The 72089-nt window shown below is 44.6% G+C and overlaps 4 long non-coding RNA genes across 4 annotated transcripts; 1 reads left to right on the forward strand and 3 right to left on the reverse strand.

Moving 5' to 3' along the window:
• Positions 1–25103: 25103 nt before the first annotated feature.
• LOC135392877 (uncharacterized) lies at positions 25104–32430 on the reverse strand. The gene is made up of 3 exons (XR_010422277.1): positions 32251–32430; positions 30225–30422; positions 25104–25618 (listed from the first exon to the last, which is right to left on the reverse strand). It is a non-coding gene; the product is annotated as an uncharacterized LOC135392877 (long non-coding RNA).
• Positions 32431–46948: 14518 nt separating this feature from the next.
• Positions 46949–48339, reverse strand: LOC135392878 (uncharacterized). Its single transcript, XR_010422278.1, has 3 exons — positions 48110–48339; positions 47548–47635; positions 46949–47125 (listed from the first exon to the last, which is right to left on the reverse strand). It is a non-coding gene; the product is annotated as an uncharacterized LOC135392878 (long non-coding RNA).
• Positions 48340–48418: 79 nt separating this feature from the next.
• LOC135392879 (uncharacterized) lies at positions 48419–49863 on the forward strand. The gene is made up of 3 exons (XR_010422279.1): positions 48419–48648; positions 48950–49065; positions 49631–49863. It is a non-coding gene; the product is annotated as an uncharacterized LOC135392879 (long non-coding RNA).
• Positions 49864–68163: 18300 nt separating this feature from the next.
• LOC135392880 (uncharacterized) lies at positions 68164–71315 on the reverse strand. Its single transcript, XR_010422280.1, has 2 exons — positions 71247–71315; positions 68164–69026 (listed from the first exon to the last, which is right to left on the reverse strand). It is a non-coding gene; the product is annotated as an uncharacterized LOC135392880 (long non-coding RNA).
• Between the last annotated feature and the right edge of the window lie 774 nt (positions 71316–72089).

A 72089-nucleotide genomic window follows, 5' to 3' on the forward strand; every position in this document is an offset into this window, starting at 1 on the left:
TGCCTTGTAAGGCATTGCTTTTCTTCCGGTAGTACTGCGTTGAACGTGGAATAATCAGCGGCTCCCCTTTGTTCAGGTACAGCTTCCTTCGTTTGATTGATCGCTGAGTTTCACTTTCTTGTTCCGGCAACATTCTCCGCATCCGTTTCTCTAGTACTCTGGGAGGGAACATTCTGGGTAGGAGGGGGCATTGGAAGCAGATTCCAGTAGAGCTACAACGCAGAAATGTTGAAAATGTATCGGCTCAAAAGCAGATCCTTTCCCTTCAAGGTACCCTAGTATCGGGAGATTACATTGTCAAATGGCCTACAGAAGTAAACAAAGCACGCATTATGGCGCGTTGTATGGTGTTTATGTATCTTGGTGTTCTACACTTATGCATAAGTTTATTTGTATTTGACAATAGGAGGAAAGGACTTGGCTTGAAAGTTGTAGTAAAAATTTGAGACTGCTATGTTTCGCCGCCCTTCATTTATACTGATTTATACTATGAAGTTAACTTTAAAACATTGCAAAACAATAAAGACTGACTAAACAATTGGTGGTATGAAAGTAACGTAGCTAATTCTAGTACAAATAATGGCAGTGTGAATAGTTCTGATCCTCTGAAGTAATTTCAATCAGGTTCAGGTTAGCCGAGGTGGTGCAGGCTACCACCCGTTCCAAAGCGAGAAGCTACTGTATCCGTATCCATGCATTCATCCACCATCTATCACCACCACGTGGGTTGACGGTTTGCCTGCGTGCCCCGTAGTTGCACTGGTTTTACCGCGTTTCCTCAGCTCTGCATCCTTTTTTTGTGACTGCGGCTGTTATTTTCAAGACAGACACAACTGTTTGTGAGTATGTACGCTCATGCCAAGTACGAGGACAACGCTGAAGCTGTGATGCCTGTTTGGAGGATTCGGAACTTTCATCCCTCATCAGTAACCGACTACGATCCTTCTGTTGTGGTTTACGTGTATGTATTGGAGGAGCAGTGATGGACTGATAGAGGATTATTATCCTGTGAAGGTTACAGTACTGCAAGGTGAGCTGTTTTGCATTCATTTTACCTTTTATATACCGACTGTCTTCGCTGTCTTTGCGAAACTACAGAATTAACGGTGGTGGACGGTGGTGGACGGTGGTTTTGGATACCTGGCATGCCGGCGCACATGTTTCTTGTACATAGCGAGGGACACATACTCACTCATACAGAGCATAAACTGTGGGGAGACGGCTAGCAATAAGGGGCTGTAAACTGCCGGCGAGGAGCTAATTATGTTTGTCCAGTAATACAACGTCGCGGGAAAAGAACGACACGACAAACAGGCAGTCTCCTAACGCCTAGAACAGAGACTGTCAATTTTACTGATTGCTTTGTAATTATGACGTAACACTGTTCATCAAAGCATGTTGTTGTTGTTTTGTCTTCGGCCTGGTTTCACCAACGCCGGTTTACTTTGAACCGGGATCAGGCGTTGCTAAACTCTCAATTCTTTTTGCAAACGCAAATTGGTGACGTTGTTGATGATTAATGTTTCAGTAATAACGGCCTTTTGTCAATCACAGTTACGCGTTAAATGCAAGTTGAGGGACCGTTGATCTCGGTTGGTTACGCGGCGTCGGTGAAACAGGGCTTTATTCTTGCAGTTTCTTCAGCTCTGTGACATTCCTTGGTAACTTCTCCGCAGAATCCCTGGCTGACGACGTGAAAACCTTAGTGGCATCACAGAAGGCTGTACCGACAATATTTGATGGCCAACCCCAAGTGGGAAGTAGGCAAGTGGTGAGTAATTTGTATAGCATACACACAAGCACTCAGTATGTGACTGGAGCTTTCAGTGACCATGCAGGCTGAGAGGACCCTGTCTCAAAAAGAAAGACTGACCAACAGAAGGACTGCCAGAAACCGTGGACTTCGTACCATTCTTGACTGAAGCAGAGAGCTCAAAGAAATTGACGAATCAAACCTCAAAGATCGTCTTAACACAGTTGAAGAAGAGAACTGTGCTCTGAATGCGGAACTGCAGGGAACAAGGCAGAAACTAGAGAGAAACTAGAAACTAGAGAGGGAGCGTGACCTCTGTCATGCGCTGCAAGCTACACTGCTGAAAAAATTTGGTAGATGTTGGTTTCACCTCCTACAATCATAGAAATCGTAGCGGAGACCAGAATGAAAGGGGGACGGAGGCCGTTAGAGGAGAGCGAAGGCTTTGGACACCGGCCTGCTCTTTCCCAAAGTTAATGGTAGTGTTCACTTATTGTCCTGGCTATGTCCTTTTGCACCAGCCAGATGCAGCAGGACCTTTCGTTAATGGGGAAACAGAACTTAGGGCTGCAGTGGAAACAATACGCAGCACTCACTCGAATGTTGATGGAATATTAGAGAGGTGATACCAGTGAAAGATTGAAGAAAGAATTGACTTACGCTTGGTATTATTTTACTGCCATCTGTATCCATGAGAGATGAGACCATCTGCACCAGTAAAAGCGTAACTGACTATTGCGAATGTGTCTACACCGCAACCTGGCGACATTGCTCAGGACAATGTGTCGTCCTCTGTGCTGGGACACTACTCCGGGACACTTTTCTTACTTTCAAGTTATCCAACGTAAATAACGAGAATTAGCCAAGGTAGATCACAATTAGGGATAACACACACACATGAGCCTCAAACACACAGAAATTAACCCAGGTCCGATTCTGGCATCACCACCTCTGCTCCCAGAGATGTGTGTAAATCACGCAATTTATGTGCCTAAGATTGCTTCTGTGAATGTGCTTTGTGTAAAATCGTAATGAGTAGTCTGTGACTTCACTGTTTTTCAGACGTAGTTCCAGCTCCAGCAACATGTCCAAGGTGCTGCAATGCAACTGAAGGCACCAAGGAGCCATTACCTTTTGGCAGTTACAGGGAAGCGATGGCACTTGTAAGAGAGGCACCACATGATGACGACATCAGGTGCTCTGGGAACGGAAATAATATTCATTGCCTGCATGGTCTGCAGGTATTCCTGTTCTGTGTATTTTCGTTAGAATGAAGTTGTTTCCTACGAATTGCCGCTTTGCATTCATGCATTAAAGAGTCCTATCAGTGGCACAGATTGCCAGCTGCTTTTGGGTGCTGGTTTTCTCTCACGTAATAGATGAGCCATTCCATCACAATTTTCATGCTTTCCCATTCATTTTATTACGAGGGTTTACTGGTATACGTCCAGTAATTTGCTACTGTGTACTTTTGTTCTGCTCATTTCATACAGTTTCTTCAAATTCTTGTTTGCGTCAGGTGGGATAGAGCAGTGTCTACATGGTTCAAGCTCAGGAGCCGATATTGTAATGAGTAATGAGCCGGCTACATACTCCCCACTGACATCAAGAGTTCCGGCAGCACACCACGGAGACGTACACCATATTAATTTCCATATCACACTTACGTAACATACTTGTGCAATATTGTGCAAGCTAAGCGTTTTGCAGGGCCAGCCGTTGCTGCATACAACTAATGACCAGGATAGTGGGAAAATGCTGCAGTCAGCTCAAGCATGCAGTGGCATCAGCAGTCAAGAAGTACCCAGTGTGCTTGGCTCTTTTGGAACACAGGTACAACAATGTTGTTGGCATTTTTGCTTCATATTTTTTATTCCTGCATGTTTAGGGTGCACTGTGTTATTTGTTTGTTTGTTTTTTTTGTATTTCACTTAAGACTTGTGCTACACTCTTTTAGGGTCAGACACCCGTACCTGATGTCTCCATGTGTGACAAGCTCGACAGCCCAGTTCCTGATGTCATGGCTGACATTGATGGAAGGGTAATTCTTATCACGCAGCATTCTTGTCAACCGTGGCTGAATCTTTCACGTATTGTGACCTCGTGCATAGGGCTTCATGTTTTCTTTTTCAAATTCAGGGGTACAAATTGGGGAAATAATTATGTACTGTATGGGGTGAAATCTGTGTCTATTACTCAAACCAATTGTACCAGTTCGGTATCTGCAGCAATTTGAGTAGTTGCTTTCGCTTCCAACACCTCTGTGCCAATTTTATTGTCAATACCATACAATCTGCACATTTCTTACCACCTCCACGGCTCTGGTGCTCACCTGGATTAATTATAGTTGTCATATAACAAGTGATGTCTGCACTTCAGTGGGCTTAACCCGAAACTGGCGATCTTCACATCTGGGTGCAAATTCTAAGAAGAATGAGGTTAAGCCCTAAAATTTGAAGCTCTACTCATACATTACTAGAAAAACCTAGTGTTAATCAGATCATAGTCTTTTCAAGTCACTTCTCCATTTGACTGCTCCCTACTGTAGCAGGATGTCAAGAATGTCATCACTTGGTGTTCCGAAAACGATCTTATGATAAATAGTGCTAAATCTGAAATCATAAATCAACTCATTCTCCCGTAAAGCTAACATCATTCAGTTCCTTTATTTGTTTCAGACAGAGTTTTTAAGCATTATGACTGTGTATATTCACACGAGGGACATCACCGCATAATATTTTAGTAGAAGGAAAAGTAAAAAAAATATACACTGATGGGAACGAAGTTCTGCCTCGTGTTATGTTGAGGATTCGCAGATATTGGCTAGATATAGGGAGCTGAGCAATCTAGTCCATTTGTTCTGTCTGCTACAGAATGTTGTCACACTAAACTGCAAGATATTCTACATGGTCAGGGGAACACAAAAATAATGACTCACATAGTAGATGACTCCACTGGTCCTGTTGCCTGCTACGGAATATCCATAGCTCAGCATGTCAGGCCTTTAAAACTCACTATCGTAATCATCTGATAAAGCCTGAGCTCGGGCCCTACTATGAACTTACGTGAACGTCAACATGGCGTATCTGAGTCTTTTCGTGGTCTTATAACTGTGGGTAATGTCCTGCAGATTCGTCACAAGATATTCCATAGCAGACGACATGACCAGTGGTGTCGTCTGCTATACTTCTCTTACAAGTCTCAATATCATGGCACTGTGCAAATGCTGAACATGATGCAGCAGAACTTCAGTCCCGCCAGCAGCTTTTTTCTTTTCGTAGAATATTCCGCGGGAACGTTCTTCGTGTGAGTACTGGTTATAGTGCTTAAAGAACACCATAGATTAATTCATGTGTACTTGGATTGAGTTGGATATCATCTAGACTAAAGTGGGTTTTACTGTTCATGTTCGTGTTGCATAAAACCGCCGTATCTGTCATGCTTTATCCTAAATTTTTCTCGATTGTGATTTATCTGACCATGTGTGCCAACACCAAGACCAGAATGACTTACACCAAAATATAGTGCGTTAATGTAATTTTCAGATCCATTTAGGTGGAGGTGTGTATATCCCTCTAGAAAAGCTCGAATGGATGATGAAAGCAACATCCAATTCCAAATTTATAAGAGAGGCCATGCGCACGATCTGGGCACCAGAGGAGCTCCAAGGGCGGAGTGTAACTGGGCAAGTATGCAAAAGCAAAAAGAGTGACGGTGGCCCTGCAAGACGGGCCCTCACCCCTCGGAAGTTAACAGCCGTCACTAGTGAGTATATTTTACATTTGTTCTGTACAAAGTCTCACACCTGAGACTACATGTAATAGATGGTTGTGTGGTAATCACGCATGGAATGCCTAGTCATGATGAGCAACTCCCTGTCCTATTGCTATCATTTCTTTGATGAGGGATATAGCAGCACATCCATGGGGTAACCTGTTGATGTTGATCGTCATGAGGCAGGCGCTTTTTGCATGCTAAGTGGAAGCCTTGGCGTGTAACTCGTACTTAAAAGCGTGGTGCAGGCACTGTCAGTATATCATCGTCCAGTGAATAGTTTCTATATATATGTTTGGTATGGTTGCTTGGATCCCTGTACATTCACTATGCACGCATATGGGTCCTTAACTTTGACTCGAAATGTCGGTATACAATTGTCTTGAGATATTGAGAGATCAATTGCAGCAAGTTATTGTTAAGCATCAGCATTATACATTTTTACAGATTCCTTCGAGAGGTACGTCGCGAACCGCCCGTGCCCAAAGGGCTTGAAGAATGAGGTGCGCCTCAACAAGAGGAACCGGCATATTGCTGACTACTTGAAGAGGTTATAAATGTTGTAAATAATGTAATAAATGCAATAGGTATTGTTTTTTTTTGTACATCTCCTTGCTCTGTTGCAATTTACTTTCCATGTAGAATAATCCGGGTCACAGAGTCCACACCTTGCGGAGTCCGCATCACATGGACTCAAATCCGCAAGCTTATATGGACTCCGCAGTGCGGAGTCCATATGAACGTAGTCCGCAAGGTCATGCGGATCTGTCCAATAATGCCACATTGCCTCTTTGCGGACTGTACGGGTACGGCTTTTCTTAATAGGGTAATCTTTTTTTTTTTTTGCAATCGATTTAACGAAATGAATCGCAATCATATGCAATTTCGTTATATAGAGGATCAACTGTATAATTTCAGAATGTATTGTTAGGATTTTCACCTGATCGGGCACCTTTCTGTCCACCTGTGGCATTGTTGGCAAGTGGAACTAGTTTCACGAATCAATCCCAATTTCACAAAATCAGCTGGAGTAAAAGCTACAGTTGGTAATGAAAAAAGTATCTTGATAACAAATTTTCAGCATCGTGGTCTTCTAGCATTGATAATACTTATACTCTCACAGCTCATCCTGGCGACAACTCGATTGGTATTGTGGGATGCCATCACCCTGTCGGAACACTTATCGCAAGTCAAGCAAGTGTCGTGATTCATGGGGGCGTGGTGGCACCAGCACCTGTGTTATCAGCTCAACCGAAGTAGGCCGTACGCATTTAAGATGAAGGAAGCAAGGGAGGAAAAGGCTAGTCTGGAGGCAGCAGCGGAGCAGTCGAGTTGATCTGTACATCGTAAGGAAATAAACCTTATGTCTCTTTGTTAATTACTGTGTTCGTGTTCTTCGGGGTTACGGCGGCTCGAATACGGAACCACTCCGGGTTTGTGGGCCGCGGATCCCACAGTATTAACCATAACTCAAACATATTTCTTCTTCCCGATGTTTACAATGTGTGCTGTACCACGGCTGGACCAGAATGAGTGCATAGAATACAGCCCGGCCATTGTTCCACAAGGAGGCTGTACCTGCTGCCACATGTTCCGTATCTAGGATTATACCTCAACAAATACTCCATTCGTCTCTTGCAAACTTAATATAACAGCCCATAAGCTTTGACTTCAGAGAATAGAACCTGCTTGGGAATTCTCTGATCGTGATGTTGACCGCCAAGTGAGGTCACGGCCGGCAGATTGTACTCTGGATTTTGCTAGACTGAGATGTAAAGTGCCTTCCTTGCAATGAGTTACAGATTGCTATATGCTGACCTTAATGCAGGGTCACAGCTGTCTCTGTCAGTCATGCCGCCTACCACAGAGGGACCACAGTCTGCTGTAGAAGGTAACCTCGAGTACGAGGAGAGAGAGAGAGAAAGAGAGAGAGACAGACAGAATGAGAATTTCATTTTTAGATTTCTTCTGCACATCCCAATCGGAAAAGTTGATCGGTTCACCAAAAACACCAGATATGAAAAAGTACAGGGTGTTACCCTATAAAAGTATACCCGCGCCGGCATGCTGTGCTCGCCAATTACTCAATGCGGGTGGTACGATGTGTTGCCAACGTATAAAACTCATAAGGACATTCCATCATGGTAAATATCTAAGTGATTTAGCACTGTAACGCAAAGTTATAGCGCAAAATGTCAGGTTCCTTTAGTCAAAACAGCCAAAATTGCGGTGTTGTAAATCGCAGTTGTGACACAGTTCCCCAGACGGCGACGTGTCGCTCTGGCAATCCATCCATCTGTCCATCCAGGCAGAGACGTCCCGCGTTATGTTATTTCACTGCCTTTCAGTAAGCAGACGACATCCCTTTTGGGTGTCGTTGCCTGTAATGCTCTAAATACTATACGATGGAAAAAAAGCGCAATATGGGAAATCGAGGGTACATCATTCACTTTCCTACTCGTGACATTACATACCTACATGACATCAAGACATGCAACTTATACAACATAGATTTCACGCACTCTACTCCATCATAGCACTAGGATGACCAGCATATTTTTATTTTTACTTTCTTCAGTTCACTGTGGCTATGGCAGGATTGTTTACTACTAAGAACGTCCGCCTATGAATGGGACATTGGATGAAGGGTACGTCCATCTTGGGTTTGCTGAACTCAGAGTGACCGAAGACAGAAGGCTGACTGAAAGCATGTTCCTACACTTCTTTGAAAATCTTATAAGATGTGCGCATCCCAACGATGTAGAATTACTTGTGTAGTATGTACGCGTGACACCGATGCAGCACTTGGGCAAAACAGGGTGCTGACAGGGCCGGACGGGGTGTCCTTCCGCAGCTCTGTAGCAGCCTTTCAATTACAGGAAACAGTAACGGAAACGTAACAGAAACGAAAGTAAAAGCTGGTATCAGACACGGATAACGGAAAGGAAGATATATCAGTAACGAAAATGGAAACGGTAACGAAAATATGCCCGTTATTCTTCTCTGCCTTCAGGCACGTACAGGTACAAATTTTGGAATGGCCTTACAGATCACAGCAGTTCAATACTGATAATTTCAGATGACCTACGGACAAGACTGGCACAGGACCAGCTGACTTGCATAAAGAACGTAGACATGAGGGGCTAAAGGTGGATCAGTGCCATCCTACGGACCTGCCTGAAAATTTGACTGGAGGAGGGGTCATGCTGACATCAGGGAGAATCACCTCCCCCTTCCCTGTGAGCGGACACTTCAGAGGAAACCTTGCGACACATGTGCTTGTGTTCATGCTGGCAGGGGGTGGAAGCAGACACAGAAGCCAGTTTCATTCTTTCTAATATTACAGGTGACTCAGTCTGAAAGCATCGGTATGTGTGAGGATGCTGTTGATGCTGTCTGACATGGTCCCATGCAATCAAACGTTGTGGAGGAAGTGTGGGATATCTGCTACCCGCAATGGCAAGACTGTTGTTTCTTGTGCCCATCCATGTGCAGCAGATGCCAGTCGCATGCTGTTCATCGTAGAGGATGCACCTCACATTCTGAAGAATATCAGAGCCCATCTTGTGAAGGGACAGTCCATGTACCTGCCCAAAGACATGATTTAAAAAACATCACCTACCAACAGCTGAGGTAAGAAGAGGGATAATGTAAGAATGTTCTGGATTGTTTCGGAGATGATTTTACCGCCTTTTTTTATTTTTCTGTATAGGTGTCCACTCAGCATATCAAGAGGCTTGTGGAGACTGACAACACACTGTCCCTCAACTTCGCCCCACATCTCAAGTTTCGCTTCCTTGACAACCACCACTACGATAAGATGAGTGTTTTGTCAGCGGTCGGTGGGTTGAACAGAGCTGTACCTGCTGGCATTTGGCTGATGATGATTCGGGTGGAGATGGACAAAATGACACACGAGGCACTTACCACTGCGTGATTTATTGAGCAGGTGCATCGCTAGTTCTTGATAATGTCGACACGGAGCTTCAGCACGGCAATGAGCCATGCCAAGTAACAGAAGCACCAGGAAGGTGTGGAATTTCCCAAGGACTTTGCGGAACTTTTCAGGGGTGTGCTTATTTGTGGCCCTCAGCAGGAGGCGGCTTTCAAGCCCGTGCAAGTGGGAGCGCTTGTGTCAACCACCGCGGCACTAGAAATACAGGAGCAGCCTCTCAGCACTTACGGCTTCAAGTTTATTCTTGTGAGCCTTGGACGCCGTGGAGAATTTGTTTTCTACGGTAAGACTGAAAAATCCTGTGTCCACACCACTAGAATCAAAGCCACCTTCCGTGTTTTCACGCTGTCGCAGTGCTTGTGCCCAAGTTCCAGCAGCAACTACTCTGTTGATGACCGCATTGACTTGTTGGACTTCACTCATTTCAGGGAAGAAACAAGCAGCGTGCCTAGAGAAGAACGATGCACTGCAGCCCTTGGACTTAAGCATATCACCTGGGGAATTGATTGAGCTTGAGTACCAGTCAGTCACATATCTTTCAGGGTATGTGAGTTATGCCATGTGAAGGTACAAGCTTTGCTAAGCCTGTGCACGTTTACTACAGGACTGCCCAGACGAAGATCATGACCGCCTCTTGCAGCTGAAATCGTACCGTACGCAAGGAGAGAAATATCCACTTGTTACACTGCCGAAGCAGGTGGTTTAACTCTTGCAGCATGCTGACAATGTGTTCACTTCAAGAAAGGCGGATGTTCTTTCCTTCACAGTGACGGAACTGAGACATTGCTCTTCGGACAAGCAGATGACTAAGAATTCCCACGTGGTCATACGTGGTAGCAAAAGGCTTTCGACACGTTAAAAGATGCCTTGTGCCCAGCTAAAGCACTAGCGTCACTGGATCCGTCACAGTGGTTGTTTACTGATGCATCAGAGTGTGCAGTTGGGGTTTGTTTGGCCCAAAACAGAGAAGGGAAGGGGATGCCCACATCATTTGCTAGTTTCAAGTTTTCTCGAACACAAAAAAAGTGGACAACCATTGAAAAGGAAGCATATGCTATTATTGGGGGTCTTAAACGGTTTGATAACTGGCTATTTGGGAGGAAACCTTCGTTGTTTCTGACCACAATCCACTGATGCGGGTTTCAACTTCGAAAAAATTACCAAAAAGTCTATTTTTTTAAAATGGCATGATTGGTCTCTATAATACCTATCCTACACTGCCGAAGTATTTTCCCTGAAAACGCACCGTAAATGCCCCCAAAAAATAGTATCATAAGTCAAGGAATTGTGATACGCACCAGAAATTCTGAAAAATCGGCTATTTTTGAACGCCTGTAAGCCTTGGTATTGCTGGAAAGAGAAATATTTCGCGTTCAAAGTTCCCGCTTCGGCTATCCTCGCTAATGCGAAGCAAGGTGTCAAACTGGTGGAATTCAGAGGGACCCGCGTGAGCCCTCATTGGCTACCCCGGCCCACGTGGTCGCTGGGGGCTTTGCCATTGGACTCCTCCGCTGTTGCCATGGCGATGACCACCGCCGCCGCCAGGGTGTCTGCTATCCCTCCGCACGGTCGGCGATTGCTTGACTCCCGTTTCGTTTTCTGCTCGTTTTATTGTCCGATTCCTTCGGAAGATATGGAACGATGATCGTTCAAGAAGAAGCACACTACCAGACATCAATTCGGTAGTCTTTAGCGAAAGTCACTCAACGTAAAGAAGAAAAAGAAGACGACGACGTCGACTCCTGTGTTGGAAACCGAAAGTAACGTTCACGTTATTGCGCATGAGGGTTCTGGCGATGATGTTCAGCGGAATGTTGGTTCTAACGATGACCAAATGCTGTCCACGAGCACAGGTGGGACTATTCAGGTGTATTTGGAGCCTACTTTTGTGGATCAAGAAGCATCACGTCAGGCGTTCGAGACAGTTCAAGCCTCGTTGGGTGCCGTGTCTGCGACTGAACGCAAGATGGGCCTGACAGGCGACAGTCGCGATTCTACAGATGCACCGGAGTCGGAAAAATTTGCGATTTGCCAGATCGCGGCAATGAACACTCTGCTGGGCCACACACTACGCGAAAAATGCAGGCAGCGCAGAGTTAGTTTTGCGCTTGGCACTAAGTACGGACTGGCGGCAAAAATGCAACTGACTTGTGAATCCTGTGAAACTATCGCGACTGAGTGGTCCTCCCCGCGTATGGAGGACAGCAGACTTTCAGATAAACATGTGAGCCATGCAGGCTATAAAGAGTATCGGGGAAGGCTGTACTGCCCTTACTGACTTCTGGTCCATCATGAATGTCTGTCACCGGGGCCTGCACCACAAAACATTTCAAGAGCACTTGAAGCGGACTTTTCGACCCGCTGCTTCTGCAGCAACTGAAAGTGTGTTCAAAGATGCTGTAGCTGCAGTGAAGGAGGTCTACCAAGAAACGGACGAAACATTCACAAAACATATCACTGTTGTCTACGATGGCATGTGGATGACGCGCGGCCACACTTCGCATATCGGTGTCGGCACAGTGATAGATTTCTACAGCGGAATGGTAATTGACTCCATAGTGCTTTCCAACTGGTGCCTTGGTTGCATAAAAGGCCCAAAGGAGGAAGACGCCGGTTACGCAGAATGGAGAGAGTCACTTGTGTGTAAAAAAAATACAGATGTAAAGTCCTCTGGCATGGAAGCAGAGGCTGCCCTCCAAATGTTCAGGCGCTCTCTCGCAAAGAACGACCTACGATACTCAAGTATCGTGTGTGACGGGGACAGCAGGGCGTTCTTGGCTCTGTGCGAGGCTTCATACCATTCAAGAAAGAAGACTGTGTGAACCATGTCCAAAAGCGTATGGGTTCTGCACTGCGCAGGCTTGTTACAAAGAGCAAAAAAGACAAGCCCCTCGGGGGACGTGGCAGCCTCACCCAGGACTTGATTAAAAAGCTAACAAATTACTATGGATTGGCACTGCGAAACAACGCAGAAGTAGATGACATGCAGCGAGCCGTCATGGCAACCTACTATCACGTTACGTCTACAGATGAAAATCCTCATCATGAGTTGTGCCCACCAGGTCCCACGAGCTGATGTAGGCACCGAGTAGCTGAAGAAGGAGGCCAGCCTCAGCCGCCACACGAGTACCGGCTGGCACGTCATGTTGCCGAGGCACTCCTGCCGATATACCAGCGCTTGTCTGATCCACAACTACTCGACAGGTGTCAAGGGAAAAAAAAAACCAAAACGCTGCAGAAAGCCTCCACTCAGTGATATGGTCGCTTCTCTCAAAGGATGAACAGGCATCACTCATTGCTGTGGAAACTGCCGTGAGCGAGGCAATTTGCCGATACAATTCTGGCACACTCCATGCTTACGAGGAGTTCTGCAGTTCCATTGGTCGTCAACCTGGTGCGCATGCACTACGTCAAGCAGCAGAAAAAGACCGCTTGCGCCGAAAGAAAGCATCGAAAGCCCACCAAACGAGGGAACTGAAAGTCAAGAAAGCCCGTGTCCAAAGTGACAAAAAGGATTATAATCCTGGTGCTTTTTAGTACAGTAAATGTTCATCCAAAGTTTGGCAATCATTTTCTCAAAATGAGTTTTTTCGCTAGTTGCTTCGCTCGTGGAGCGGATAGCTTCACAACCAGTAGGTCTATTTTTGCTCCGTTTGTTTCGTCAGTCTCATGTAACACGACTGTATCTCGTGACAATCTTATTTTTCCCAATTTGATGATCCGTGGTTTGTAACAAGTGCATTTGTGTGCGTAACACACTGGCAGCTTATAACCACACAACGAAAAATCTAAACCAGAAATTCTGAAGCGAGAGGAGGAATAAAAGAAGAATATAATCAGGGAGAGCAATCACTTGGGAATACACAGCAGGTTAGAACATGCTTCTATTAATTTTTTAGTTCTCCAGCCTCTCCACGAGAGATGAAGTTAAAAAAATATTTTAAAAAATCATTTAAAAAATTCTACAAGGAATATTTCTTTGAAACTTGGGCAAAATCACTTCAGACACATGGACGTTTCCACCAATTTGCATCAAAATCTGCCTAGAAATAAAAAAGTTTGTCTCGAAACCCACGTCCCCCTTAACGGCTAATATGCTTCATAACTTCAAATTGGTTAGGTGGGCACTCGCTCTGTAGCAGTATCATGTAACTGTGAAGCACAAAAAAGCAAGAAGCATCAGAATGCAGATGCACTTTCTAGGTTGAACAATTTAACTTGGGGAACCGATGGTACTGCAGATGCATAAGTGTGCAGTGTGGGCGCATAGAGTGGGGCCAGTTGCTTTGGGTTTGTACGTTGCGTTTGTACAACCGGTTCTCCCCGCACGCTGCTGTTTGTGTCAACGAGGCCCGTCATTGGCTAGGAGTTCGAAATCTCCCCCATCTCCAGTGAGTGGAATGCAGCTTTGCTACACGTGTGAGACGTGTAACACAGGTAACTATCGGAGTAGGAAGGAGAGACACACGAGGATTATGCTTTTTGAATGGCATTCTTTCCAGGTAAAGGTGCTGGCTAGAAGTAAATGAATTTCACAATTGGATATCATGGAGCCATTTTCTCTGGAGCCCATTGGATGAGCCACGGTCTCTCATAGAGCATAACTGGAGAATATTCGTGGAGGAGATCTTTAGTGCCCCTTTAATAAACTTTCTTTGGTTGCAGGAGTCCGTCCACTGCTTCAATCATCTCTCTCTCTCTCTCGTTTTTGTACTTCCTTCTTTTACTCGTGGGAAAGGATGTCTGGCTTTAGCTTAGGATGCCGAAACTGGGGTCAGCTGTCCTGCAACTGAACGTACCATATTTGTCTGCATATAACGCTAGGGTTTTTACCTCGAAATGGAGTCATTAAAAATAGGTTTGCATTGTACGCAGGTTCACATTATATGCAACACCTTAAAACCATCGTCATCAATCTGCCCTTCCGAACTGCCCTTTCCTGCTCCGCACTGATTAGCATGTGTTGCGTACTCTAAGCCTACGTTGTCTTAGCTATCAGGACATGTGTGCAACAAAACCATTCGAAAATGCTGCCATGATATGTTGCCTACACGGCAAAGCTTAAAAGACAACTTATCCTTGAAGCTCCGACTTCCAGCAACATGTCGGCATCACGGACCCTTTGTAGCGCACCACTACCGCCATCGACAGCGCACCCGGAATCGCGGCGCACAATATTAAACTGCAGCCCAGCAGTTTGGTTCTAGCCACCAACCAGAACGGTTGTGTCCGTGATTATTCTAGTTGAGCCAACATCTGGTGACCCGATGTGTATGGTGTAAACCCGGTGTAGACCCGGTGTAAACACCTTCATCAGTTTGGGACTCGTAAGCGGAAGCCCGTGACTCCAAAGGCAAGAAAGAAAACTTCGGCGTTGTCACGAATCGAAACCGATTTGACCATGCAGCCGACATACGTATCCCCAGACGAATCTCATGAATGTGCTGAAGCCGTCCAAGCTTCGCTTCGCGTAGTGTTGCCAACGGAACAGTAAATGAGCCTTACTGGTGCGGCTGCAATAGGTGATGAGGCTGAGAAAGAGGAAAGTTCCCCATTTGCCAGCTGGCCTCACTGAACTCGCTTCTCAGTAGGACTCGCTGTGAAAAGCGCTTGCGACCTTGTGCCGAGTACTGTCCCAGGAACTAGGCTAGGACCTGCTGTAAGGTTGGTTTTCACTTGTGGTGAATTCGGCACGGTTTATCAAGAGTGGTCGTCGGCAAGAAAAGAGGACTGCAGAGCTTTTGAAATAAATGTGAGGGCAATGCAAAGCCATAAGGAACATAGAGAAGGGCGTGACTGCGTTGACAGAATTTTTTTCGCAACACTGAACTCACAGGGGCCTCCACCATAAAACGTACCAAGAGCATTTGAAAGTGATGTTCAGACCTGCTGCATCAGCAACAGCTGCAAGTGCAAGTCGCCCCCCTGTGCAAAGTATATGAGGACACCGACTCAGCATTCACAAAGAACCTATGTGGTCTATGACGGAACCTGGATGACAAGAGGACACAGCTCGCACATTGGTGTGCGAACAATAATTGAATTCTACACTGGATTGGTGATAGATTCTATTGTACTTTCGATCTGGTGTTAGGGTGCACTTTGGGTCCCAAAGACGACGTCGAAAACTACGCCACTTGGAAAGAAGCACATGGGTGCCAGAAGAATACGGACGTAAACTCGGTCAGGATGGAAGTGGAAGCGGCGTTGGCCATGTTCAGACGTTTGTTGGCCAAGTATGACCTGAGGCACACAAACATTGTTTGTGATGGTGGCAGTCAGTCCTTCCTGGCTCTGTGCGACGACAAGATATACAGATTTATTCCACAGCGAAAAGAGGACTGCGTGAACCACGTACAAAAATGGATGGGATCTGCCCTACGCGCACTTGTATCAAAATGCAAAAAGGATCAGCCGCTCGGGGGCAGAGGTCGTCTCACGCAAGACCTCATCAAAAAGCTCACAACTTATTATGGCATGGCCCTCCTGGTACCGATTACACACACACAAGTATCGCTGGCTACTTCGGATAGCATTAACTTTTCAGACATCGCGTTCCTCTGAACTCCCGCAAATTCCGATGGGCACGCATGCACATGTCGTGTCTAAGACGTGGAAAACACGAAAATGACATCACGCGTCCACTATTGGCTACAGCTGTAGGCTGACCATCCAATGACGGGCATCTTGACATCACTTGAGAAATGTGACTTCGCCATTTTCTTTTACCGTCATGACAACATGAATCATAGCTGCCATTTGGATTTGTCATTTTCAACGCATTACCGTTGAATGCCACTTTTGCCACTGGCGTGAAATGGAACTATTGGACGCCATGTCAAAGCGAACGTCCCAGTCGGCCCAGGACACATACTAACCCCCCTGTCCCCCACTCCTTCCTGCTATCCTCTCCATCTGTCCACGTCTATACGCCGCTCATAGCCACAGTTGCTTCGCGGCGCTAACATGGAATTAAAAAAAAAAAAAAGAAGAACGTCCCAGGCGCTTTCACTCTTGAAGATGGTGGAAATTTTGCAAGAAGTGAAAGACAGAAAGCCGCTGAAGACGGAAACTGCAAGGAAGTTCGGAATAGCGAAAAGCACAGTCTCTGGGATCGTCAAAAATTGTAGCGGCAGTGAGTTCACACCAAAGAGAAAAAAAAAATGCAGACAGCTGTGCACAAGGATCTTGAAGACATACTTCTTGCATGGATTCGTCAAACAAGAAGCTCGAACTTGCCAGTAAGCGGTATTGTTTTACATGTCAAACCTGAAGAAACAGCCTCCTAACTGCACGTGGAAGGATTTTTGTGCAGCGGCGGTTAGTTGTATCGGTTTCGAAGGTGTCACGGACTTGTGTACCGTTCTATTGTCGGCGTGTCTCCCGACACAGATGATGCTGCCTGCACTGACTGGAGGTTATCCAGATTAAAGGACCTCGTGGAGTAGTATGATGCAGTAGACATCAACAACACAGATGAAACTGTGCTGTACTATCAGCTCCTCCCACACAAGACACTGACATTTTCTGGGGATGCCTGCATCAGAGGCAAACACATCTGTTCTGGTTGGGACTGACAAGCTCAAGCTACTGGTCATCGCCGAGTCGAAATCACTGTGTTGTTTCAAGAATATCAGGACCCTGGATGCGACGTACGTGTCAAACATGCCTTTGAGCAGTGGCTGCGCGACATGTACCGCTGCTTTGCAAAGCAAAGGAGGAATGTCCTGTTTCCTGTTAACAACTGCTCTGGACACGGAGAAGTCAGCAGACTGACAGCTATCTGACTCGAATTCCTGACACTCAACTTGACCGTGAAATTGCAGCCAATTGATCAGAGGGTTATCAGTAGCCTGAAAAGGCAATACTGACGCTCGCTGCTACAGCATATGATTTGACCAGACTAACGTATATTTATGGCGTCTGAAGCTACAGATATGCTTGTAGTGTCCCTTAGCATCATCCGCGCATTTCACGGCCTCCATTCTACGCGGCCAACTCCAACATATGGTTCCAGATGGCTGAGAGCCAGTTCACGTTGGCTGGCGCTTCTGTGAGATTTCAACAGTGAAAGACTGCTCTTCGATTGTTCTTGAAGTCTTATCTTGAATCCTCCTGCTCACGAAACGATGTTTGCTAAAAGTGCATTACACCAACACAGTCCAATGTGGGTATATGAGTGACAATATGCATACAGCTACAGTGGAATCAGTGGTTTTTTCCGCTCGAGACACGCTGTGCACGACTGTGTACACCATTGGCTACCGGCAGGTAGCACCATCTGTCTAGTGCGTCGCCAAAGAGGCAACAAATTTCAGTTGCAAGATGAACGCCTCCGTGTTCTACGGGAGCTCGGGTGAGTGGCATACAAAAACACTCATTTTTTGTCATTCTGCGCGTTGCAGCGATAATTTTTACGTTGTACAGTATTCCTAAGAGGTTAGAGAGCATTTTACAATGGTTAGACAGCTCCATGCACGCTGCAATTTCATTCAGCTTCTCGCTGCTTTCTTGCGTGCATGTATGTGTACATGGTGCCGCCATGGGCACAACTGCGTCGTTGACGTAAAAGGAAGTTTCTGTTTCTGTTTGCCTTGACGCTGCATTTTTAATTGTGCTCAGACATCAGAAAACATGCAAGGAACCGCAGACGGCTGGACAACGTTACCGCAGAACAGCTTCTCATGCAAATTGCTGACGGCAACACATCAGATGTCGGCCTCTCTGACGATGAAGACAGGGAGCTTCAGCCAGACCGCAATGTAAGTAGCGCTGGTTAGCTTCTGTGTGAGTGCTGTCAGAAAGAAAGGTTCAGTGGAACTGCTTTGCCATTTAGGTGACTACAACATGCAGCGTGGCGGGTCCATCGAACTTCGTTGCACCGTCACAGAGTCCGCAAGAGAACGATGAGTAAGAGGGAAGGAACAGGCAGAAGGAACGGATTGTCTGGATGGCAAGGGATTTCGTTGCTCCGGACACAACGTTCGAATGTGACAGCCAGGGAGCAGATGATGTGCTTGAGCCACATGAATATTTTTGTCGTTACTTCACGGAGGAAGTGTTTCAAGAATTTGCACGGTGCACTAACATCTATGCGATGCGTACTTCAGAAGAAGAACTTGGTGCTACCACTGAAGAGATCAAGACTTTTTTTGGCATGTTAATGATAATGGGAACACTCAAGTTTCCCAGAATCTGTATGTACTGGCAGCCAGCGACCCAGATTCCAAGCGTTGCACAGGCAATGACCGTAAACAGATTTTTCAAGGTGCGGTCTGCCGTACATGTCACGGAACCTACACCACCTCAGAACTCAACTGACAGGTTTTGCAAAGTTCGACCCCTTCTAGATGCGGTCAAAAAGAGATGTCTGGAACACGAGCCGACAGAAAAGAACAGCATTGATGAACAAATTATCCCGTTCACAGGGCGTGTAGCGGTGAAACAGTTTGTGTGGAACAAACCCAATCCTGAGGGTGTAAAGGTGCGAAAATACTCCAAAAGCCGTGAGATCACATAACGAAAGAAAGAGAGGACTCCGACTTAACGTAACAAGCAAACAAACTTTAAGCAGACGTTTCGCCTGTCATACGACGGGCATCATCAGTGCAAGACTGAGCGGGAGAGCCGACAACCCCGCCCGGTTAACTTCTCCCCCACCGCGACAACCCCGCCCAATCCGGTTCTCCCGCTCAGTTAAGTTATACCGCCGCTACGTAGATGATACGTTCGTCATCCTAGATAGGGACCACGTTAATGAATTCCACTCGGTTCTCAACTCTATTGAATCATCGATCAATTTCACGTATGAAGTTGAGCAGAGTGGCAAGCTTCCTTTCTTGGATGTATGTGTATGCAGGGACAGTATGGGGAGCATCCATACGTGTGTCTCCAGAAAGCCTTGCGATACCGGCACTTTCCTAAGTTTTGGCTCACATCACCCCACGGAACACAAGCGAAGTGTGGTGCGAACTTTATTGCAACGTTCACAGCAATTGTCATCTTGCAGCTACCTACAGGCTTGTGAAGATACGACGATCACCGTTTCCCTGGACAAGCGAGGCTACCCACACAGGTTTATTGAGGACACCCGGAAACGTATGCAGCTACGTAAACCGCAGGATGAGGACCGGAGGCTCCCGCCTGACCCGGGTCACAATTCCATACGTCAAAGGCGTTTCGGAATCTATCCGCCGGGCGCTACTTCCATTGAAAATCTGTCTGACCTTCCGACCGCACGTTAAACTGCGCAGCCTCATCTCCAAGCCAAAGGACACTGTCGCCCCAGAAGACCAGTCTGGCGTGGTGTACAAGCTACAATGTCTAGGTTGTGACACGTGCTATATTGGCGAGACAGGCCGGAAAAGAAGGACCCGCAAAAAAGAACACAAGAGCGACGTCCGGAACGCAACACATGCCACACGGCTCAGGACCGAACTCAGCGAGCATTCTTGGAACACGGGGCACTGTTTCGACTACGATAATGCGGTGACCTTGGCATGCGAGCAAAGACTGGGACCGAGGAAGCTCCTGGAATCATGGCACATACGTGCTGATCCCTTGCATTGTAACAAAAACCGTGGCCCCCTTCTAGAACAATACTGTCATCTCCTAAAGCAGCAACTGGTTGTCGGCTCTCCCGCTCAGTCTTGCACTGATGATGCCCGTCATATGACAGGCGAAACGTCTGCTTAAAGTTTGTTTGTTTGTTACGTTAAGTCGGAGTCCTCTCTTTCTTTCGTTCGGGTGTAGAGGTGTTCATCCGGTGCAGCTCAGATGGCACAGCATACGACTTCGAGCTTTATCAAGGGAAAGGGACTGGGACGTCGGAAGAGCACAAACACATTGGACTTGGTGACTCAATTGTGATGAGGCTGGTCGAGCATCTGCCAAGGTTCAGGAACTGCAAATGCTATTTTGATAACTATTTTACCTCGGTGCCTCTTCTGCGAGAGCTCAAGGACCTGGGAATTTGGGCGCTTGGGACGATCCGCTCAAACCGCCTTCAAGGCTGTATCTTCAAGAGCGAAAAAGAAATGAAGTGGGAAGGCCGTGGCAGCATTGACTCAAGGGTGACCAGGGAGGGTGATGTCACTGTAGTGAGATGGCAGGACAATGGGGTAGCACAGTTAAACCTCGATCTAACGAACACCGATGTAATGAAATCCGCGATGTAACGAAGTTTCCTCAACCTCTTCCCCATTGAACTCAATGTATCTTTTCGCTCGATTAAACGAAGTTGCTTCCATGTTCTTTCTCGGTGTAACGAAGTTTCCAAGACGATGTTCCAAAAAAAATGTGGACTTTTGTCAAACCGGAGCGAAACGCTCCTCGGGGATTTCCCGCGGTCCTGGGCGATGCCAATGACCAACATTTTACACGTCACCTTCCCCCTCTCCCTCGGCCTCCTCGGGTGCCTGTCGCTTCCTCCCTCCATAACTCTTCTGTTCTTTCCTGTCGTGTGTTGTCATGAGTGCGTGTCGAAAACGAAAGGTCCTGTCTCTACAGGAGAAGTTAGCCATCATTACAGCCGTTGAAAGCGGAGAGAAGGACATAGCTGATCGCTTCAACATTCCACAGAGTTCCTGTCAACGATCCTGAAGGCCAAAGAAAACATTATGAACGCTGTACAGTCCGGAACTAACGCCCAGAGGAAGCGGTTGAAAACCGCTTCGTTCTACGACGTGGATAAGGCTGTTTGCTTGGTTTACTGACATGCGTGCAAGAAACGTTCCACTGAGTGGTGCCGTAGTCCAGCAAAAGGCGAAAGACTTGGAGTGTCTTTTAGGGTGCGAAGATTTCAAAGTGAGCGCAGGATGGCTGTAGCGCTTTAAGGGCAGACACTGCATAGTCGGCAAAGTCATTGCCGGCGAAGGTGCATCAGCCGACTTCAGTGGAGTCAATTCATGGCTTGAGGACAAATTGCTGCACATCTTGGCCCGGTATAAAAGCAGGGACATTTACAACGCAGACGAAACCGGGCTTTTCTTTGAAATGCTACCGAACAGGACGCCGACTATCAAGGGTGACAGCTGTGGGAGGCAAACAGAGCAAGCAACGTCTGACAGTCCTGTTGTGCGTGAACATGGATGGATCGGACAAATGCGTCCCTCTCGTGATTGGGAAGAGCAAAAGACCACACAGTTTCAAGGATGCCAAACGACTATCCATGCAGTATGTTTCCAACTCTAAAAGCCTGGATGACCAGGGCACTCTTCTCACACTGGCTTCGTGAGCTGGACCGCGATATGAAGCGGACTGGACGGAAGATATGTCTTCTATTGGATAACTGCTCAGCACACCATGTAGAAGGTACCAAGCTCAAAAACGTGGAACTGCAGTTCTTTCCTGCGAACTGCACTTAAAAAATCCAGCCCTTGGATCAAGGCATAATTCACAGCGTCAAGTGTGCGTACGGACACCGTCTGATCGAGCGGCTGTTGTTCAACTTACACCAGAAGAGGGATTTCAAAGTTGAGGTGCTTCAAGCTGTACAAATGCTGTCGGCAGCTTGGCAAGCAACGAAAGTTGAGGTTATTGTCAACTGCTTTCGGAAGGCAGGAGTTCACCGACAGGAAGACCACTCATGCAGCGACGGTGTTGGAGCCGCCGCTGACAGTGATGAGGTTCTGTGCATTTTTCTGAATACTGAAGATCTTTGTGCACGGAGAAAGACATCGTACCTGAGGAAGTCACGTTTGAAGATTTTATCCTTGGAGACGACAGTGTGACCACAACAGAAGAGTTAACAGATGCAGCTATCGTCGAAAGTGTCCGCGGGAATGCAGACAGTGATAACGAGGATGACGATACGGACCCGCCGTTACCGACTACGAGTGAAGTTATGGATGCTATAGACGTTCTTCGCCGATATGCTTGTTGTACGGAAAGCAATGAACGAGCGGTGAATGCGATATGGGTGTATGAGCAATCCCTTATGCCGTCTCTCATGCAGTTGTCCCAGGCGAAGTTAACGGACTACTTTCGTACAGAATCAACCTTGGGAATGTAACTGAGTTGTATACGGATGACTCATGTGCGTCTAAGTTCTCAGACACGATTAAACATTGCTTTCTCTGTTTACCGTGCTCTTTCTTTCATGTTTTGGAGAGTATCTTACATCGTGGAGCCGGGTACTCGATGTAACGAAATTTTCTGAAATTTTTTAGACTTTGTTACATCGAGATTTAACTGTAAATATTGCACCTACATTCGTTGGTGTCAATGAGGTGTCGACAGTAAGAAGGTGGAGTGAATCTACAAAGCACCTACTTCAGCCCATGGACGAGGGCATCATCCAAGCGCTGAAGGCCAGGTTTCAGAAGCACCTGCTTCAGAGAATGGAACAACAGGATGGGAACTATTAAGTGGGAACTATTTTAGGTAATCTAAATACACGTATATGAACGAAATTTAGTGAGTGTGGTTGGGTTTTCTTATGTCTGTTATTCCCTCATATGGGAAATGATTGCCACACTACTTATTTCGCGAAGTTTAAATATGTACTTTTGACATGAAAGTAATAATGTCCTGTGTATGAATAAGGCTGGTCGGGCACTGACTAGAGTGTTGTCGTGAGGCTTGCTAAAGAAATCCGTGGTGCTGTATGCCATGTGAACACATCAGTTTGTCTCATCGTCTAAGGACCATGAAAGGGAGCCTGCGTCTCTGAGCGAAACGACAAGACAGAAAGGAATGTTCTACCTCCACCTGAGCCATGAGCCTGGCCTGCTGCATACAGCACGCCATCGTCTTACTTCATCGGTGCAACGCGAGTTGCCACCTCATCGCAAGACTTCCGGGCAGGGGAGGAGCTGTTACGATTGGGACTGTTTCCTCGCAATGCCACCCAGACACGGTCAGCGTAACCTGATCGGCTCGTGGGGGAATCCTGCGACTTGAGTTCCCCGGGAGTGATGAACAGGATGAGGCCGGAGTTCACGGGAGAATCGCTCGAACGTGCTCAAGCGACGGGACATAAACTATGAATTGTATATTTGTGCTTTTCTTGTTCTTCTGTATATAAGCGAGATGCTGTAGGACCTCGCGCCTTTTGTTCGTCCATGCTATGTAGAATAAACGTTCTTCTACAATTGGACCGGGCCCTGCCTTCTCCTTTTCCTTGAGAGCTGACTCGCACGAGAATCGCAACAGTGCCAAGCTTTGACAAGGCTATGACACTTTCTCAAAAGAACGTGAGGACACAAAACTATGTCTCTGTTCTCTTTGCGAGGTACGCAAGGTCAAAACAGCTAGTGCAAATGCACCTTTGTCGCCCGAAAACATGGAGGAAATGCTCGGAAACTAGAAGTGCTAGAACTAGAACCATGACCAGAACCCCTGAACTCCATAACACAGAGGCTCCGGGAAGCGGCAGCGATGCCGATGGCAATTGGGCTGGTATTGGATTGAGGTTTTCGTCTGTGTGCCCAGAGAAAAAGCAGGTGCGTGAGATATAGAGAGGGAAACTGCATTTTCCAGGATATTTGCTTCTCGGCCGTACAATCGTACAAACCGGTCCGAATCCGGGAGTCTCCCGGATGAATCGGGAGAGTTGGCAGGTATGTATATGCATAGGTTTGGCGCGATCACGATTGCGGCAGCCTTGCCAGTGCTTCGTGATCGCACTCATGATTGTGATCATCAGGCTTCGATAAGGCATTGCAATCATGATTGCGCCGACCTATGGCTATACGTCACTTTGCAGACTGTTGCATTGTTGAACATGGGCCACTTCAAATGAAGCATATGCAATGCATTTTTTCTTGCTGTAGGCTGAGACGTACATCACCCACGCGTTCCTTCACTAGAAGCTGCTATAACTGCCATGAAGAGGAGTAGGCAAACAGTTCATCGTCAAATAAAGCGGGCATTTCAACAAAGCCTATCTCGTATTAACTCGTCATCAAGTCCTCCACCCTAGTGATAGGAAAGCTAAATTTTACTGCATTATTGCAAACTACATTTTTCCAAGAACCCCAAAGTACTGCTTAATTACCATAAGATAGAAGTACCGCAAGTTAGCACTTCAACTAGTAAAACAGTACTAGCAATATAAATATATGCCATTCCTTCTCATGCCCAATATCTAGCACAGTTGCAGTGATCGATGTCATAGATGTCCTGCACGAATGGCGTACTTTCAAACGGTTACAGAGTACCTAGCGCTGCAACGTGTTGCCAAAGGAGTCTAGGATTCCCCCTTTCACAACACAGAAATAAAGGAACAAAACTACCGTATTTTCACGCGTATTAGCCGCGGCTTATGCGTGATTTTTTTTTCTCACGGGCGCCCTGCGGCTTATCCACCGGTGCGGCTTATCTGATGACTATTTTTTCCTGGTATTTTCCCTATACGCCGATTTTAACGAAAGGGCCGACAGTGTCTCTGGAACAGCACTGCCCTGCCGATGCACGAACAGTGCGTAACAGGGACGGGTCCACGTTCGAGTAGATTGATCTTCCTGGTGCATTCCCCCAAGCAGCTTTAAGGAAAGTGGTGACAGTGATTCACGTTTTCTGGAAGATCACTGACCCATCAGCCCACGAAAAACACCCAACAAGGGCACAATCCGATCTTGGTAGAACTCCAGAACTGACCCCCTTTGTTGTATACTGTGCCGGTCCCGGAGTATGGACCACAGGGTTTATGGCCTTCTCTATGGTCTCCTTTGTCGCACAAATCAGTCGTCTCGTATTGGCCGCGGCTTATCTGCGGGTGCGGCTTATCTGCCAGAAAATTTTCAAAACGTCCCAAAAAACGCGTCCTGCGGTTTATCTGCGGTGCGGCTTATACGCGTGAAATTACGGTAAACCCAATCTGATCCTACAAGTTGCTTAAGTTGTGAGGACCATCCATTTGCTTCCATCGTAGATACTCTAAAAAATACTGGACTTACCTGGTCTGCTGCTTACCTCACTTCATTGAGCTTCCTAGACACACTCCAGGAGCACCACCCGTCTGAGTTTCACGAGAGTCATGACTGTCACTTTCACTGAGTCACTGTGAGTCATGTCTGAGTCTGACAGCCAAAGCACAGTTCTCCCATCACACGGAGAAGATGCACAATCTGAACACTTGTCACTGCAGGATTCCAGTTGGCGTAGTTGGACGCCCTCTGATAATGTGTCAGGTCCTGTTTTAAACGGAAGGAGCACTGTGAACAAAAGAACTGACAAGCAAGGAAACGTTCCCATCTGTTTTAGAAACAAGGTGTTCCTGAAGTGATGTTGATAACCATATAATGAGTACAGTTATGTCCCATCAGTACGAACGAGGGCTTTGTATTATCCATGCCATTCATGCGTTCTAGATAGTAGTTCAGTAAGGTGATGTTTTTACTATATTCCATTCGCCCTCCCCCCCCTTTTGGATAGACAAGGAAGTAAAAAGCTGCTTGATTACTTGGCTACTTAATTGGCTTGGGTTGCTCGACAAAGACTGGTACTCACACTGCACTTATGAAATGATACAGACATTTAATGCCAAATGCCATTTATGTCTAGAATAAAACAACCAAGCTTCCACCACACTGATTAAAAATTGAAGGCGATATATTTTTAACAGCTTTTTTTTTTCTTTCGTGTTAGCACTGCGAAGCAACTGTGGCTATGAGCGGCGTACAGATGAGGACAGATGGAGAGAGGATAGCAGGAAGGAGTGGGGGATAGGGGGTTAGTATGTGTCCTGGGCCGACTTCAGGGGGAACGGTGCAGACATTTGTCTGGAGAGTCTTCGGAAACTGCAGGGAAAACCTCAGACAGCACAGCCGGTGGTGGGATTCGAACCCACCACCTCCCAGTCTTCAGCACGATACTTTTTAACAAATGTTTACCATAACTGAACCTCTGTGTGCAATAAAGGGATAAGTTGAAATATCCTAAACCGAGAAAAGGGGCCCCGACATGATTGTCCGCCACCACTGACACACGCATTTCTTGTTTCTTACCCTCCTGTAGCGGGTCGATAAATTGCAGTACGGTCCTAAATTTTCATTGGCAGGTACTTACTGGTATGTAGATGTCACTGCAGCAAATATAGTAAAAAGGGGATAAGTCGACTTATCCACTTACTGCATACAGAGGTTCAATTTGTCCTGCACAGAGGTGCGAGCCACTGCTCAGCTCAAAACGAATAAGCAGGTACTCACTAGTACTCACTTTTCTGGATTACATAGTTTCAAGAAGGCTTTTATAATGCCATATGATTACTGCCTTACTGTGTATGTTAATTTGTATTTAGAGAACCTCAATATAGGGATTCTGTAATAGTTGAATAGATCAACAGTATGCAAGGTACAACCAGGGTCAGTGGCCAGACTATTTTACTTATAAGTTTGGCAGTTCAAAGCAATGCTAGCAATTTCACATTAAAAAAAAACATTATTTCAACTGTAACTCATACAACATATGCACATCATTTTTTGCGAGAAATGTAACGTACCATATGTAGGTGAATTCCATGTAAGAGAGGTTTTACGGACACAAGGTAGACATAATACACTGCCGTAGAGGGGTAGTCGGTTCATACAATGGGCCGACATAACAGGTGTTTCCTTGCGGAAATGTTGGCAGAGGCCACCAAGGTTTTTCAATAAATCATTTCACTAGTTGAGGGTGCAGCGAACTGTCCTACTGCTGATTTGCATGCATGCAGAGGATTCAGAACCTTGTCAGGCTTTTTCTCCTCCTGTCCTGAAGTCCCCAGTGTTCAATAAATAAAAAATACTCTGGTTTCGCAAATAACTGGTGTTTGTTTACACTATCCCCTCAAAAGGAGATAATATACAATACTCAGTCCTTGATGCACGTAGGTTTTGAGAAGGTCCCTTTGGAGAAGACCGTGATGTAGGTCTGTTATGATAGACAACAGTCATTTGCGAGCAGCAGCCTTTTCTGTAGAACCCATAAGTAGGGTTCTGCGTTTTCTATGTTTATTTCTGGGCGGATTCGGCGTACGTTTTTCGATGTTTATTGATCTTCGCGAAATCGGAGTTTTTTGATGTTTTTCCTTAACTGGTTTAACCGACAGTTATCGGTGAATAGCAATTACAATGTAATTGCAGTGCTGTGCCCGTCTAACGCTAGGAGGAATGACCTGCTGAGTACGAGAATGTTAAGAACATGTCCAAATGTAAGTGCCTCTAAGAAACAGCTCCTCCCTCTCACTCATTAGTCGAGTTCTACAAGTGCTGCAAGAAATGACCGGAAGGCGTTTGCTCACCTTGTTTGTTACAAGATTCTTCTTCTTCCGATATGCTCGCCGCAACCCACATTAACTGTCACGCGACAATACTTGCGTACGACATCATCTTCCTTGCCTGAGAGTTCAAAATCTTGATTTTTGCAAACGTAGTCCGAGGCCCTCTTCCTTTTTCTTCCCATCTCGGGTGTCGCGGAAAGACAGGACCGCCGTACATGGAAAGTGGAGGTGTATGCATTGGGCCCTCAGTTTTCGGGTTTCATTTTTTGCGAAAATGGGGGGGGGGGGGGGGGGGTAAATATCAGGACCTGCCAAACAGAGTAAAATTGGGGGATATACTGAGAAGTGATGCATTTTCGGGTGGAAAAAAAAAAACTTTTATGTGTTGAAATTAATTAATAATTGGGGTAGACATCCCGATACAACTGAGATCATGAGCGATGCCACAGCGGTCAGTCTGTGGAATGTTGAAATTAAGTGAAAGAATATTTACTAAGAGACTGGTAGATAATTCACTCTATAACCACTGTATCCATCGATGAGCGTTGAGAGCATGCTCGCGCTCGCGTGGGGTTTCTCGTATATCGTGGGCTGTTGCTGCATGCTCTTTACAACTCCGCGTACTTTGCTGATACAAGATACTCCCTACAAGATTTGAAAGTTGGCTTCACCTAACACTTCCGTGTATAGCGGGCAAACCCACTTCAAGGAACGCCGAGCGTTGCTTAACTCTGTTTCTTCGCTGTTTGGCGTGATTTTTCCCGATTCCTTTACTATTTTTGGTAACTGCACAAGCGTATACGAAGAGGGGAGTCAAGTCCTCTATATCACATAAACAAAATACAGAAACCGACACTGAAGATCTTCAGTGTCGGTTTCTGTATTTTGTTTATGGTAACAGCACAAGAAAGGGTCTCGTCGACGTCCAGGGAAGCACTAACAGTACAAAAATCCAACACTGAAGTTTTCAACTTAGTTATCGACACAAGCTTTCATGGAGCAGACTACATTTCTTCGGGTGTGAAAAACACAGAGCATTTTTGGTACGAAACCAGGGTATTACTTTGGCTGGTGTTGCCATTCTGCAAGACGGCTTCACCTCATTATTGAAACGGATTTTGAGGGACAAGGGACGCTGTCATGGCCCCATTAATCTAACTTATCACTAAACTAACCAAGTTGATGATGTCTTAGGTTAGTTTAGTGAAGTTAGGTTAGATTAATAGGACCATGGCCGCTTCGATAATGAAGTTGGGAGTGCGAGGCAAGCTGCCACAGCCGCACTAATCTAACCTAATATATCACTAAACAAAGTGTATGATGTCATAGGTTAAAGATGGCTTTCCCGTAACACAAATAAATGAATCGAAAAGTTCCGCTAAATCTACAAACGTACACTTATAGCAACACTAAGCATTCGTTGAAGTGGGCTTGACCGCAATACACGGAAGTGTTAGGTGAAGCCAACTTTCAAATGGTGACGCCTACCAAAGGAACATTTCTCACGTCAGAAATCGGACCTGCATGCAAGCGTCTATAAAGCCGACGTGTTTTGTTTACTTCACCAGCAGGACGCGGCGCGGTCGGGTGCGGGTCAAGGCCTTGGTTTGCACTTTTGCAAGCCCGGTTTACGGGTTTTATCGGGTTAAACCCAAACTATTTTGATGTGAATCGGGGGGTAAAAACGGGCTTCATCAGGTTTTACCCGAAAACTGAGGGCCCTATGTATGTACTGTCGTAACCTCTCCACTAAATATCTAAAGGCCGGTGACTGAGATTCTACTTGACGTCACGTCCCTAAAATGTTAACAAGCGCGGTGGGGCACCTACAATGGCAGAAGAATGAGATTCCGACCAGCGCACCCAATCCGGGACAAAAGGATTGACCCTGGAACACTCAATGTGGTCACAGGTCATCCAACAATGGCAAATACCAAGAAAAGAAGAGTAATAGAGGAAAGTCTGCTTGGAATGTTGGAATCTTAAGCTGGGCATGTGCAGCAATTTATCTGTCATGGTTCCTGGAATGTTCCTCGTATTCGATGTTTTTTGAATAAAACCAAATGAGATAAAATTTACCCGGCATACGTTTTTCGATTAAAACCGAAAACGCGGAACCCTACCCATAAGTCAGTGATATTCAAACAGCAGCTCTAACCTAGACTAGGAGGCAAAAGCTATTACTAAGGATGGCGTTACCGTACATTACCATAGTTACTATACAGATGTCAGAGTAGATAACGCAGTAATCTCTTTCGTGTATAACCAAAAGTCGTTTATATTCCATTGTTTCTGCTAGCAGAGGCAGAACGGAGTGCACATGCTACCAAAGGTGTAATGTTTTCCCTGTATCGATACAATGAGTTGCAAAACACTATCCAGCAAAACTGTGCCTGTATGTGCACTATAGCCCATCCCACAGCTCATGTATGTTTTCTTTTTGGGGGTAGGGCAATGCCTATTCATGCAACTATGAATGCAAGGGTTACTGACAACAGACCTGTCGTCATGGCCCAAAAGTAAAAAAAGAGAATATCTACCTGTGCATACAGAGCCATTCAAGCATCTCAATGGCATCACCTTGTACCATGTACAGATGTTTCCAGATCATTGATATTACAGGTTACTTCCATTATGATGTACCACTTCTTGCCACATGGTAGTAGGACGTCCCACAGCTGACCATTCCCAGGCGGTCTGCATCTCTCAGCTGCACGCTGCGCAACTGCACTGGGTACCTTCAACGAGTGATTCAACAAAAGTGTGCTGAAGTCATGGACAACTGTGTGTCATGCTGCAGAGCTTCAAAAAAACACGAAATGTATTAAACCAAATTACATTAACGAATGTTATTTACATGTCATAACAAATCCGGAGCCTTTGCCAGTGCAATGAAATGTCATCTAAATTATGACACAGAACTTAGCTCGAGTCCGAGTTAAAGGTGTTGTGACAGTTGGTTTCCAGCTTTCCCAGATAAATATGAAAAACTATTCTATCACTCAACAACATCCCATATTCAAGCTTTCAGGTCCATGACGTGAGCAGGTACTGAGAAAAACGGCCCCGAAGAAGCGACATCGGTGACGTCACACAGGAGCAGCGAGGGAAGACGCGCATCTCCCAAGCCAAATGGGGGAGAGGGGTCCGTGAGGTCACACCGTGGGTCGTCGTTTTGTGGCTGCGCCTATTTTCCGAACCAATCTAGCGAAAGGAAAAATTATTTTTTCCACTGTGTTCTCATAATGAGTACCATGCATATATATTATGCTTCAACACATCAGAGAAAGTGTCGCAACACCTTTAATGGAGCTGAACTACATGCGAAAGTTGCACATTCTTACATGACCGACCGAGATCTGTTGCATGACTGCACCTTTCCTGTCATTGGCACTCATTTAATTTGTTTTCGTGTTTCAATTATTTATCTGTAAAAGTCTACTATCGATTATCGCACCATGCGCACGCGTGCTATTGTCAGAGCACTATCAAATCCTTACCTAATATGGAATGGGCATCAAAGCAGATGATCAATAAATACAACAGCGCCTCAGTGAGGGCTTCAGAACAAGATGGATGGCAATTAATACATTGCCGCCAGTGATTTCCCCAGAAATTCACTGCTGCAGGGTGCCGAGCTTTCAGGGTGGGGGAGGGGGGGTTATGCTTGGTGAAGGTTCCACTTAAGGAATTTTTCTTAGACACAGAAAGAATCGTGGCACAATTGTGACATCACTGCACAGTTTTCCCGTTTTATTTGTACATGTTATTACGTTAGAACACAGTACATTAGAATGCAGATTCATTATTAACGGCATTTCAACATTAAGATGCATCATCAAATCGCAAATGGTGATGATCCACATTGAGTTTGCGTGCCTGCAGGCATTTTTGCTCGTATATGCTCGCAATATATGCATTGAACAGTCACTTTCAAATGATTTTGGACAAATGCATGGTACATTCATCTGCATGATTGTGGTCCTACAGCCCAAGTTTCACAATACGGGATGTAATTCGCTGCGCCGGACTCTCTACCAGAATGTGTTCGTGGCCGAGCTGGGTGGGGTCACCTGGGAAATTCAGGGGGGGGGGGGGGTGCAAAAATGCAGGGGGGTGTAGGGAAATCCCTGATTGTTGCTGATATGAATGGCGTCTTTACGTCGCAAGACAGCTATATCAGCGACGCCTCAACGCCAGTTGTGTGAATTGATTTTTGTCAAGCGAGTGCACCTACAAAAAAGAAAAGGAAAAAAAAAGAACAGATGAATAAGAAAATAAACGGACTGCGTCAAGTGACTCGGGTTACTGCATTCTAGCCAGACTATGAACTGCACTGTGAATGCGCGATACGTTGTTTCAATCGACGAGTTTTCGTAAAGTTACGTTCACACGACGACGCTACTGCATTGAAACAGCGCCCGAGAGGATAACATTGAGTCAATGAAATAACTTAAGGTGTCTTTTACATGGCTACAAGAAACGTATGTAGCTTTCGTAACTTTTCTAAGACGTGAACGCTAGCGGACAACTCGTGTTCCGAGCTGTTGACATTTCGATACATACCTTTGCTTTTGACGACACAAAAAAAAAAACGCTCCGACACATGTGTCCTCTCTGACGCCTACTTGAACGGTTGCCAAAATGCCAACACAAAATACACTGCAGCTTCTTTTTACAGTACAAAATCTCCCGCGATTCTTTGCAATGCAGACAGTCCACGCTGTTGACAACGCCATGAGACCAGTGTTGCCACACGTAAAACAAATTTATCTGTAGATCCGAGGTCGAAAAATCTGTAGCTAGAGCTAAAAATCGGTAGCCACTCAAAACTCAGTTTCTTGAACATTTTTCCTTCAAATCTGTAATGTCTGCCTGCGTCTCTAAATTAGTGGAAGAGCAAGGGCTTATTTCCATAGATTGAGAAGTTACCCGTCAAAAGAACTCGTTACAAGTTACCATGTGCAAAATGTAACTAAGTCAATAACAAAGTTCTACAGCCTCAAATGTAGCTCGCAGTTACTGAGTTACTTAAAAAAGAACGAGTTATTCCCAAGTTACTTCGGACACAAAATAACATTACGCAGGTGTAGCGCGCGCACGGGGGAGAAGTAAGGAGACCGAACTCCGCTGAAAAACGACGTCCCAATTTATCGAGTAGAGTAGAGTAGAGTAGAGTACCGTGCACCTAATCCCTTTTGATACAGGGCAGATCCCAAAAATAGGTTCACAGGTGCGAAAAAATAGACAAAAATAAAACTAATTAGATAAAAACGTGCACACACACACAAAAATACACATTGTCACTTATGTCTGTCCAGATCACTGATCTCTATCTATAAAGGCTGGATGGCGCATGGGAGAGGGGCTCGCGGGGGAGAGGCGTGCATTCGGGCCGCCATGTTGGGAGGCCCTAAAGCGCAGTGTGCGCCCATAGAAAACAATGGGAGGCAACGGAGATTGTGAGTATTTATAGCGCTGCAGGCGTTGATCGTTGCTTGTCATCACACAATTTTGTAAGGTGCCAGTATACTGATGTATCCTAACAGTGTTTCACAGGTGTCCTGCCGTTCGATTCTTAATTACGTTATGTTTTGCATTCCGAAACTAGACCGTCACAGCAGTGCAGCGCTGGGGATTGTACTACAGTACGTTTCCCAGCCAATATTTCAACAAGAAACGATGTGAGGTTAACAACCACCATGTATGTAATATCCCGTGCTGCGTTCTGGACAAAAATTGTTCCATAAAGAACGGTCCGGGAAAGGACATACTCGCATGGCAGAAAGAGATCGTTCTGTAGAATCACAGCCGTTGTTTTAGCCGTGTATCGGTTTCGTATGATTTATATCAAGCACCGCCGCAGAAAGTGTCTTTTAGTGAACGACTGCGGTGCTTTGCCTCGCAAATATGGACATACCGAAGCAGCCCAAATACGTTGTGAGCGTGATTTAATTGCTTCACGCAATTAGAACACGCACGTTAGGACAGTTAATCAGGTAGTGATGTAAGCTTAATCAATTAAGTTACTTAAAAGTGGTAACACCTCCTTGAGACACAAGATTTACCTCTTTTTGAAGTACAGCCCTTCTATGTTTGTTTGTTTCTTCCTTCATTTGTTCTGATTATTTGCAGGCGCAGTTGTGCCAAACTGAATCTCCTTCTCGAGTACTCACATGCTTTTGCTGAATACAACTGCAGCGTGAGCAAAGCTGCTTAGGAACGGGGGCCTGCTATCCAGTGCTGACTTTGTCATGCTTGTTATGTGGAGCACGTTCGAAAAAATGCAGCTGCACATCTGAAACTCCAATGAGTATCATCGTCATCTAAAAGAGAGCGTCCTAGCACCGTTGTGAGACCAGACACGCTTTCTGAATATCTTCTATGGCACCTTCCGCAGTTTGCACAATTTTGTTCAGCATCGAAGTCTCTCATAGGAACCACTTTGCATTAACTGTGACTCCCATCTTACATTTTGATGTGCAAGGGCCTTCTTGCACTACACACGTATGATCTGCAACAGGATAATTGCAGCAGGACGATTTGGAGCTTGAAACAGTTGTGATTTTGTCATTTTGGCCCTCGTGTACCCCGTCTGTGAAACGTAAACAAAAAATATCTAACACTATATGCTTTTGTAAAGAAGGTCACTGATGGTGAGTAAAGAGAATATACAAGTTCAAGTTTATTCAACATTTTATATCATACATTATATTATTCAACATTTTATATCAAGTTTATACAACATCAAGTTTATTCAAGTTATTTCTTGCACTTATGCGTTTCAGGATACAATGAACATGCAGGGAGGTCACAAAAGACTACATTTATTGTTTTATGACCTTGCTACAATGACAATATATATTTTAGGAATGACAATGGACAGGTACTCTCTCTAAATTTGTAGCACTCAATTTTAGGTTAGAATGAGCAATGAATAGCAACTTCCCTCCTGGTATTTTCTTATATATGATGAATTTTGAATTTAATGTGATCAAATATGTGTTATAATATAATAATATATATAAGAATATAATATGTGATAAATGAATGTGATCAACAGTAGATGTAAACAACACCAGTAGCCAGAGAAGTGCATTCTCAAGAAATAATTTTCTTATTATAGCATATATGTGCATGCCTATTGACTGAAACAATTATCACGGTTCTCACGGTTTTAATTTCTGAGAGTGTACTGTAGAGACGGCTTAGATCTATAACAGTTAATACAAGGTATTATCTACTGTGAATACATTTAAAAATCCCATGTGACACATACTTTCTGCAAGTGCTGCGGTAATCAAAGTTTGTGGGCATTACGCAGGTTCTGCACCCATTTCTTGAGTATGTCGAGGCAGCTGTGAAGTAACCTGCATTGATGATGATTATTCCAATTTTTATGGTGCATCGACAACAAAGGAAATAATACATCAGAACATTGGTTTGGGTGGAACCAGTTAAAAATGAATATGTTGTTTAATAAATGCATTGGACAAATGTTAAAACATCAGTTTAAAACATGGTTTACAATCCCTGTATCTTCTAATAATTAAAAAGATTAAAAACTATTCTAAAAAGAATATGGAGAACTCTTCTAAAAAGAATTATAAGCTCTAATTATTATATTGCTGGGTGAACGAGCCTAAAGTGTAAGGTGTGTTTCTGATGTGAACATGTAAGAAAATATGCAAAACTGAGAGAGGCTAACCACAGTGCGTGCACTGAGGTTGTTCCTTCCTGTAAAGTCGAAACCAGTGGATGAGGAACGCGATACTTACCTGTACACCCAGCCGTATCACACTGCACAGATTATTCACTGGGCAGCCCTCATGACGAAACCTGTATTGAGAGACCACTTTTGCCTTAAAACTGCTACAAATAGCACGACACGCTACAAATTATTACTATCGTAACAAGCTGACGATACAGCTCAGACACAAAGGCGTTATTCAAGTCGCGCCACACCACCGTTACGTAGGATTCTTTGTCACAAATCAAACCAAGGCACAAAACAATACCAATACATGAAAAAATGTGACAATCGTGGTCTTATTATGACGTACTACCGAACTTGTGCGTGAAGGTAATTCAAAGAAATGAATGTGGCACTTGCTTCCGCAGAGAACACCGTGTACCATGCTAGCAATACATGCAAAAAAGCGCTCGAGTGCTCGCACATATATTGATGACAACACTACCTGTGTAGTGTAACATGTTCTTTCAAGCATATTATGCACTCAAACTGTATTTGCCGCCGGGTAAAATGCAAGTGCGCTCGATTGAACGTCGGAAGAGCGATCAAGCAACCTGCATCCAGTGCTCGTTTTGGGCAAAAAAACACTTCATAATGGTCAAATAAATGTACAGAATGGACGCCTATTTATTCCTTGATGAAGAGTGACTCACCTGTATAAATTTAGGCCCTGTAACCTTGCCAGTACGGTTGGTACGACCGTAATTGCAAGAAGTTGCCATGATCGCTGCGGCGACTGTTGTGGGCACCGTAAGATGGCGGCCGGTTTCTTCACGCTCGCGCTCCCTATCCGCCATCCAGCCTTTTACAATCGAGATCAGTGGTCCAGATGTTGTCGATTTTTGTTTTTTTAGTTGCTCCCACTTCACAAGGCGGCGCTGCGCATGATTGAGCCGTTCTGTCGATGTGGTTTCGGTTTCCCAGAATAGGCAGGCGACGAGGTCTTGTTGGTTTTCTGTTGTTTCGTGGCTCTCTGGTTGAAGCGTGTCACATTCTGTCAATATGGACATTCTGTCAATTCGAGTCAATTGTTGGCCGCGGCGCGGCGCTCGCGTTCCCTCGGGTACAGAGCCGTATATTAAAGCACTGATCTCGATTGTAAAAGGCTGGATGGCGGATAGGGAGCGCGAGCGTGAAGAAACCGGCCGCCATCTTACTGTACCCACAACAGTCGCCGCAGCGATCATGGCAACTTCTTGCAATTACGGTCGTACCAACCGTACTGGCAAGGTTACAGGGCCTAAATTTATACAGGTGAGTCACTCTTTATCGAGGAATAAATAGGCGTCCATTCTGTATATTTAGTTGACCATTATGAAGTGTTTTTTTTGCCCAAAACGAGCACTGGATGCAGGTTGCTTGATCGCTCTTCCGACGTTCAATCGAGCACACTTGCATTATACCCGGCGGCAAATACAGTTTGAGTGCATAATATGCTTGAAAGAACACGTTACACTACACAGGTAGTGTTGTCATCAATATATGTGCGAGCACTCGAGCGCTTTTTTGCATGCATTGCTAGCATGGTACACGGTGTTCTCTGCGGAAGCAAGTGGCCAAGTGCCACATTCCTTTCTTTGAATTACCTTCACGCACAAGTTCGGTATTACGTCATAATGAGACCACGATTGTCACGTTTTTTCATGTATTGGTATTGTTTTGTGCCTTGGTTTGATTTGTGACAAAGAATCCTACGTAACGGTGGTGTGGCGCGACTTGAATAACGCCTTTGTGTCTGAGCTGTATCGTCAGCTTGTTGCGATAGTAATAATTTGTAGCGTGTCGTGCTATTTGTAGCAGTTTTTAAGGCAAAAGTGGTCTCTCAATACAGGTTTTGTCATGAGGGCTACCCAGTAAATTATCTGTGCAGTGTGATACGGCTGGGTGTACAGGTAAGTATCACGTTCCTCATCCACTGGTTTCTACTTTACAGGAAGGAACAACCTCAGTGCACGCACTGTGGTTAGCCTCTCTCAGTTCTGCATATTTTCTTACATGTTCACATCAGAAACACACCTTAGACTTTAGGCTCCTTCACCCAGCAATAAAATAATTAGAGATTGTACTTCTTCTTAGAATAGTTTTTAATCTTTTTAATTTTTAGAAGATACAGGGATTGTAAACCATGTTTAAAACTGATGTTTTAACATTTGTTCAATGCATTTATTAAACAACATATTCATTTTTAACTGGTTGCACCCAAACCAATGTTCTGATGTATTATTTCTTTTGTTGTCGATGCACCATAAAAATTGGAATAATCATCATCAATGCAGGTTACTTCACAGCTGCCTCAACATACTCAAGAAATGGGTGCAGAACCTGCGTAATGCCCACAAACTTTGACTACCACAGCACCTCCATAAAGTAAAGGCATGTGTGTCACATGGGATTTTTAAAGGCATTCACAGTATATAATACCTTGTATGAACTGTTGTTGATCTAAGCAGCCTCTACAGTACACTCTCAGAAATTAAAACTTGTCAGGGAACTGTGATAATTGTTCCAGTTAATAGGCATGCATATGTACGCTATAAGAAGAAAATTATTTATTGAGAATGCACTACTGTTGATCACACTCGTGCAGCTGTAGGTTTACCTTCGGCCTCTTGGAACTCTTTTTTTTAGTTGCCTTAGCTGCAGGAGGAGTGTCATCGAGCATGTCAACTACTTGCAGAAATATTGACGTATTTAAGATTATGACACAGTTTGAAGGGTTTCAATTCAGGAAATTTGCAGTGGCAGGGCCTGCCAGAGTGAAACCTACTGAATATTTTATGGTGTCGAAGTGGCAGTTCCTCCAGGATAGGAATATCTTAGATGGGAGCAAAAAGCTTGAAATTAACAAAGTCTTGTTTGCATTAAGCAATTTGTAATACACTGAACACATAGGCAGCAAAACAAAAATTTAAAATTCAGCATGTATGAAAATTGGGTGCAACAAATTTGCATAGTGTACGTGTACATTGTCATTCCTGAGATATATATTGTCATTGCAGGGAGGTCACAAAACAATAAATGTATTGTTTTGTCACTTCCCTGCACATTCATTGTATCTTGAAATGCGTATATGCCAGAATAAATGTTGAACTTGAAAAATGTATATTCTCTTCATTCATAGAGCATAACATCACTTATCTTCTTTACAAAAGCATACCGTGTTACATCTTTGTCACGCAGAACGCACAACCAAGAAAGCCATCTTCCATTAAACATCACGTTTCAGACATGATTCAGTTGGTATCATTTCATAGACAGGGTACACCAGGGCTCGAGTTTCAAGCTCCAAATCGTCATGTTGCAGTTTGGAAACCGTACATGTGTAGTGCAAGGGAGCCCTCGCACATTAAAATGTAAGATGGGAGTCACCGTTACTGAAAAGTAACTCCTATGAGAGTGTCTGACGCTGCAGAAAAGTGTGCAAACTGCGGAAAGTGTCATAGAAGATCTTCAGAAATTGTGCCTGGTTTCACGGCAGTGCTACCACACTCCCTTTTAGATGACGATGATAATGATTGGAGTTTCAGATGTGCAGCTGCATTTTTTGCAACGTGCTCCTCCTGCTTCTCTGGCTACTCATGTTGTTTACATCTACTGTTGATCACATTCATTTATCACATATTATATTCTTATATATTATTGTTATATTACCACATATTCGATCACATTAAATTTAAAATTTAGCATATATGAGAAAATATCAGGATGGAAGTTGCTATTCATTGCTCATTCCAACCTAAAATTGAGTGCTACAAATTTAGAGAGCGTACCTGATCATTGTCATTCCTAAAATATATATTGCCATTGTAGCAAGGTCACAAAACAATAAATGTAGCCTTTTGCGACCTCCCTGCACGTTCATTGTATCCTGAAACGCATAAGTGCAAGAAATAAATCTTGAACTTGAATAAACTTGATGTTGTATAAACTTGACATAAGACGTTGAATAATATAATGAATAATATAAAATATTGAATAAACTTGAACTCGTATATTCTCTTTACTCATCATCAGTGATCTTCATTACAAAAGCATATCGTGTTAGACTTTTTTGTTTGCGTTTCACAGACTGGGTACACGAGGGCCAAAATGACAAAATCACAACTGTTTCAAGCTCCAAATAGTCCTGTTGCAATTTGAAGACCATATGTGGAGCTGCATTTTTTCGAACATGCTCCACATAACAAGCATGACAAACTTTTCTCACGCTGCAGTTGTATCCAACAAAAGCATATGAGCGCTGGAGAAGGACATTCAGTTTGGCACAACCGCGCCTGCAAATAATCAGAACAAATAAAGGAAGAAGCAAACAAACATAGAAGGGCTGTACTTCAAAAAGAGATAAGTCCTGTGTCTCAAGGAGGTGTTACCACTTTCTAAGTAACTTAATTGATTAAGCTTACATCACTATACCTGATTAACTGTCCTAAAGAGTGTGATCTAACTGCGTGAAGTAATTATTTGGGCTGCTTCGGTGTGTCCATATTTGCGAGGCAAAGCACCGCTGTCGTTTACTAAGAGACTCGTGCTAAGGCGATGCTTGATATAAATCATACTAAACGCATACAGGGCTAAAACAACGGCTGTGATTCTACAGAACGATCTCTTTCTGCCATGCGAGTATATCTCTTCCCGGACCGTTCTTTATGGAACAGTTTTTGTCCAGAACGCAGTACGGGATATTATATACATGGTTGTTGTTAACCTCAAGTCGTTTCTTATTGAAATATTGGCTGGGAAACGTGCTGTAGTACAATCCCCAGCGCTGCACTGCAGTGACGGTCTAGTTTCGGAATGCAAAACATAACGTAATTAAGAATCGAACGGCAGGACACCTGTGAAACACTGTTAGGATACTGGCACCAGTATACTGGCATCAGTATACTGGCACCTTACAAAATTGTGTGATGACAAACAACGACAAATGCTTGCAGCGCAATAAATACTCACAATCTCTGTTGCCTCCCACTGTTTTCTATGGGCGCACACAGCACTTTAGGGCCCACCAACATGGCGGCCCGAAGGCACGCCTCTCCCCCACGAGCCCCTCTCCCATGCGCGATCCAGCCTTTATACATAGAGATCAGTGTATTAAAGGGACTATGAAACGATTTTTTTCTTCGTTTCGTTCGAAAGAAGACATTTTTCTGAGTCTAGAACCGAAATTTTACTTTCGTCGCGCGAGCGGATTTCTCGGGAGCGAATTTAAACGGAGCGACAAAGGGAGGACAGCTAGCGCCGCGCCGTGGCGAGCTGCCGAGCGGAGACACAACGGGCAACTTGACGCGACCACGGCCGGCTCAGCAACACGTCATCGTGACGTGCCGCCGAGCCGAGGAATCCCGCCAGGAGCATGCGCCGAAGGATCCCGCGTATGCGTTCATCGGGAGTGGAAATCTCCATGACAGCAGCTTTCGTGTGATCGGCAGGTTTCGGCAGTGGCGGCAGCCGCAGCGCGAGCTCGCGGCATTACTTGCCATTGTGCAACACCGGTGACGTAACGGGGAACCGAAGTGCGGTCCGTACAGTTACACCATCGGCAGGGAAATATGCGCGGGAGAGGAGGAACGCGGAAGAGACATTTCCAGCGCGCGCTCCTCGCAGAGTGGAGCGATTTCGTCCGGAAAAATTTGTGGCATATTAGTTTCTCTGCGGGAAGAACAGTTTCCATCGAAAAAAAGTATGGGGGTTCGGGAAATTTCATAGTCCCTTTAAAAGGGAGTCTGGCCATTAATGGGTCATGCCTATACCTGAAGCTCCACCCACTTTTTCAGCTTTCCAACCAATGAAGTCTTGAAATATGGGGCGCTATCAATCAACCTATCCTCACTATTTGTCCCCATATCCAACATGGGCAGCGCCATTTTGGGTGGCAAGTGGATTGGATGGGATTGAAATGGATATCTCTCGCAATCTGCAAAAGTAGTGGAATGTTGGTGCAAATTTGATGAGCGCCACCTAGGGAGCGTAAGGCACGTCGGGAATTGTCGTCTGCTTCCGTCGTTGTACCACTGATCTCTATGTATAAAGGCTGGATGGCGCATGGGAGAGGGGCTCGCGGGGGAGAGGCGTGCATTCGGGCCGCCATGTTGGGAGGCCCTAAAGCGCAGTGTGCGCCCATAGAAAACAATGGGAGGCAACGGAGATTGTGAGTATTTATAGCGCTGCAGGCGTTGATCGTTGCTTGTCATCACACAATTTTGTAAGGTGCCAGTATACTGATGTATCCTAACAGTGTTTCACAGGTGTCCTGCCGTTCGATTCTTAATTACGTTATGTTTTGCATTCCGAAACTAGACCCTCACAGCAGTGCAGCACTGGGTATTGTACTACAGTACGTTTCCCAGCCAATATTTCAACAAGAAACGATGTGAGGTTAACAACCACCATGTATGTAATATCCCGTGCTGCGTTCTGGACAAAAATTGTTCCATAAAGAACGGTCCGGGAAAGGATATACTCGCATGGCAGAAAGAGATCGTTCTGTAGAATCACAGCCGTTGTTTTAGCCGTGTATCGGTTTCGTATGATTTGTATTAAGCACCGCCGCAGAAAGTGTCTTTTAGTGAACGACTGCGGTGCTTTGCCTCGCAAATATGGACACACCGAAGCAGCCCAAATACGTTGTGAGCGTGATTTAATTGCTTCACGCAATTAGAACACGCTCGTTAGGACAGTTAATCAGGTAGTGATGTAAGCTTAATCAATTAAGTTACTTAAAAGTGGTAACACCTCCTTGAGACACAAGACTTACCTCTTTTTGAAGTACAGCCCTTCTATGTTTGTTTGTTTCTTCCTTCATTTGTTCTGATTTATTGCAGGCGCAGTTGTGCCAAACTGAATGTCCTTCTCGAGTACTCACATGCTTTTGCTGAATACAACTGCAGCGTGAGCAAAGCTGCTTAGGAACGGGGGCCTGCTATCCAGTGCTGACTTTGTCATGCTTGTTATGTGGAGCACGTTCGAAAAAATGCAGCTGCACATCTGAAACTCCAATGAGTATCATCGTCATCTAAAAGAGAGCGTCGTAGCACCGTTGTGAGACCAGACACGCTTTCTGAATATCTTCTATGGCACCTTCCGCAGTTTGCACAATTTTGTTCAGCATCGAAGTCTCTCATAGGAACCACTTTGCATTAACTGTGACTCCCATCTTACATTTTGATGTGCAAGGGCCTTCTTGCACTACACACGTATGATCTGCAACAGGATAATTGCAGCAGGACGATTTGGAGCTCGAAACAGTTGTGATTTTGTCATTTTGGCCCTCGTGTACCCCGTCTGTGAAACGTAAACAAAAAATATCTAACACGATACGCTTTTGTAAAGAAGGTCACTGATGGTGAGTAAAGAGAATATACAAGTTCAAGTTTATTCAACATTTTATATCATACATTATATTATTCAACATTTTATATCAAGTTTATACAACATCAAGTTTATTCAAGTTATTTCTTGCACTTATGCGTTTCAGGATACAGTGAACGTGCAGGGAGGTCACAAAAGACTACATTTATTGTTTTATGACCTTGCTACAATGACAATATATATTTTAGGAATGACAATGGACAGGTACTCTCTCTAAATTTGTAGCACTCAATTTTAGGTTAGAATGAGCAACGAATAGCAACTTCCCTCATGGTATTTTCTTATATATGATGAATTTTGAATTTAATGTGATCAAATATGTGTTAATATAATAATAATATATAAGAATATAATATGTGATAAATGAATGTGATCAACAGTAGATGTAAACAACACCAGTAGCCAGAGAAGTGCATTCTCAAGAAATAATTTTCTTCTTATAGCATATATGTGCATGCCTATTAACTGAAACAATTATCACGGTTCTCACGGTTTTAATTTCTGAGAGTGTACTGTAGAGACGGCTTAGATCTACAACAGTTAATACAAGGTATTATATACTGTGAATCAGGGTGTCGAACCGAACCCGAACCCGAACCGTTATTTTTGCCGGAACCGAACCCGAACCGAAATTTTCAGAACACTGCTGAACCCGAACCGGAGCAGAACCATAAAAAATAATAGCGGTAACCGGTTCGCAACAAAACGGTTCGGACATAGAAGTCAGCACAAGAGTTCCTCTCTATCCCCGAACGAAGACACATCGGTATCATCATCACGCGCCTATATCATGGATTTCAGAAATTTTCACCTAGCAGTCAGACGACGACGTATAGTAAGTATACTTTCAGCATCTTTTTAACATGTTGAAGCGCAGTTGTCCTTGTGAGCGCCGCGGCTGGCGCCCCACGCACGCGATGATGCGGCGTCTACTCTTCAGAGACGAGGTGCCACGCGGACGAATGCAACAGGAATGGAGTAGGCCAGTTATGTAGCTCTACACGACGAATATGTGATCAAATAAGCGCCCAAGATTTCTTTTTACACGAGAGCAGTAAAAATTAAACAAGTCAGAAACATGAGAAGTGGAGAAGGAGCGTACGCAGAACGGTGCCTGTTTGATTGGTCGTGGTTTGAAAAGTAAATGTGGTTCTGCTTATTGGTAGTGCAGTTGTGTCGTGATACATTGCCTTTGTGAGGTGGATTAACTAGTACACTGCTGTGAGCTTGGACAGAGTAAGGCTGGCAGGCTTATTTTCGACATGCTTCAGTACGGTTTCAGATCGATTCACGCTGCGAAGGCAGTGTGCCGGCAAGTACTGTCGTCTATCTTACGCTGTCCATCTTATTAGGCTTCCTCTAAGTTTATCTTGCTGGCACTGTGCGTGTGAAAAAGAGATTTTGGGAACAGAAAGTAGCGGGACAACACCACTTCATCAGCGTGGACTCTATTTGCAATAAGTGTTCATCCATTTCTTATTTCTCTCGCTAAAGAGCTACCTCACCGCTAAAGACGTCAATGCAGACAACAGCAGTAAGCTATTAGCCACGCATTTCCTGATAAAAGCAGTTTTATGGAACATATAAAACGGAAGCGTTGAACCGGTTCGCGAACCGGTTCGGGGCTGCGAACCGGTTTGCGAACCGGTTCGGTTTTTGGCGTGGCCGAACCGGAACTGAACCGGAACGAAATCAAAACAACGCGAACCCGAACCCGAACCGAACCCGTATTTTTTGCGGTTCGACACCCTGCTGTGAATACATTTAAAAATCCCATGTGACACATACTTTCTGGACGTGCTGCGGTAATCAAAGTTTGTGGGCATTACGCAGGTTCTGCACCCATTTCTTGAGTATGTCGAGGCAGCTGTGAAGTAACCTGCATTGATGATGATTATTCCAATTTTTATGGTGCATCGACAACAAAGGAAATAATACATCAGAACATTGGTTTGGGTGCAACCAGTTAAAAATGAATATGTTGTTTAATAAATGCATTGGACAAATGTTAAAACATCAGTTTAAAACATGGTTTACAATCCCTGTATCTTCTAATAATTAAAAAGATTAAAAACTATTCTAAAAAGAATATGGGGAACTCTTCTAAAAAGAATTATAATCTCTAATTATTATATTGCTGGGTGAACGAGCCTAAAGTGTAAGGTGTGTTTCTGATGTGAACATGTAAGAAAATATGCAAAACTGAGAGAGTCTAACCACAGTGCGTGCACTGAGGTTGTTCCTTCCTGTGAAGTCGAAACCAGTGGATGAGGAACGTGATACTTACCTGTACACCCAGCCGTATCACACTGCACAGATTATTCACTGGGCAGCCCTCATGACGAAACCTGTATTGAGAGACCAATTTTGCCTTAAAACTGCTACAAATAGCACGACACGCTACAAATTATTACTATCGTAACAAGATGACGATACAGCTGAGACACAAAGGCGTTATTCAAGTCGCGCCACACCACCGTTACGTAGGATTCTTTGTCACAAATCAAACCAAGGCACAAAACAATACCAATACATGAAAAAATGTGACAATCGTGGTCTTATTATGATGTAATACCGAACTTGTGCGCGAAGGTAATTCAAAGAAATGAATGTGGCACTTGCTTCCGCAGAGAACACCGTGTACCATGCTAGCAATGCATGCAAAAAAGCGCTCGAGTGTTCGCACATATATTGATGACAACACTACCTGTGTAGTGTAACATGTTCTTTCAAGCATATTATGCACTCAAACTGTATTTGCCGCCGGGTAAAATGGAAATGTGCTCGATTGAACGTCGGAAGAGCGATCAAGCAACCTGCATCCAGTGCTCGTTTTGGGCAAAAAAAACACTTCATAATGGTCAAATAAATGTACAGAATGGACGCCTATTTATTCCTTGATGAAGAGTGACTCACCTGTATAAATTTAGGCCCTGTAACATTGCCAGTACGGTTGGTACGACCGTAATTGCAAGAAGTTGCCATGATCGCTGCGGCGACTGTTGTGGGCACCGTAAGATGGCGGCCGGTTTCTTCACGCTCGCGCTCCCTATCCGCGATCCAGCCTTTTACAATCGAGATCAGTGGTTGTACCGCTGCCGGCAGAACCACCTGCTGGGACACATTCTGCTGTCGGTATGATTTTTAAACAAATCTACATGAATAGTTGGAATATAAGAGGCAAGAATGTTTATATCCATGAAATCCAGCTATTAAATATAAGATTGTACAGCACACTGCCGTTTTTGTTATGATTTCATTATGATCGCCGTGTTCACTAGACCTAACACCGGCGACAAAACGTATTATTTTCAGTTAGATATCGGCGGATGAGCGTAAGTTGAAACTGATTTCCGAGAAACGTATATGAGGATGTACATTTGCAGCGTGAAATCAGAGTAGTCTGTGAAATTTTTTTGTCACGAAATCCCCGCTTCACTGCGTTTGTTTTCGTCGCCATTTTGGGTGGCAGTAAGGTGTTATGGCGACCCCCTTGATAAAAAGGAAACCAATCAGAGGACCGAAACTGTGATTGACAGGTCGAGCCTCTTTTTGTGACTCCTCCCAATGGCCAGACTCCCTTTTAATATACGGCTCTGCTCGGGTACAGAGCCGTATATTAAAAGGGAGTCTGGCCATTAATGGGTCATGCCTATACCTGAAGCTCCACCCACTTTTTCAGCTTTCCGACCAATGAAGTCTTGAAATATGGGGCGCTATCAATCAGCCTATCCTCACTATGATTGTATCTCATTACGGCCGAAGTCTCATTACGGCCGATGTCTCAATACGGCCGAAAGTCTCAATACGGCCGATAATCCTTTAATCCCCAAGTGTCTCATTACGGCCAAAGTCTCAATACGGCCGAAGGCAGTCTCATTACGGCCGAAGATGTCTCATAACGGCCGAAGATGTCTCATAACGGCCAAATGTCAACATGTGTATTGTAACCTGCATTGATATGCAATGTCGCAGCCAGGTATGGATATATATTCAGCAGGGTATAAGCCATGCACTGTGCCCTTAGGGCCCTTATCATATTTTTATACACATATTGCGAGACAAACGGTATGTTGTTATACCACAGCACAATGCAACATATTGTGTAATGTGTACTCCCACAAGGTAGTGTAGGCTGTGAAGTAGGCTACTATGTGGAGTTAGCTACTTGTAGAGAGCTAGATGAATATTGGCTTTGTTGTGACGCTTTTGGAGCCATCCTACAGTCATTGGCCATGACAGAGCACCTATCTCAGTCGATGTCAGTTTATTTCCATTCGCCTTACAATGATACAATTCTTGCTTCTGGAATGAGTAAACCTGCAAGAAGCGATGAGCAACCATGAATAGGCTAGAATATTTAAAAAAACAACAACAAGCATTTGTCTCTACATGGCTCGTTTTAATGTGCACAAGCTGCACACGTGTTGATACGTGTCTGCTCTTTCATACAAGGTTAACATAAATATTCATTTAGACAAAAGAATGACAAGCCTTAAAAATGTGACTTCCAGGTAAACACAGAGCATGACCATGATATGAATATAGGTTCAGTAGTTCATTCCCTTAATGGAAACATGTGAATATCAAATAGTAATACATTACAATTCATGAAATGATGCATGCATGACTTTCCATTTCTGGTTTCTTTTTTATAAAAGTAGTGCACGAATGTTAATTCGTGCACTACTACAAAATTTCTCACTTCACAACAGAACCTTATGATGATCTTAACAGCTCACCTCTTCGCCAGGACTCCCTGGGCAGCAACATCCTATTAGCCATGTTGTTTTTCTTTTTCGGAATCCTTCGTGCAGCCACATACCATGCCTGGAATGGAAAACCAGCTATAAATAACAATGTATTTGAATGACTTCCTCTTGAAGTATTTATTCTAATCAGATATGCTTTGTGCCTACTATGGTGCGCGAAGGCACATAAGTACAACATTTGCAGACGTTCGACGTAAGCAGTTCTTGGAGATCAATTCAAGTACGCCGACTTGCGCTTTTATTTTTGAAGAAATACGACGACAAATTTTAACAAATGAAATATGGCTCACAATGATACGAGTAAATGCTGCTGTACGGTGATGCATTATCGGTATCTTATCGTCTTCGAATAAATTTGTTGTTCCTAAACGCGCAACCAACTAGAAACAACGCAAAGCTACGAACAGATACCGAGTTACATCTATTACAGGCACTTCGGCTGTTTTGATTCATTTAAATTACTCGTATGAGAATCCAACTATGTGTGGACAGCACACTACTAATCCAGACAACCTACGAAAGCATTACTCACCAGAATTCCTGCTGGACTTGGTCAACACTGCGCGATATACGTTGGGGCTGTGGCGATTCATTCAACTCGATTTTTACCGGAACAACAGGCGCTGCTCGAAAGACAACGACGGAAAATAGAGAGCCGCTATAAAGTCCGCTAATTTGCACATTACAGCACTACAAAGCGATATATGAACACATCGTAAACAGCAACCACTCGCTCACACACACAAGAAACGAGGTACCCAACGTTGCTAGACACCATCCGAACACCGAAGTGAGAGTAGCAAAACAACAAGATATCAAAACACGAAAGGAAGAGTATTGATCCCCCCTCCTTCTATAGCATGCAAAACGTGATTTGCGCTGAGATGAACATATATGTTCATGACGCGAGTAATTTTCACTTTTCACTGATCCAAAGGAGGTCACGTGGGATTGCTCGACGCTTGCGAAATCAACAATGAAAATGGCGAAACGAAACTTGTGAATCGTGCATTTGCTCTTCATGGTAGCTGCCAAAAAATCGAATCAAACTTATGGGACACTGGATTACAGGTATGTTGGCATCTTTTTCATTCCTGCATATCATTACACTGTACGTGAATACATGGTGTCATGTCATGGGTGTCATGTCTCACGATGCTGGGGAAGTAGTTGCATGGGGAAGTGTGCATGGTTCTAGACTTTTAATTTTTGATCGCGTAATCGAAATATCGGCACCTCTCGCATTGTGGCTTGCATGTGACCAACCAAGTGCTGTTCCCTTACTAGCGCTTCCTATAAACGACAAAACGAAACATGTGGGAATGTATATTTTTGATTACTCATATGTAACAAGAAAATGTATCGTTTTCAGGTTGCTGCCACTACTCCATGTGCCCGCAATTGTCTTGCGTGTATGATTACACTAACGGCGTCGCTCACCACGGCGGAAGTGTTTTGCGTACACTCGTTTCAGCATGAAGCCTGCAGGTAACATATGATGTTTACCCTTCGGATATTCTGAATTTACATATTGTAGCTTAGAGGAATTCCGAATCCGCAGAGTGACACACACTTTTAACATTGTGACATCAGTGCAGTGGCATAAGCTCTAATGTAGTGCCCCACGAAAATGAACGAGGGGTAGTGGTTTATCCAGAATCCCAAGCACGAGAAGGGTGTTGGAAACAATTGTTGGAATAGTTACGTCATTACAGCTTAACATATCATTACAGACGTATCTGAAGCTGAAATCGCAAGGGCACCCCCTGTAGGGGGTGCACAGGCAAAAAAGTTAGGGGGGGTCTGGATAAAGCACTGACGAGGGGGACTCCTCCACCCCATGTCAAGCCTCATAAAACACCTCCTGAAATAGTTTCCTGGCTATGCAGCTGCATTATTATGACGTAATTGTCATTGTTATCCATAATTCTTGAGTATGTTTCGAATATATGAAAAAAAAAGTCTGCTTGACAGCATATGTCTTATAGTCATCATCAAACAAGAGCATATGTCATTTTGTTCAGTGGCTTATGTACTTTTTTGTAAATTTCAGGTGGATGTAAATTGTAGAAGGCAGCTAGTAGGGGAGAAGATCATGGTCATAGGTCATGTGACTCCTGGAGCTCCCAGTGGGCTCCCTTGTGGAGTACTTTTCAGAACACACACACACACAGTTTGCTCACAGAACCAACGAGTAGGATGTTGCTTGAATACTGAGAGAAAATGGCGTAACACATACAAATATCGTGTGACACATATGACAATAAAAACATTTTTCACGAGGGATGCATGAAACACTGTCGCAATATTGTGTGCATGAACCATTGTGTGTGACACAAGCTGTGGGGGCACACCGCCTCGGACACATTTTGGGAAGCATAAAACACAGTATACAGAGCTACTATGGTGGATGCTTCTTTTTTTCTTTTTGGCCGTTATGAGACATCTTCGGCCGTAATGAGACTACCTTCGGCCGTATTGAGACTTTGGCCGTAACGAGACACTTGGGGATTAAAGGATTTTCGGCCGTAATGAGACTTTCGGCCGTAATGAGACTTCGGCCGTAATGAGACTCGGGCCGTAATGAGATGTTACCCTCACTATTTGCCCCCATATCCAACATGGGCAGCGCCATTTTGGGTGGCAAGTGGATTGGATGGGATTGAAATGGATACCTCTCGCAATCTGCAAAAGTAGTGGATTGTTGGTCGCAAATTTGATAAGCGCCACCTAGGGAGCGTAAGGCACGTCGGGAATTGTCGTCTGCTTCCGTCGTTGTACCGCTGCCGGCAGAACCACCTACTGGGACACATTCTGTTGTCGGTATGATTTTTAAACAAATGTACATGAATAGTTGGAATATAAGAGGCAAGAATGTTTATATCCATGAAATCCAGCTGTTAAAAATAAGATTGTACAGCACAGCGCCGTTTTTGTTATGATTTCGTCGTGATCGCCGTGTTCACGAGGCCTAACACCGGCGACAAAACGTATTATTTTCAGTTAGATATCGATGGATCAGCATAAGTTGAAACTGATTTCCGAGAAATTTATATTAGGATGTACATTTGCAGCATAAAATCAGGTTATTCTGTGAAAATTTTTGGTCACGAAATCCCCGCTTCACTGTGCTTGTTTTCGTCGCCATTTTGGGTGGCAGTATGGTGTCATGGCGACCCCCTTGGTAAAAAGCAAACCAATCAGAGGAGCGAAACTGTGATTGACAGGTCGAGCCTCTTTTTGTGACTCCTCCCAATGGCCAGACTCCCTTTTAATATACGGCTCTGCTCGGGTACAGAGCCGTATATTAAAAGGGAGTCTGGCCATTAATGGGTCATGCCTATACCTGAAGCTCCACCCACTTTTTCAGCTTTCCGACCAATGAAGTCTTGAAATATGGGGCGCTATCAATCAGCCTATCCTCACTATTTGCCCCCTTATCCAACATGGGCAGCGCCATTTTGGGTGGCAAGTGGATTGGATGGGATTGAAATGGATACCTCTCGCAATCTGCAAAACTAGTGGATTGTTGGTGCAAATTTGATGAGCGCCACCTGGGGAGCGTAAGACACGTCGGGAATTGTCGTCTGCTTCCGTCGTTGTACCGCTGCCGGCAGAACCACCTGCTGGGACACGTTCTGTTGTCGGTATGATTTTTAAACAAATCTACATGAATAGTTGAAATATAAGAGACAAGAATGTTTATATCCATGAAATCCAGCTGTTAAATATAAGATTGTACAGCAGAGCGCCGTTTTTGTTATGATTTCGTTGTGATCGCCGTGTCCACTAGGCCTAACACCGGCGACAAAACGTATTATTTTCAGTTGGATATCGATGGATGAGCATAAGTTGAAACTGATTTCCGAGAAATTTATATTAGGATGTACATTTGCAACGTAAAATCAGGTTAGTCTGTGAAAATTTTTTGTCACGAAGTCCCCGCTTCACTATGTTTGCTTTCGACGCCATTTTGGGTGGCAGTATGGTGTCATGGCGACCCCCTTGGTAAAAAGCAAACCAATCAGAGGAGCGAGACTGTGACTGACAGGTCGACCCTCTTTTTGTGACTCCTCCCAATGGCCAGACTCCCTTTTAATATACGGCTCTGCTCGGGTACTAGCTACGCGAAATCGCCTGCACGGCAATGCGCCGTTTGTGCTCGAATACTCTACTAAAAAGCGTTCAAAACGAATGTTTCTTTGATAAGCATAAACAACGGTGTTTCCAGTAACGAGTTAATATTTTCTGGTCAGCTACAATTATTTTTTCTTTTCTTTTTTTTTTCGGTTTCTGCTACCTCGTTTTTGTCTCATAGATGGAAGCTGCCTGTCCGATAAAAATGGAATCGGAAATAAGAAGAAGAAAAATCAAAACGAAACTTTAATACGTAAGACAAACGTCTTACATTGCCAAAGGTGTATAGTGTCGAATGCCTCCGGCAGAATCCTCTGTCACTTCCCCCCGACCGTCTCGGGTATCCTGCCCTTCTCTCTGTGGTGCGCGCGTACTTTGACCGCTGCGCTAACACGCTAACATACCCCAAAGGAAGCAAACGTTGTTCCGAAAAGCCACATTTGAGTGGTATGGAGGAAAGAAAGTCAGGAGGGAAGAAAGAAAGTTAGAAGCTGTGTAATCGAAAGTCGCCGGATGCGATCTTTCCGGAATCGCGCGTTATGTGGGTCGTTGCATAAGCTGGGACTGAGAAAGTTTTATCTCCGTACGTGTCAAGCAGTTAAGAGACCTTTGTGTGTGTGAGTGCAAGGAGGGGCGGGACGCTCTGATGATGAGACACGGTGCGGTTCCGAAGGTTCTGGCACTTAGTTTCTTATATCTTGTCGTGCATGGCAATCGCTAGCTTTTGGGAACTGCAAAATAAAGTCGGGATCTAGGCTCTAATTTATGTTGACGAACACTGAAATCTTGAACAACACATTACTTCTACATTATACACTATCGCTTTGGTGTTCAGTTTCAAGTTACTTCTGTACAAAGCATGCTGATCGAAGCGTTGCACCGGATATTTTACCACCACAAAAAAAAAAGGTATTTGTTTTACCTCCCCCCTCCCCCCGGTACACCAAGATGAAAATCGTCTTCGAGAAACAGGAAGTGCATGCACTGAATCCTGTACCGCGCGTGTGCAAAACCTGTGACAGAAGTGCGTTCTGGTACCTTGGTATTAAATTCGTGTATGGTTGCATGCGAAATATGGAACTCTCTATCCCAGCGGATGCATCACAGTTACGACAAAAGGCTCCTGTTTCCCAAAGCGCTGTGCATACGCGACAAAGCTCTCGTGCAACAGCTAGAATGGAAATGCGGATTAACCAGCCCAATGACATCATTACCCTACACTGCGAGGTATTCCCGGGAACTAATACTGATCAATGCAAACCATTATCAATGTACATCTCGTGGTCGTGCGTTGGCGGTGATGTAAATACGCGTACCATCCTGTACGATGTCGGATAACAACCTTTATGCTTCTTCGGGTGTCGTGTTTTATGGCAAATAAAAAAAAGAAAAAGGAGAATAGCTTCTTGACTGCGAGAGCACCACGCTTACGGAGACATTCAAGCCGTCCAGCCAACGCGGAGCCCCCTTCACGGCCGCTTCCCCGCATTCTAAAATAAAAGCTTCTCGCTTTGCACTAACAAAAACTTTAGGCGAAAAATTCACGGAGAGATCGTTCCTTGATACACGATAAGCGTGTTTACTTATCAAAATATTTTTTTCTGCCACTGGACACACAAGTACATCTGAAAGAGTGCATTACAGCAACCTTATTTCAGAGGAGCAAGTACCTGACGGAGCGCGAGCGCCGCGCCGCGGCCACAATTAGACTCGAGGAATCGAGACCACGCTTTCTCAACGGCGGCTCGACAGAGTTCGTTCTTCTTACTTCTCCTCCGTGAGCGCGCGTGAGCAGTTGAGTTAGACCACTGATCTCGATTGTAAAAGGCTGGATCGCTGATAGGGAGCGCGAGCGTGAAGAAACCGGCCGCCATCTTACTGTACCCACAACAGTCGCCGCAGCGATCATGGCAACTTCTTGCAATTACGGTCGTACCAGGGGCGGATCCAGGGGGGGGGGGGGGGCGAGACATACCTCTACCCCGCATTCCGGCAGATTTTCCTGCCGCACGGTGAATTTTCCTGCTACATGGCGACCCCCCCCCCCCCCCCCGTCTTCTCTCTTTTTTTTAGTGGGGCTCCCCCCGAGGATCTTCCCTGGATCCGCCCCTGGGTCGTACCAACCGTACTGGCAAGGTTACAGGGCCTAAATTTATACAGGTGAGTCACTCTTCATCAAGGAATAAATGGGCGTCCATTCTGTATATTTAGTTGACCATTATGAAGTGTTTTTTTGCCCAAAACGAGCACTGGATGCAGATTGCTTGATCGCTCTTCCGACGTTCAATCGAGCACACTTGCATTTTACCCGGCGGCAAATACAGTTTGAGTGCATAATATGCTTGAAAGAACATGTTACACTACACAGGTAGTGTTGTCATCAATATATGTGCAAGCACTCGAGCGCTTTTTTGCATGCATTGCTAGCATGGTACACGGTGTTCTCTGCGGAAGCAAGTGCCACATTCATTTCTTTGAATTACCTTCGCGCACAAGTTCGGTATTACGTCATAATGAGACCAAGATTGTCACCTTTTTTCATGTATTGGTATTGTTTTGTGCCTTGGTTTGAATTGTGTACAAAGAATCCTACGTAACGGTGGTGTGGCGCGACTTGAATAACGCCTCTGTGTCTGAACTCTATCGTCAGCTTGTTACGATAGTAATAATTTGTAGCGTGTCGTGCTATTTGTAGCAGTTCTTAAGGCAAAAGTGGCCTCTCAATACGGGTTTCGTCATGAGGGCTACCCAGTGAATAATCTGTGCAGTGTGATACGGCTGGGTGTACAGGTAAGTATCACGTTCCTCATCCACTGGTTTCTACTTTACAGGAAGGAACAACCTCAGTGCACGCACTGTGGATAGCCTCTCTCAGTTTTGCATATTTTCTTACATGTTCACATCAGAAACACACCTTACACTTTAGGCTCCTTCACCCAGCAATATAATAATTAGAGATTATAATTCTTTTTAGAAGAGTTCCCCATATTCTTTTTAGAATAGTTTTTAATCTTTTTAATTTTTAGAAGATACAGGGATTGTAAACCATGTTTTAAACTGATGTTTTAACATTTGTCCAATGCATTTATTAAACAACATATTCATTTTTAACTGGTTGCACCCAAACCAATGTTCTGATGTGTTATTTCCTTTGTTGTCGATGCACCATAAAAATTGGAATAATCATCATCAATGCAGGTTACTTCACAGCTGCCTCGACATACTCAAGAAATGGGTGCAGAACCTGCGTAATGCCCACAAACAGCACCTCCAGAAAGTAAAGGCATATGTGTCACATGGCATTTTTAAAGGCATTCATAGTATATAATACCTTGTATGAACTGTTGTAGATCTAAGCAGCCTCTACAGTACACTCTCAGAAATTAAAACTTGTCAGGGAACTGTGAGAATTGTTTCAGTTAATAGACATGCACATATACGCTATAATAAGAAAATTATTTATTGAGAATGCACTTTTCTGGCTACTCATGTTGTTTACATCTACTGTTGATCACATTCATTTATCACATATTATATTCTTATATATTATTATTATTATATTATCACATATTCGATCACATTAAATTTAAAATTTAGCATATATGAGAAAATGAGGGAAGTTGCTATTCATTGCTCATTCCAACCTAAAATTGAGAGAGCGTACCTGACCATTGTCATTCCTAAAATATATATTGCCATTGTAGCAAGGTCACAAAACAATCAATGTAGTCTTTTGCGACCTCCCTGCACGTTCATTGTATCCTGAAACGCAGAAGTGCAAGAAATAAATCTTGAATTTGAATAAACTTGATGTTGTATAAACTTGACATAAAATGTTGAATAATATAATGAATGATACAAAATATTGAATGAACTTGAACTCGTATATTCTCTTTACTCATCATCAGTGATCTTCATTACAAAAGCATATCGTATTAGGCTTTTTCGTTGGCGTTTCACAGACTGGGTACACTAGGGCCAAAATGACAAAATCACAACTGTTTCAAGCTCCAAATAGTCCTGTTGCAATTTGAAGACGTGGAGCTGCATTTTTTGGAACATGCTCCACATAATAAGCATGACAAAGTCAGCACTGGATAGCAGGACCCCATCCCCAAGCAGCTTTTCTCACGCTGCAGTTGTATTCAACAAAAGCATGTGAGTGCTGGAGAAGGACATTCAGTTTGGCACAACCGCGCCTGCAAATAATCAGAACAAATAAAGGAAGAAGCAAACATAGAAGGGCTGTACTTCAAAGAGAGATAAGTCCTGTGTCCCAAGGAGGTGTTACCACTTTCTAAGTAACTTAATTGATTAAGCTTACATCACTACCTGATTAACTGTCCTAACGAGTGTGATCTAATTGCGTGAAGTAATTATTTGGGCTGCTTCGGTGTGTCCATATTTGCGAGGCAAAGCACCGCTGTCGTTCACTAAAAGACTCTTTCTGCGGCGATGCTTGATATAAATCATACTAAACGCATACAAGGCAAAAACAACGGCTGTGATTCTACAGAACGATCTCTTTCTGCCATGCGAGTATATCTTTTCCCGGACCGTTCTTTATGGAACAATTTTTGTCCAGAACGCAGTACGGGATATTATATACATGGTTGTTGTTAACCTCAAGTCGTTTGTTATTGAAATATTGGCTGGGAAACGTGCTGTAGTACAATCCCCAGCGCTGCACTGCAGTGACGGTCTAGTTTCGGAATGCAAAACATAACGTAATTAAGAATCGAACGGCAGGACACCTGTGAAACACTGTTAGGATACATCAGTGTACTGGCACCTTACAAAATTGTGTGATGACAAACAACGACCAATGCTTGCAGCGCAATAAATACTCACAATCTCTGTTGCCTCCCATTGTTTTCTATGGGCACACACAGCACTTTAGGGCCCACCAACATGGCGACCCGAAGGCACGCCTCTCCCCCACGAGCCCCTCTCCCATGCGCGATCCAGCCTTTATACATAGAGATCAGTGAGTTAGACCTTGAGTTGCCTGCGGAGGAGTGCACACGCTTAGATTGCTTTCATTTATGTCCAACAATAGACCTCTCTCTGTTTGTAAACAAAGTACGTCATAGTGTTCGACAGCGCCAGAATTTGGTAGAATTGAACTATGCTCGAAGTTAGAGGTGAACATGGTCGCGCCCGAAAGCCACGGTCTCGACGGGATTACTATATGGTTCAATAAAGGGACGCGACCCTCGGTCCTACTTTTCTTTCAATGGGAGGCAGCGAACAAGTGCCCGTTCGTGGAACCCAGCCCTCTCCTTCTGATTTGTTTCGGTTTCAGTCTGTCTACCAATGTCATGATGACGTTTCTCTGGTAGAGGTCTGTTCGAACGCTTTGTATCTTACTCCCTGTGGGCGCACAATGGTTCAGCTTCATTTTCAATGGCAGCGGTTCTTACTTCCTGGATAAAATACTGTCATTGATTGAATATCACGTTTCATGGCAAAAAATGCCATGAAAGAATCAGAGAGAAAGCAAGAAAATATGTGGACGTGAGTGAAAAGCGAGTTAAAAGTAACTTGGAACTTTACCCAAGTGACTTTGGCGAAGTTACCTGAAAAAGGAACGAGTTCCCCCGAAAGTTACCATGGCGCAAAAGTACCGAGTTAAGTTACAAGTTACCAAAAAAGGAACTTAGTTACAGTAACGAGTTACCTCGAACTCTGCTTATTTCGTTCCATTGCTGAAGACCACAGCCGGATTTTTTTTGCTGCGGCGCAATTACGCGTTGGAACTTTCGGTTTGCGATGCCGCATATTCAAATCTGCTACAATCACAAAAAAGTGTCACTGCACGTAGATTTTAATACTTTGACATGTGATATATGCACATGAGCCGTTGCGCTCCAATGTCGCCGTGTAGTAGGAACAATTATCTCGCTCGTCCCACCATCAGAATGGTGAGCGAGGATCGCAATGGACCACAAAAACAATAAAGGTCGATATTATTTCCACAGACATGATGAAAGCGTACATGCGTGATATGAATTGTAAACGTTGTTGTTTCACTTCAACGCGAGTCAAGTCTGTGATGCATACTGATAACGCGCACACAAACACTCAAGAAAACTGATATAGCGTTGAGGCTCGCCAATAATTCAGACGCAGTAGACGTCCTTCTCCTTCGGCGAGCCCCGCCAGTTTCGTGATATACGGGTCAAATCCTTGTCAACGGCGAAGGCGAAGCAGTTTGACCCAACGGCATGCGTTTTGTGTGCAGGAGGCCAGTTGGTGGTCGTTGAGAGGCTGTTTCTTTGCTTCGTTTTCGTCAAATTAACTGCGGAAAATATTCTAAAAAGTAGTCAGTAAAACACTCATTCCCGCGTTCTGCTGACGCTTTTCGTCGTTTCGTTTTGTGCACTGATGCGAAACACTGGGTCGACTGACTCATTCGTTGGAGCAAAAAAATCATGAGATTTTCAGAAACCTCTGTAGATCTTTAGATTTTTCAAAAAGTAGGTAGATCTCATGATAAATCTGTAGGTGTGGCAACACTGCATGAGACCGCTGGTTCAGTGTTGCCACTCCCGTCAGAGGAAAAGTATGGAGATTTCCATAAAAATTTGTAGATCGCGGTATAATATCTAATTTGCTTAATTAACATCGTCTTAGGCCGGGATTTTGTACATTTCATCGTTTGACATTTTGTATTTCTTTTTGCGTGGAAACAACAGAAATATGTGATGGTTAAAGGTGGGGAGCTGCGCAGCATGGCCTCCTTGGTTCGAATCCGGGCGCCGGCCGTGCTGTCTAGTTGTTTTCTCTGGATTTTCCTCACATGCTCTATGGCAACTGTCGGCACAGTTCCCTGGAAAGCCGGTTGAGGATGAGGGATCCCTCCGCCCTGAGCAACATACCGGGCAGACTGCTCAGAAATAGCAGACCATCACGTGTGCGTCGTTGCCAAATGCGCCAGCGACTGTGCGAGGTCTATTAGCTTCCAGTATAGGAAGCAAGAATAAATGAAAAATCAAGCACCATCATGAAACAAATTAGTACAAATAAGCGTTATCTAATCACAGTGATTAGTAAATACAGGAATCAACATTCAGCAAAAAAAGTATTTCAATCGTGTGAGTAAGTCCAAACAGCTTCCGTGGCGCGAGGGATAAAAATATCAAAATATTATGCTGCTTTCACACGAGAGTGGCGAATCGTGAATCGGAATTGACGAAATGACCAAATAGCGCAAATGCAGGCTAGCTTAAACCTCTACCTGAGAAACGTCATCATGACGTTGGTAGACTCACCGAAACCAAAACAGATCGGAAAGGGGAAGCTGGGTTCCACGAATGGGCAGTTGTTCGCTGACAGAAAAGTAGGACCGAAGGTCGCGTCCCTTTCAGAGACCATCGTAATCCCCTCCAGACCGTGGCTTTCGGGCGCGACCTTGTTCGCCACTAGCTTTGAACATAGTTCGACTCTACCAAACTCGTGGCGCTGTCGAACACTATGACGTCATTTGTTTACAAACAGGGAGGGGTCTATTGTTCGCTGCCTCCTATTGAAAGAAAAGTAGAACCGAAGGTCGCGTCCTTTTCAGAGACCATCGTAATCCCCTCAAGACCGTGGCTTTCAGGAGCGACCTTGTTCGCCTAGTTCAACTCTACCAAACTCGTGGCGCTGTCGAACATTATGACGTCTATTCATGGTAAAACCAGCCTGAGCATGGGAATGGAACATACACGACCACCGTATGTTCGTGTATTTTACGTAGCCCAAGCTCAAGCTTGTTTCATCATGCAGTAAAAAAAAAAAGCTGTAGATTTCAGAAATGACCTGTATATCCGTAGATGTAGCCGAAAATCTCTAGATTTCCATACAAATCTGTAGATCTCGCAACAATGCGCTGGGCACTTCTTCTGAGCATATATAGGATTCCGCTGGTTTCCACACACGTTGCAGCAGTTCTAGTTTCGTTCTTCGATTGTTGTACAGTCCGGATGGTGCAGTTTGAATCACCGCAAAATCGAAGCCTCAGACAGTTACTGTTATTTTATCAGACTAACGTATATTATGGCGTCTGAAGCTACAGACATGCTTGTAGTGTCCCTTCGCATCACCAGCGTCAAGGCCGCGGTAGCTTCACGGCGCGCTTCAATAACCACCATTCTCATGACTGGAAAACCCGAGACGAGGTAGGGACGATAACAGACATCATATACAGACATCTGTTGTCGTCCCTACCTCGTCTCGGGTTTTCAAGTCGTGGATCGCCACCACCAGCTCGCTTGCTACCTAAAACTTTCGTTATCATCATTCTTATCCTGTCCTTCCGTGTAGCAGGTCATTCGTTTCTGTCTGTTGGCCTTGCTCCACAATTGGTGACCCGAAGGTGATATGTCTGTCGGCGACAGCACTTCGCAAGCAGGCCACCATCGGACGAGTGGGCATGAACCTTCCTCCAAGCTACGCGGCCCACCCCAATATATGGTTCCAGATGGCAGAGAGCCAATTCGCCCTGGCTGGCGCTTCTGTGAGATTTCAACAGTGAAAGACTGCCCCCTCCCTTCTGTTGTTCTTCAAGTCTTATCTGAATCCTCCTGGTCACAAAACGATGTTTGTTAAAAGTGTAGTACATCAACGCAGGCCAATGTGGGTATGGGCACCGTGCGCCAGAGTATTCTGTCGACTGCAGCGGCCCCTCGAGGAGAAACGCGGCGTAATGCCCTTGTACCAGCCAGCAGAGTGGCTGCACGTCTGCTGCACGTCAACGTCTTGCAGTGCTGTGCTAGTTCCGCCGTTCGAAAAGAGCAATTAATTTGAAGCTGCCTGCATTCAAAGGAGAAGATAAAATGGAAACTAATTCTATGTAGTAATCTGCCACAATAACCAAGTTAGTGTGAAAGCGAGCCAAGTTGCCGTAAAGTTTTCGTCCTTCTCGCTGTATCGTCCCGCCGGTTACCGCCGATCACATATTTGAGAGAGCGCTTTCACGGCTATTCATCCAACTTCCCAATAAACCATAAAAAGCCCATGGACGTCCTCATCTGGTCCAGAAGTCCTCGTCCAATTTAAACATCATTAGGACATCCATAAGTAGTGTTACAAAGGCTGTCAATAGCATGACATCTTCAGGATTGTATTTTGACATTCTGCTCTGGACATAATGTGGTTCTAAGGTGGGGGTGGGTGTCACTTCAGTGAAATTAGATATGCATGTTACCAGGCACGTGCCCGATAGAAGATTTTTCTGTTGAAATGGACAAAAATTATTGTGTACAGATTCCTATTTTTGTTTTTTGGAAAGATCCAAATGAATATCCAAATTTGAATTAATAAGCAGGAAACAGTAACACACGTGTCACGTGAATTGCCGTTCATTTTATAGAGCCAGGATTCCACTGTAAGCTTATTTTCTGGCAGACTTGCAGTACTGCCTTCGCAACGTTCAGAATAAGAAAATTCTGCGTAGTTTTGTATTTATTTGTTGCAGCTGATCGCACTTTTAAGCTTAACTGCATGCCCAGATGAAATGTGTCGGCACAGCCATTGGGCCTTTCACACCTCAAGGTAGCTTTTCAATGCTTACCAGACAACCCAAAATTTAGCTCGCACATGAACTCATTCGTACACAATGCAAAATAATAATTTAAGAGGCCTTCATCACAATGTGTGAAGTATCTCAGTTTAATCTTACTGTGATATTACCCATTCTGGTCAAGACAATTTTTTTGGAGAGCTACTTTACACATAGGAAAATTCTGATGCTTCTAACACCATAACTCTCTGATGCAATATCAAGATTTCTTGATGGGACATCAAGGAGCATCATAACTTTCTCGTGTCCGATCAAGAATTCTTCATGCTCTTAGTGTTAGCGTCAGGTGTGTCAGATATGTTCTGATGCCAGCATCAGGGGAACAGCATGTCGCTTGATGTCATACCAGAAAGATGTGATGCTCCCTGATAACATAAGCAGGTTTTAAGTAGTCTCAATGCATATTAGGAACCTGCGATCTACACGATCGCACACAGTAAAGGAAAAATTCAGCATTGAAATCAGTTTTTTTTAATATACGTAAAAAACGATAAAGAAAGGGTGCGACACAATGAGTGCGGCCTGCATGAAGGTCCGTGTATAGATGTTATACATATCCCAGTAAACCGCAAACGTCCCATGGACGTCTCAAACTGGTCTAAACGTCCCCGTCCATCATTGACGTCCGCAAAACATCCGCATGTTATCCCCCAAAAATGTCTTCGTGGTGACGTCCATGCGACATTTCCGTGTCATTGGGAAAAACACTTTCTCGCGCTCGACGTCGATTCGACGTCCCTTCATGTGCAGGTTTGGAACGTTAAATATATATGTCATTAAAAAACAATATTAATTTATTACAAGCGTCATACTAACATTAATTGTGCTCCTCCAAGCCGCATTCAATATAGAAGACCTTTTAATTGTGATAATTGTGCTGTACCGTTTTAATAAAAAGTCATGTATCCGAATGTATATGGACGTGCTGTGCGTGCAGCAGGGTGCGCTCTGAATATGAACTTTCAACCCTTTTACTAGGACATCACATGAACGAATGTCTCATGGAGTGTATTCACTCATGTGATGTCGTAGTAAAAGGGTTGAAAGTTGCGGCTGTCTGTGTTGTGTTGTTTGTTTGTTTTTGTTTCCGCCGCCTTCATTATGAAATCCCTGTCATTACTGAGGCCCTATACCACCATAGGCAAAACGTCCAATGAATGTCCTAAGAAGACGTCCATGAGGATATCTTGTGGATGTAAAATGGATGCGACACTGAACATCCAGAAGACATCTACCATGACATCACCTGCCAAAGAACACACGCGGTCCTCAGGACGTCCCCACAGTGTCATCGTGTCCTCGTCCTTCGATGTTATCCTCAGGACGTCATGAGTATAACACTCTCGGGCTGTCCGTGAGTAGTCATTCGGGTACGTCCTGTCGCCGTCACTATGGGTAACTAGCGGGACGAGAAATATTACTTTGTTTTAGGTTACCTGTTCAGACTTTCTAGACATTTGTTTTCTTTTGGGCCGATCCTAGGACCTGATTGACATTTTTCTGAAATAAAGGGTGGTCCAGGGAAGTCTTGGGGAGTAACTAAGTTACTTTTAACTTGTAACTGTAACTAGTTACTTTTGGGGTAATTAGTTACATTTCCAGAGAAGTAGCTTTTAACTGTGACTAGTTACTATTTCTGTGAAAGTAAATGCAAAATGTAACTAGTTACTCAAATAAATGTCGTTCCTTTTTTTCTTTACTCTACCTTCCCCTACTTCCCCTGACAGTGTCTTCCTTCCTTTTATCCGTAATCGGTATGTGCCCCGTGTCTTGGGCTCTTCACCAAGCGGGGAATTCCAGCTTTGCGAACAGAAATTAGTTGCAGTTAGTGGCCAGGCCTCAACGGTCGGAGTGAGTCATACGTGAGTAATAGTGTCACTGCCCTAGCACGGGATCCTGCCTCCTTTGGATATGTACAAGAGAATGATTATGCACAAAGAGAAACTTTCTGTTCAGCTCATTGCGCTCCGACCAGTGTAATAGCTAATCCTGCTCCGCACATGAGCTTCCGTGGCCGTTCTATGAAGCAACCTTCGAGTTTTTATCATGGAAGGATGAGAATAATTTAACTGTAAAGTCCAAGCTATGGAATAAGACGTACTCGGCAAACAGGACGTCAACTTCAAACCTGAAAAAAGCATCTGAGGCGAGTTCCTTGTTCTTGTGTATGTCTCTCTCTCTCTACACGCTACGAAACGCGTCCCTGTCACAGTGCTCTTCTTTTTCACCGCGATGCGCCAGGTCGCATGGACATATGTCGTATTTTTATGTGTGGGATAACCGTGTATTAACTTATACTGATTCTGGCTAAGTTCTTGACAACTTGCACGAATTGCACTTCAGTAAATGAAAATAAATGTATGTTTTAACAATTGTGTCACCCTCTCATGGTCATTTTAATAAAAAGTAACTGTAATGTAACTAAGTTACTTTCTCTTAGTAACTGTAACAAGTTACTCGACCAAGAAAGTAACTATAAGTGTAACTTAGTTACTCTTTTTGGCGGATAAACTGTAACTGCAACTCAGTTGCTTTTTAGAAGTAACTTACCCAAGACTGGTCCAGGGTAAAATTCTCTGCATCTAAAATGGTTGACTTTCTATGATAAATGGAGCGCATCACTCCTGGAATGGATAGAAACGCGCGATTCTGTTGCACTGCTTTTGACTTTCAGAGCTCCTAAATGAACGTCTCAAACCAAAAGGAGTAAGAAACATAGACATAGCATTGATGTGGACCTAACACTTCAATCAATTTTTCACTTTGAATATTCTTCCTTTGCATAATCGAAACAAACATGGATAGCTCACCCTTCGTTTTGTGTCACAAGCGAGCAGTACTCTCGAATGTACGGAGGAGCGTGTTACAAGCAATAAACAATGTCTGTTTTGGCTTCGGAAGAGAATTCTGGTCTCCCTTGAAGTCCGCGTAAGCGGTGGAGGGAGGCAAATGGGAGCCGGTCCCTCATATACTGGAGAGGGACCCCTTGATAACGCGATCCGCCACCGCGTGGGCCGTGTCTTGGAATGCGCGGCCCGTAAAATGTTCGTCGGGGCAGCATCGCTTGCGGTGTTGTTTCCGGGAAAATTTTTCCTAAAATCTAATACCTTTCGGAGTGGGCTTCTCGGACTTCGTGCTAGAGCACTGCACGGGCCCGGGCCCCCGACCCGGCCCGCGGGCCGGGCTGGGCTTGTTATTGGCTGTGTGCTCCAGGCCGGGCCGAGCCCGGGCCGACAAAATACGCCAGCACCGCGGGCCGGGCCGGGCCCGGGCCGTTAAAATACGCCACCACCGCGGGCCGGGCCGGGCCCGGGCCGACAAATATGTTCCCGAGAGTCAGGCCCGGCCGGGCCACGCAGCTAATTCCACACATTGGAGATGCATTAGTTCATATCATCATGCGCTTGCGTCATTCCTGTGCATATTTTGCAAAGACAAGCAAAGGGTACTGCATTATGCATATGATTCGACCCTCTAGAACATTCTCCAAGCCACTTTACATTGCTCCTCACTCCTCACATATTTCACAATCACTTTGGCAAAGCTTGGTGAGAGGGATAGGGACTGGGAGAAGCAGTTTGTCGACAGCATGCTCTATCTCCGCAAAATCTTGACAGTGTAACGATAACGCCCCGTGCGTTCTGGATTTAATTTGGTCTCGTGCGGTTAAGGTGTTAAACCGCCATCACTTGTATGTTTGTCTTCTCTCCTTATAAATTTACTTATAAATTTGTTTGATAATCGCCAGAAACGCGTACGTCGCGGCTGGAAATACTAGGCCGGGATCTACTCGCCGGGTCACCGGGCCGGGCCGGGCCGGGCCGGGCTCTATTTGCTTAGACGCCGGGCCGGGCCGGGCTCTAGTCACTGGGTCACCGGGCCGGGCCGGGCCGGGCCGCATAAAAATATGAAGGTCCGGGCCCGGGTCGGGCCGGGCCATTTTTCGATGCGCCCGGGCCGGGTCGGGCCCGGAAAAGTCGGCCCGTGCAGTGCTCTACTTCGTGCCCCTGAGAAAATTTTCTTTTTTTTTTTTGCTCTTTGCTTTCTCTTTAAACCGCTGTGCTTGTTGTCCGTTATGCATTGTTTTAGAAACAAACAGCGAGATTGTATTGCGGAATTAAAATGTATGGAAAACGAGAAGTTATCAGGACTGCGCCTGGTTTCGTATAAATTGTTCACAGAAAAATGAGGTACAGGTGGGTGCAGGTAAAGTCGTCCTCACAAGGTCCTGCGAGTGTTCCAGGTTGACACCCTGAGGATGTGCAGGTGATATGACCGGGAGTCCCACTTTAACACGGAGGTAACACTGGGAGGACCAGTTGATAACTTCCTGAGGATGTCATCGTCGTCCGGGGTTGACATTCTGGGGACTATCGTAGGACGTTTCTGTGTTGTTGGGGCTGGATCATAATGGATGTCCAGAGGATGTCTTCAATATCTCAGCAATGATGCCTTTAAGACACCCTGTGGAGACTTATGGTTTACTGGGTAGAAAGCTGAACCAAGTAATCGCAGTTATAGCACAGCTCGAGGTCAACCTCTTTGTTTACGGAAGACACTCTAAGCAGGCATACTTATCTCAACTAATGTGATATTGAAACTGCAAGGTTACCTTTTGAAGACACGGGAATATAAATTGGTATTGCAGGATTGTCTGGAAAATTTAGTTTCTGTTGTTCATCTAAAAGAGTCAGTGCCAAACGCTTTGTACTTGAAGCACCTGCATAAAGAATTGAGTATCATATGTATCAGCCGGTTTCTATAAAAACACCAAAGAACACTAGCTACGAGGTGGACAACAGCTTCTATTTAATTGACCTTCTTCAGGACAGCATTAAGGAGGCGCACGGAGGAGGAACAACACGGAATTACTCGATGAAGATGATGAACTAACTGAGCTAGCATTTGTTGAGTCCGGCATTGTCAATCACCTGGCTGGTTTCCTTGTGAACAGGGTACACTCCCAAACAAAAGGCTGTGAGACGTGCCGTCCCTTCGAGCGTCTGCTTCGACTGACGAACGTACTTTAACGATGAGTTTGCCACAGGAAATATGAATGTGACCTACCCAAGTAAGGCGGTGTTAGCCGCGACACAAGAATGCGAGTAGATTTTCAAGGCAGCATCTGATTCGGGTGATCTAAACTTCGACAGCCGCTTCAGTGTTTGGACCAACGTATTGAAAGCAAGCTAACAAATGCACTACCGTTTTGTGGTTTCCACACGGGCGTCGTAATACATTTCTGAAGGAGTTTGCTGGCGTTCGTCCTCAAATTTAGCCTCAGGTACGGGAACGAAAACATTGCATAAAGTTCGTATACCATCAAAACCTGTGCGGCTGTCATCCTACCATGAACCAGTACACATAGACTGTCCCCCAAGCAAACCACTAATATCCATCCCATGGATGTCCAGAATAGGTCGCGAATGTCTCGAATATCGCAATGTTGTCCGCACGTCCACTGGACATCCATGATATGATCCCAAATACGTTGCAAACGTTCCAAAATTTCAACGTCCTATGAACATCCCTGGGACATCCCTGACTGTTTCAATCATGAATAAGAATTGTTTATTTTGCATTACGTACAGTGAATTTCTTACTTGATCCTACTGTTATGCGTGAGTACATGTGCAGCAGTGGCGATAGAATTATGTGTTGGAACATATATATTTCTGGACTTTTCTGTGGTCGAGAAAGGGCATCACACACTCTTCTGAGAATCGCCGATATATTCCTGACATCTTTTTCAGACCAACTCTCTGAGAGTTTTGTACACAAAATGACTGAAGATGGCCTCCATAGTCCATTCTTCGTTCGTAAAAGTCCCATTTGCACTTAACCACTAAAACCTTCGGTTCATTCGGGTTTGCTTATGTACTATGAAGACGTCGATAGTGCCATATGCGTCGAATACGTGGATGGGGTAACTTCGCCAATAATCCTGGCGGTTACCGTGGTACAGGGAGCTTCCCAATGAAGACTACTGAGGGATGCTCGCATGTTTTCTGTGGTGGGTAGTCCTCTTGGACTACCCAAATCCCAGAGCAAGAGGGTTAGCACGCCCCTCCCTCTCCTGTGCCACCATCATCTCTCCCCTCCCTCTTTCACCCTCCCCTCTTCTCCATCCCCTAGGTGCACCGAGCCGCCACTTTAGAGCAGGCTGACCGCACCTTCCCCCTACATCACCCCCCCCCCCCGTTGATTACGTGATCGCAAAATGTGTTGGTAGGTTTATTACATACGAGTACACAAGAAGTTATGTTTCCACCGCTTACCTAACGCTTTATTAGGAAAGGGGGCGCAAGCTACCGCCACCACAATCCACTCTACCCAGTAAACCAGTAATATCCCTAGGATATTCCTACAAGGTCGTGAACGTCCTGAATATCTGGACATCCATGCGATATCTGTGGGATATCCCAAGAAAGCATTCGAGTTTGTTTTGCTTAGTAAATAACTGATGTCCCAGGGACATCTGTAGCATATTGCACTTTGGATGTTTGAAAAGCCTGCATCCTCGAGGTATATCGATGCAAGATATAGTATATACCAGATTTTGGGCACTGATTGAACCATTGAACATCAGTGGGATGTCGCCAGGACGTCGCCTGGAGATGTACGGATAAATATGTGATGATGGACAGCAACTTTTTTCTTGCGCTGACAGCAAGCAAAAACTTCTGTGAACCTTAACTAGATATGGGGGAACAAGTAAAACCGTTATATATCTCTATCGTTCGCGTGCTGCTGGCCATGCAACATATTTATCTGTGCATGACACTAGCCGAGCAACAGAATTCGATCACTTTTACAGCTCCACTCAGCAGTTCCTCACATTATAGAGAATAGCCTGAGTTAAAAACACAATATTAGACAGGAAGGAAAGTCAGAAACTTTATTGGTTATACTTTGAATCTGAACATACACGAATTAACTGCAAAGACGCACCCCCTCACCATTAGAAATGTGTTACGCCGCAATACTCTTATAATGAACGTACCCCTACAACTTGTATTTCAGTATATGCTCCAGTCACTTCGGCAACAGACGCTATTGTGGATGCTGTGCTCTCCCTCCGCGAATGCGGTGGGGTGGAGGGGGCGCACATTGGGGGACTTCTCTTATTTTTAGGATGAAAGCACCTTTAAACACGTTTACGTTCATTAATTAACATACTATATGTAGGCTACTTTCCGTCAATAAAACCGGGGAGTCGTCACTTCTGATGCATCAAGTAAAATAAGTGCACATTACAGTGAACCCTCGTTAATATGACCCCCGATAATCTGACACGCGCGCTTTACGACAGTACTCCTGGGGAACAATGCAGTGAAAGCCCTGCAAATCATCCCCGTTAATATGACAATTCCTCATTACGACCAACATTTTCGGGAACGACCATGGTCATAATAACGAGGGTTCACTGTATATTGAATTTGAACAGTCAGAACAATAACGGTTCATAAACGTCCTACATTTGTCCCAATATCACGAGGTGACATCGCAGGGATATATCTGCGATGTCCAAACAGTGCCCATATCCTGGTCTCCTGTACGTCGCGTGGATATCTATGGGATACTCAGACTGATCCCAGGGATATCCCATTGTCCAAGATGGGATATCCTACAGACGTCGTCAGGACGTCTGTTGTTTGTTGGGTACCGCTTTGGGACGGGATGTACGATGGTACGCTGTGCATACATTGGTGCTCGTGGTTGTGCTTCTCGAAGAATCCATCTCCGTCTGTGCCAAACAAGAATGAATGCTGCAGCAAACAATGTAAACGTTCTTCTCGCGGTGTGTGTAAAACAAACTAGGAATTGTGAGCTATGCAGATGAATTGTAATCCGAAACTTTAGGCCTAACGAACGTTCCCGCAATCCTGCTTCCATATTTTCAAAATGCTTACGTGAAGCATTAGTGTGTTATTAGTTGTGTTATAGTTACGCTTTATCGCAACAAAAGTGGACGGGAAGTGAATCGGGAACAGGGCAATTCTCGTTGCGAGCGGACAGTGAGAAGCTGAGCGTGACAGGATTTGAGTTTGTTCACCCGTAACTATGTTAGTAAATGTTATACGATACACTGCAAAAAATTATGTTCGTGGTACAATAAATATATGTTACAGCATATTCTTGTTGCATTTTGGGTGAATGTCAGCATAAACAACTATAAGTATTCCAAACGATATTAAGAAGAAGCATGCAAACGCGGATATCCTCTGAACGTCCGAATATCCCGTCGCGATATTTATAGGACGTTCTTGAAACGTAAAAAAGCGGGTCTTTTGCTAGTCCTACGGATGTACAAAAGACGTCTACGGGCTCTCTGGGCAAATTCCTGGGATATCCGAACATCCACTACGGGATGTTACTCGGATATCGCTGGGATATCTGTGGTTTGCTGAGCCCTTGCTGGCGCCCAGGAAAAATGATATGATTTTGAACCGGAATTAAAATGTGCACGCCCTATTGTCTATTTGTTGTCCATAAGCCGACATTTGTCCTTACGTGAGGACGAATCGGGTTGCGCGAAACGCCCATCTTCCCTTACTGTGGAACGGCATCACAAAACGCATATGTTTTATGCAGTTCATTAGGCTGCCACTGTGTGGCAAATGTACAAAAGAAAACAACATTACACAGCGATATGTCTCTCAACACTTGTCTTGTGTTACGTTGCAAGCGAAGAAGAAAGATTCCTTTCATATGAACTCCGTACTACATTAAATTGTCATTCTCAATGTCAGATAGGCTTCCCTACTCAAAGTTGTGTCAGTACATGTCCTAATGGATATGCATTTCATTATTTCACGAGCCATTATGGGTAGTATACAGAAATGCAGAAAAGGGCGCTCACAAGACTAGGCCCTTCATGCGAAATCTCTACTTCAAATTTTGAGTGTTACATAGTAGTGCTGCAACCTGCACAACCATTTGGTGTGGAACACGTATACTTCATTGCCATAAACTAGAAGAAGTAACAAAAGAGGTTTTTTCGGTCGCTTAAACAAGAACAACATATCAACGTGAGTGCGCAAAAAAGGGGAACAGACTGACATGGAGCTTTGCAGGGAAGGCCTTCGTACTGTTTCTTTTCTTTTCTTTTTTTTGTACTATTGCAGGATGTATTAGGAATGTAATAAAGCAAAACTCTTGGCAATTATTTAACTGTCCACGCAGCTGCAATGATTATCATACGTGGCAATCATGGGTAAGCAACTACAAAAAGTAAGAGAATTGAAGTTCTGAGGCTGGAACAACATAGAAAGGACAAATACATACACCTCCATTCAAAGACTTCCATCTTTCATACAAAAAGTAAGATACAGATAGTCTTAGTGTTCCAGTTACCCTTTTGAAATATAACTAGTTCCAGCTCTGTTACTTTACAGGATTGCGCAGAAGCCACGAAAATAATTTACTCTATATCGTAATATTATTTTGCCGGGCTGAATATATGCTTTGTCTTTCAGAAAGTAACAGTCAGCAAGGAACAGCTCGCAATGCTGGTAGTAGACTTTTTACAGTGACAGCTGCTAAGGGTTCAATTTCGTGAATATCTTGCCCCATATCTCGCATCGCCGAAACGCGGAAAAGAAGGAACGGAGAAGTAGGATGCCTGGGAGCTAGTATTGAGGTACCCTACGAAGAAGAAGAAACGCATTGTGGTGGTGTCCATATACATTTTTCCGTTTCGTCCTTCCTTGCCAAGATACATGCGTTCCTGGCTGAAACTTTAACAAATGAAAGAACCTATCCTGTCACCCTCACCGGTGAAATCAACGTTGACGCCGAGCGCAACGGTTCTTCCTCCAATGTACGCGATAATTTCTAGATTTCATCGGGGCAGTATCCTTTGCGGTGCTATACCCGGGAATATTTTTTCCTAAGAGTCCGCTTGCAGAAGTGGCGGTTGCCTCGACTACGTCTTTCGGAGAGACATGCCTTATGGTGTACTCACTTGTACTGTGCCCACATAAAACATGGAGGCATGGAGGCGCATGAAACGGCTGTGGACGGCCGTTTCGAGCTTCTTGGCTCTTATCGGCACAGCGTAGAGATGTGACACGCTCTTGGGTCGGCACAAACACTGTGTCTCTGCAAGACATCAATGTCCCAGGGTGTTAGCAACACCTCTGGAGGCCGCAGTGCAAAGCCAGTAAGTACAGATACAAATATAAAAATGAGCAAATGCTCTATGGCTGCACGTGAGGCATATGTTTACTGATCGAGCGTGCCACAATCCCAGCTGTGGACGGCCGTTTCGAGCTTCTTGGCTCTCATCGGCACAGCGTAAAGATGTGACACGCTCTTGGGTCGGCACAAACACTGTCTCTGCAAGACAACAATGTTCCAGGGTGTTAGCAACACCTCTGGAGGCCGTAGTGCAAAGCCAGTAAGTACAGATACAAATATAAAAATGAGCAAATGCTCCATGGCTGCGCTATGATAAATTTCAATGAGTTTCAATGAGAATTGAAGCGTGCAATTCGCGCAATGTGAATAACGCGCATATTCCTCATTGGAGTAATGGGAAGTGTTGCAGGAAAGCTGGCTTTATGTTTGGGCGCTGTAAAGGTGCTGTGGTGAAGCCCACTACAAGGGAATCAGAAACCAAGTCAACTAATTGGCCTAAACAGGTACTAATGCGAAACGATGAATTCCACTTGAACTAATGCGTTCCTATGTGTTATGCAGTGAAGACTGCCATCACGGAGTGATTGTGGAACCAATTGGGGCAATTGGTTCTAATGCCGTCGAATGAGCTGCATTCATTCCCCATTGAATTAATGTGATTATAAGC

The sequence above is a fragment of the Ornithodoros turicata genome, chromosome 4 (genome assembly GCF_037126465.1).
Source record: "Ornithodoros turicata isolate Travis chromosome 4, ASM3712646v1, whole genome shotgun sequence".
Lineage (NCBI taxonomy): Eukaryota > Metazoa > Arthropoda > Arachnida > Ixodida > Argasidae > Ornithodoros > Ornithodoros turicata.